General features: G+C 39.0%; 3 protein-coding genes and 1 long non-coding RNA gene across 4 annotated transcripts; 3 read left to right on the top strand and 1 right to left on the bottom strand.

Moving 5' to 3' along the window:
• Nucleotides 1-4,046: 4,046 nt before the first annotated feature.
• LOC145769994 (uncharacterized) lies at nt 4,047-4,872 on the top strand. The gene is made up of 3 exons (XR_014289122.1): nt 4,047-4,129; nt 4,354-4,472; nt 4,765-4,872. It is a non-coding gene; the product is annotated as an uncharacterized LOC145769994 (long non-coding RNA).
• Nucleotides 4,873-39,801: 34,929 nt separating this feature from the next.
• Nucleotides 39,802-40,695, top strand: LOC145770966 (uncharacterized). The gene has a single exon (XM_082582707.1). It carries the CDS (start codon nt 39,802-39,804, stop codon nt 40,693-40,695), a length of 894 nt encoding a protein of 297 aa, XP_082438833.1.
• Nucleotides 40,696-40,714: 19 nt separating this feature from the next.
• Nucleotides 40,715-42,924, top strand: LOC145770965 (uncharacterized). Its single transcript, XM_082582706.1, has 3 exons — nt 40,715-41,682; nt 41,787-41,944; nt 42,206-42,924. The coding sequence occupies exons 1-3, from the start codon at nt 40,715-40,717 to the stop codon at nt 42,922-42,924; spliced, it is 1,845 nt and encodes a 614-aa protein (XP_082438832.1).
• A 26,799-nt stretch (nt 42,925-69,723) lies between these two features.
• On the bottom strand, nt 69,724-70,764 carry LOC145770964 (uncharacterized). The gene has a single exon (XM_082582705.1). It carries the CDS (start codon nt 70,762-70,764, stop codon nt 69,724-69,726), a length of 1,041 nt encoding a protein of 346 aa, XP_082438831.1.
• Between the last annotated feature and the right edge of the window lie 1,325 nt (nt 70,765-72,089).

Raw genomic sequence — 72,089 nt, 5'->3', positions numbered from 1 at the left:
AGCTTTTTTCTTATGCAAAAGTAACACAAGCTACTCTTACTGCACTACATGCTTGTACGACTCTTTCAAAGTAATTCTAAAACTATGCACTGTGTGGCCCTGGCGTAACCAAATTAAATACCTATTAAAAACCTATACAAATTAAAAACCTATATAAAAATATTTTTAGATTTAATCCATTGGTACTGTCCTGGCATAGCACTTCCGTTACACCAAGGTTGGTTCGAGTAAGGGATGAAGTAAATTAAATCATAGGAGGAGATTCACTTTTGGGTAGGTCTTTTATCATCTTCCCAACTAAGTGTATTGTTAGATTTGATATTTTGTGGTGTCCTATAAGACTTCGTTTTGACCACGTTTGGTCCATGTACTCTATGATGAAATAAACCCTCTTAGGGTTACTTTGATGACATCTTACATCACCTTTCCACCCGAAAATATTGTTACATTTGATATTTTTGTTATGCCGTGAAATAAGACTTCGATTTAACCTACTTTAGTCCATGTAGCCTACCTTATGGGGTGCAATTAATCCCCTGGGAGGTCACTTTGGGGGAGTCTTACATCATTTTTCCACCCAAAACTATTGTTAGATTTGATATTTTTGTGATGTCCTGAAATAAGACTTCGTTTTGACTAAGTTTGGTCCATGTACTTTATGGGGTGAAATACACCTTCCGAGGGGGTCACATTAAGGGAAGTCACTTTGAAGTCATCTTACATCACCTTTCCACCCGAAAATATTGTTAGATTTGATATTTTTGTGATGTCCTGGCATAAGACTTCATTTTGACCAAGTTTGGTCCATGTACTTTATGGGGTGAAATAAACCTTCCGAGGGGGTCACATTAAGGGAAGTCACTTTGAAGGCATCTTACATCACCTTTCCACCCGAAAATATTGTTAGATTTGATATTTTTGTGATGTCCTGACATAAGACTTCATTTTGACCAACGTTGGTCCATGTACTTTATGGGGTGAAATAAACCTTCCGAGGGGGTCACATTCCCAGCAAACATTGATTGCTGGGCCAGCATCGGCTATATGCTGGGTATGTTGGCACAAGGTCGGCAATTTCGTCCAACATTTTGCCAACATTGCCAACAATACGCCAACAATTTCAATACATCTTATTAAGCGTTCAAAAAGGTCTCAAAGATTTTATTTCAGGTTTATTTGTTTTAAACTTGAAAAATACTAACACAAACCTCTTTTCATGTGGTATTGCTTCTAAACACAGTTGTGTGATTGGTTAACATCGGTCAGAAGCATTGCCAACGTTGTGCCAATTCATAACAATTTTGGTGTTTTCTTTCAAATTATGCAAATGTATGCCATCATTTTGCTGCAATTTAAAATTTTAATAATAGGCTATCAATGCTGTTATTATTTTCTGATACCGTACAAGTATATTATGAATATTTAAGACCAGCGTTGGTCAGAAGAGTAGCCAATGCTTTGCCAACAAAGTACTTTCGTTTCAGTTTGTTTATGCCAAACTGAGCAGAGGTCTAGAAAAAGGTAGGAGTAACAAAACGCGAACGCGATAACGTGCTTGATACCGAAACAGTTTAAAGTTTCCATTAGCCTACACGTTTCCACAAAATAAACAATTGCAACGTTGGCTATATGCTGGATGTGAGGGCACAAGGTCGGCAATTTCGTCCAACATTGCCAACAATACGCCAACAATTTCAATACTTCTTATTAAGCGTTCAAAAAGGTCTCAAAGATTTTAGTTCAGGTTTATTTGTTTCAAACTTGAAAAATACTAACACAAACATCTTTTCATGTGGTATTGCTTCAAAACACAGTTGTGTGATTGGCTAACATCGGTCAGAAGCATTGCCAACGTTGTGCCAATTCATAACAATTTTGGTGTTTTCTTTCAAATTATGCAAATGTATGCTATGCCATCATTTTGCTACAATTTTAATAATATGCTATCAATGCTGTTATTATTTTCTGATACCGTACAAGTATATTATGAATATTTAAGACCAGCGTTGGTCAGAAGAGTAGCCAATGCTTTGCCAACAAAGTACTTTCATTTCAGTTTGTTTATGCCAAACTGAGCAGAGGTCTAGAAAAAGGTAGGAGCAACAAAACGCGAACGCGATAACGTGCTTGATACCGAAACAGTTTAAAGTTTCCATTAGCCTACACGTTTCCACAAAACAAACAATTGCAACGTTGGCTATATGCTGGATGTGAGGGCACAAGGTCGGCAATTTCGTCCAACATTGCCAACAATACGCCAACAATTTCAATACTTCTTATTAAGCGTTCAAAAAGGTTTCAAAGGTTTTATTTCAGGTTTAAGCTTATTTGTTTTAAACTTGAAAAATACTAACACAAACCTCTTTTCATGTGGTATTGCTTCAAAACACAGTTGTGTGATTGGTTAACATCGGTCAGAAGCATTGCCAACGTTGTGCCAATTCATAACAATTTTGGTGTTTTCTTTCAAATTATGCAAATGTATGCCATCATTTTGCTACAATTTAAAATTTTAATAATAGGCTATCAATGCTGTTATTATTTTCTGATACCGTACAAGTATATTATGAATATTTTAGACCAGCGTTGGCCAGAAGAGTAGCCAATGCTTTGCCAACAAAGTACTTTCATTTCAGTTTGTTTATGCCAAACTGAGCAGAGGTCTAGAAAAAGGTAGGAGCAACAAAATGCGAACGCGATAACGTGCTTGATACCGAAACAGTTTAAAGTTTCCATTAGCCTACACGTTTCCACAAAATAAACAATTGCAACGTTGGCTATATGCTGGATGTGAGGGCACAAGGTCGGCAATTTCGTCCAACATTGCCAACAATACGCCAACAATTTCAATACTTCTTATTAAGCGTTCAAAAAGATCTCAAAGATTTTATTTCAGGTTTAACCTTATTTGTTTTAAACTTGAAAAATACTAACACAAACCTCTTTTCATGTGGTATTGCTTCAAAACACAGTTGTGTGATTGGCTAACATCGGTCAGAAGCATTGCCAACGTTGTGCCAATTCATAACAATTTTGGTGTTTTCTTTCAAATTATGCAAATGTATGCTATGCCATCATTTTGCTACAATTTTAATAATAGGCTATCAATGCTGTTATTATTTTCTGATACCGTACAAGTATACTATGAATATTTAAGACCAGCGTTGGTCAGAAGTGTAGCCAATGCTTTTATTACTTATTTCCATTTTTAAAAATATCAATAGGCCTAGCCTACAAACCTTTTTTATGCGGTTTTGTTTAAAAATATGTTTCTGTGAGCAAGCATCGGTTAGAAATGTTGCCAACGTTGTGCCAGTTGAACAACTATTCTAAAGTTTTCTTTCAATTTATGCAAATGTACACCATCATTTGCTACAGACCAGGCCAGTGAAAAGATAATTTGGGCCCGGTACCAATGAGATCTTTGGGCCTCTAAACAGTTTTAAAAATAACGCACTACATCTAAATATACGCGGTAGTTTGTTTGTTTTTCCGGACACCTTGAAGAAGTTACAGGCTCCTAACATTATCCAGGGCCCGAGTTCAAAAGTACTCCCTGAACTCCCCTGACACCGCTACTGGTGGGCAATTCCCAGCTTCAGGAGCAGTCATGTTGCGTCGAAATCTCTCCTCAATTTCTTGAAGCGAGATTTCACAAAACGATTGCTACTTTTACTTTCAACGATCCGGCAAATCGTTTTTCTCCTCCCGCGGTGCATAGAAAAACACTGCAGCTGCAGGCACAATAATTGTTGTGAAAACTTCATTATGACGTCACTACTTAAACTTTGACTGGGCAATATGACGTGTTGAAGTGAAATAGGCAACAAAGCTTTAGAATGCGGCGATGTGTTATATCAACGTGAGGAGATGCAATTTAGCAGAAGAACTTGGTTTGTTTTGATGAAGGAAGACAAAGGCCATGACTTAATCCTTTGCTAAAGGGATTATGACGTCACTCGATTCACTTCGACTGTTCAAGCATGGCGGTTGTGCGCAATACACAATTACGTGGAGAGCCGGAGAGGCGAAAGCACAATGCTTATGTGAACAGCGCTAAGAGGAATTTTCGCTTCTTGCATCGAAAATATAAAAAATCGAATTCAATTGAGATATTAGGTTGTTCTTGGTGAGTACGGATAAATGTTTCTACTACGACTAAATGATTATGTCATAACTATGCCATTTTGCTCTTTTGATTATTGTATGATGTAATTGTGAAGAGTATTGAGTAATGTATGAAAATGTTTTAGTGGTGTACTCGCATTGATGTGAACAACGAACATGGTGGTTAGTAGGCTATGTCGGCATTATATACTGATTTAACACTTCTTTTTTTACTTTCATGATTAGACATGGTGATGGCGTACGACAAAGCTGCTGCCGTGCAGCAAATTGATGAAGAGTTTCAGAGTGATTTCGAAATTGGAAGGACAGGCAAGGTGGCCGAAAACGGCAAAAACTAACTTTTGGTGAGCTTGTTGTATGTTTGAAAGACAACTGCGAATGTGTTGCTTTAGTTGTTGAATAACTATCTGTACACGCAATTAGAATGTATTGGAACTTGATTATCGCTCTGCGTGGCGCAGAATCGAATGATAAGTTTTTTGTCACGCACGTTGGAAAGAGGGATATTACCATGGATATTACATTGATATTGCAGATTGTCAATTAACTTCGTATTATCCTGGACAACAACTGATCAAAATCCTACACTGTTGCGAAACAGCCCTCTTGAATTAAATATTTTTGTTTCATTCGCAGGAATTCAGAATGATAAAGATACGCAAGAAAAAGCTGCTGATGTGCAATGAATATCCATCTGTCAATACGATTTGATGTAGCTTGTTTCTAATAAATGTGAAAATATAAGAAGCTCGGCTGTTACTTTATTTTGTCACAAAGGGAGTAGTGTTGCTTATAAATCCGTGTTGCTGCTGTTCTTTCGCCCAAGGATTAGCTAGGTTCAACAATAAACTTTTGGTGATGAGCGAGGTTTAGGTACAGAGACGTTTGGCAAATGTAAATGCCAATGCTGTTCAGACTGCAGTTCTGCACCAGCTTGCTTCGCATGGCCAACCTTGGTCAAAGCGCGGGCATCACAATAGTCAATAGGTCAGATGAAGCAGCGTCATGGTGCATAAAAGTCAACCAGAATTTAGGCGCCAGATGAAGCAAAATGGTGCACAAGCCATCTTGCCAACGCTGGCCAGATACAGATGCCAACGTTGGCAAGATGAAGCAAAATGGTGCATAAAACATTTTGCCAATGTTGGCAAGATACAGAAGCCAACGTTGGCTAGATGCAGAAGTCGACGTTGGCTAGATGCAGACGCCAACGGTGGCAAGATGCAGACGCCAACGCTGGCCAGATGCATCCAAATGGTGCATAAAACATTTTGCCAACGTTGGCAAGATGCATAAGCCAATGTTGGCTAGATGCAGAAGCCAAGGTTGGCAAGATGCAGAAGCCAGCGTTGGCAAGATGCAGACGCCAACGCTGGCCAGATGCATCCAAATGGTGCATAAAACATTTTGCCAATGTTGGCAAGATGCAGAAGCCAACGTTGGCAAGATGCAGTAGCCAGCGTTGGCAAGATGCATAATCCAACGTTGGCAAGATGCAGAAGCCAACGGTGGCAAGATGCAGAGGCCAACGCTGGCCAGATGCATCCAAATGGTGCATAAAACATCTTGCCAACGTTGGCGTCTGCATCTTGCCAATGTTGCGGCCAACTTCTTGCCAATGTTGCCCCAACAATCAATGTTTACTGGGTTAAGGGAAGTCACTTTGAAGGCATCTTACATCACCTTTCCACCCGAAAATATTGTTAGATTTGATATTTTTGTGATGTCCTGACATAAGACTTCGTTTTGACCAACTTTGGTCCATGTACTTTATGGGGTGAAATTAACCCCCTGGGGGGTCACTTTCGGGGGGGTCTTACATCACCTTTCCACTCGAAAATATTGTTAGATTTGATATTTTTGTGATGTCCTGACATAGAACTTCGTTTTCACCAAGTTTGGTCCATGTACCTTATGGGGTGAAATTAACCCCCTTTTTGGGCTTTTTAGGGGGCTCTAGGGACCAGATCCACCCAGCGCGGTCAATCTTCCATACTTTTTGTGAGTGACATGGTTGACCCCAGTAACTTCAAGGGGTCAAACCTTTTGTACCTTATGGGGTGAAATCTTCTGTCGTAGGCTCCCAGACTATGTAGCCTATATGATTTCACAGTGATAAATAATCATGTAGCCTACTCTACGTTTTTTATTCCTCCAAATCGTCATTCCATGAACAAGACTTTTCAAAGAGGCAGTCAGTGACAATTCAATTTAAGCTACGCAACAAATCAGTGATCTAACGAGTATGCATAAATATTAGTAGGCTAAGTTGAAGAATATGATACAAAAACAGTGTAAAAAGCATCCTTTCGAAAAAACATTGACAGCAAATCAGTAATTAGTGTACGGTATGTTGTTAGCCAATACAAGTATTGCAACTATTTGTATAGTTTTAATTTACTGTATGTCTGGTAATGCCCAGGTAATGTCTGCAATACGTACCCCTAACTTTACAAGAGTTATCAGGTGGCTTGGCTACTTTATTATTTTCAAGCCAGTAGGCTAATGTTTCGCCTATCACACCAAGGTTTTATTTACCCATAATTCTAGGAGTTACTCAAAAGATTGACAAGATTTTTTGTAACAAACATGTTGGAAAAGCAGCAGTAACTTAACTGGACAGACTTCAAAAGAATGTCCGAATTTCGGAGTGATATTTTACAGACAAACAACTACCAAATGGAGGAGTGTGTCATTGATCAGTTGCCTACAATCATCATAACTCCGCCACCGATGAGGATGCGAGTGCGACTAAGGTACCGTATAGTGACTATCATGATAAAGGATGGTATTCCGTAGCCTACGCGATATGGAAGCGCTTGACATGAGATTAACTCGTATACAATTATATCGCGATTGGCAACGCAAAACTATAGGTTAGTAACCAACATGTTGCTAATTTAACTTTAGGTTGACATAGGTCAAACTCTTTAGGCTCACACATTCTTTTTTTCAGGTCAACCATGAAAGACCTGGAGAACATCAACTATGTTTTATTTGCTGTAGCACGATTTCAGACCATGCAAAATGTAAAGTTGTGAATGTAACAATCTGGACTTCATGGAAAAGCAGTGCCAGCACTCGACTACAATTATTATCATCCGATTGCTTTTCTGTCACCACACGTAAAATAATTCAGACAAGTTTCTCTGCGTGCTGCGTTACCCATAGGTGTCTATCGTTAGCCTTGTCACAAAAAGTTTACCTGTAGGCTACGGTACAACAGTTAAAAGAACATTTCAACCTAAGGCAGTTGCTTTATCTTCTGCTAAAGTCGCTAAAGTTGAAACAAGATGCAGAAGCTCGCTCCATAAGTCAGACAAAGTAGGTTTATTGAAAGGATCCTGTATATTTTGCGGCCGTAAGCGAAAGAGATAGCCTACAAAAAAAAAGAAATACCGTTAAGGTCTCAACGATGGATGGATGCGAATCACTTAAGTCAAGAACAGTGTTTTCTAAAAACGAAAGGATTAAATCACTAATTCGTATAGTGGTGTGGACCAGGGTTGCATTCCTGGGGGGGCTCAGCCCCCAAAAATACGAAAAGGGCTCGTTCAAGCTTCCATTTTTCAGCTTTTCTGGCTGAACAACAACTTCTCGACTAAACATGTAACACTTTAACAGCTTTCTCACAACAGAACTGCAAAAAAACACGAACATAAGTTGATAGCAATCGCCAATTATCACTTTTGTCAGAAACTCTCCAGACTGGGAATATCAACTTCGTAGTAGCTAATCGTCATGTCAAATGGACTGTTAATTCGCTACTTCAAATAAAAAATGCTATTCAAGAAGGAAAGTATTCGTTTGATGAAGTTGTTAACTTGAGTCCCGGAAGTACAAAAACTATTAATGGCACAACATTGGACCATTTCAAAGCTCGACGTAGAGACTACCCTTCTTTTGATCGTAATCGGTTTATTCAAGCTTTGGTTGACAACATTGGAAGCAGGATGGTGAACACCAACAATGAAAATTCTGTGAAGAGCTTGGAAATTATTGTACCAGAGTTATGGCCTGCTGCAGTCGAAGTTCCATGGCAAGAAGGGGAGCAGAGATTACGAAAAATAGAGGAGAGATTTCATGTCATCACTCCTATTTCCGATTTTTGATTGTATGTTGACAATCCTTGTCATATAGCAGATACGATAAAGTTGCTCAAGAACGTAGTACTAAACATGATTGCTATAAGTTCTGCTGAAGCCGAACGTGGATTTTCACAAATGAACTTGATCATCACACCGCTACGATCACGGCTGACCATATCACTTGTTTCAGCATTGTTGTTCATTAGCATCAGTGCTGTGTTAAGGGGAGGGCCAAGGGGGGCCCACAAATAACAGACATTTGCGTTTCAGTGAAGTTTGTTTTGATTTTTTAAAGTTTACTGCGTGTACTTGTCCATTATAAAAATGATTTAGGTCTTATTATACTAAAACATCTCAAATTTGGGCCCTTACTACACTGAAACATCTCTAAAAACACCATTAGGCCTACTATCTTAAAAGAAAATTAAAACACAATAACGTTAATTCCGGTAACATCATCTGCAGAAATATATTTAACGTATATAACAGGTGGGATGCAATTGGATATTGAATTCAAGAAGGGCCCAATTGCCACAAAGTGTTTTTGCACAACCGTTTTAATTACGGTATTTTGGTCAGTTACTTTTGTGGCGAAACTTCGATAATGATTTTATGCTTAAACATAGGCTACTGGTAAGAAGCATCATACCTAAAAAGTTCACTCGGTGAAGATTCTGTGGAGAAACTATTTAGAAGTTGAAGTGTAATTGCTGTAAGTTGGGCCCATTTCAAAATCAATGAAAATATTGATAGGGTATTTTTAAGTGTTTACCAACATGTTTGAAAAATTTGGCTGTTTTTTTAGTATAATTTACAAGACATTGAAAGAAATTGGAAAGCACAAATAGTGAAATGAAAAAAAATATTAGAGGGCCCTTTTTAAATTCACATACCGGTGTTCAATTTCTTTTGATTGAAAGAAATCGGAAAGCACAAAAAGTAAAATGAAAAAAAAAATGGAGTTGGGCACTTTGTGAATTCACATAGCCTACCTATATACTCAATTTAGTTTATGATTTATCATTTCATTTTTATTAACATTTACAATACCGTAATTATAAACATCCTTGACTAGTGATATCACGAGCAGAAAAAACCTGTTCGCTGCCGCACTGTACAAGTAGGCTACATGTCTTCCCGTACACTACAACGCAAAACATCTCAAAATGTCATACTGCCTCTGCAGTCTGCACCATGAAGAATAAGAGTGCACTTGTGCAAGTGCACATCAAATGCAAGGGAATCTATTAAACAACAGCAAATTTTGGAAAAAATTTAGGGTTTATTTAGGCAATTGAGGAACTTGCACCACTTGTTATCCACCTTCATAGCTCATCTGAGTTGCTTTTTATTGAATGCTGGATACTTTTAGCAGAAACGTTCTTCTGTATTTACTTTTTTCTGAATATATGCACATGAAATTTCTCTTATCTTCAATAACCTTATAGGCCTGGCACATCACATGTTGTATGGTAGCCCACTGAAATTGCTTTGATCCAAAATAAAAATCATTCTTTCACAAGTGACCTGTTTAAGTGTTTATTTTTGACACTAACCAAGGTTACCATACCCTAAAAACTTTAATTATCTTGAATGCCTGCATAAAATAATGAAAGCTTTGCTTTTGAACGAAATAATGTTAAATAAAAATAATTACACACCTGATTCTCAAAAGACAGGCAAGACACAACAATACCACAGGGTTGAGCATTACAACAATATATATTTTACATATTTACAAAATAGTTTAACATTCAAACGTTTTCGGCTTAACCTAAGCCCTCATCAGGAATCTGAAAATATTAATAAAATGCAATACATTTCAACTTCTTGAAGGTAACTAGCTAAATAATTGTAAGCATCAAGAAATACGCAGCGGTTAAAAGCAATAGTGTGGAAAACAAGCAGACGGACGGAACTCTTGACACTCTGAACTCTTAACTCAAAACTCTTGACACTGCTTTTGTTTACAAATTAAAATTTACAATCACAATGTTTTTACCTTGGTTGACTGAACAAGTAGTGTTGCCAGATAACCATAAAAATGGTGAAAAACAATAATGTTACCAGACCAGATGACCAAATCTGAATGAAAATTAATAATTTCTTCAGTTTTGGTTTTATCCTCGGATTTTATCGCGGTACCGCGACGAAAAGTTCAAACAGTCAAAATTCTGCGCGTTACGGTGGTATTACCGCGTCGTGACTATACTCCATTGCCAGTATTTTTTATTAGAAATTGTTAACATTTTTGGCTTTCATTCCGAGCAAAGGTCTAGCTAAGAAATGATAGACCTGTGTTTGCGGTTACTTACACTTGTGTTGTTTTCTAAACTGGTGAGAAAGTCTATTGAAGTGAACCACATTTCCATATCAGTGCAGTGAAAGTATACACAATACTATAGGTCTGCTTGACGATAGAGGGCCCAAAATTATTCTGGCCCCGGGGCCCACAAAGGGTTTAACACAGCACTGATCAGCATCAATGGACCACCTCCTCATTTATGGAATGGCACTGCGGCAACTCAGAAGTGGTTGCAGACTCATCGGTCGGCTGTGGATATTCAAGTTAAGCATTCTAAGCTGTCCAGTGCCCACATTGAATGAACTCAGATCTCTGCAAAAACTGTTTGCGGGCTGTAAAATCAATTAAGACTGTCTTGGTGCTTTTAACTTAGCTCATAAAACCAAAGACCTGGCAAACAGGCTATTTGTTTTGTGTAATCTCGTTTGCACCAACTTGGAATATGCTTTTGCTGTAATTGGAGTTTTTTAAACTGTTTGTTAATAACTAAATGAGATTTTAGTGTAACTGTCACATTGGCAGCTTATTGATTCTTCTATAGCAAATCTGCAACCACAAGCGCTCATTTCAAGAATTGCATTTCCTTACTTTCCTATTGCAGTCAATGTTTTTGCAAGTGTGCTTAGGATTGGCTCATACAAATAAGTTTACAATTGAGTTAAGAAATTGGAATTAGCTCATGCAAATCGAGTTTCAAGTGTAGGCCTACGCAGTAAAAAAAAGCAAAGGAGATTACAGTGTAGCAACCCTGTCCCCGGTAGCAACCAAGCCAAACTTCAAACTTATAATTTTATATCGGATTCAACCACGTTTTCACGTTTTGTTGCTTCTACCTTTTTCTGTACTTCAAGCTATGTTTTACCATGGGTTGTTTTTCGACATGATGTTCAGAAGTAAAAACATACTGAACAGTGTTTCCTTTTAAAAAAGGTAAACATTGTTGGCTAACCTACACCGATTACTTATACATACTTTGTCTATAACAACACAGCTAAATGTTAGAGCCACCCCAAAAAAATTTTTAGGAATGCACCCCTGGTGTGGACTTAATTGCCAAAGAAGCAGAGTATCACAAGTCTTGCCGGTTCATTTTGATAGAGAGACTAAAAGCAATCCCCAAACCACCACAAACTGGAATATTTCATCTCGCCAAACTCACTTCCTTCCTTTCCTAACAAGATGCGAACTTGTTGAGGAAGAGATGCAAAGCAAAGGCGAATGCTATTTTCAATATTATTTGATTTTTCAAAGATGAGTATTGGTAAAGGGAGGAAATGATGTTGAGCTATAGTCTAACACCACACAGAACCTTGTGGGGAAATTTCTCATAAGTTTGGTAAAGCATTAACAATAGGCTAAGTAGGCAGTTTTAGTTACACCTGACTTCTCTCCGCCCAAGAAGAAAAATATGCTCTGATAGGCAATTATAGGGCCAATTAAGATGATGAGATTCGAGCAGTGGTACTTCTCTTACGAGGTGAAATATTGAACTTACGAGCTACTCAAAACCAAAACCCCAAATTCAACAATCATAGAGAGCTTGAAGAATATGGCCCCAAAACTTCCCGAATGATTGCAACTCTTCTCTGCCACAGTATTATGCAGGTTGAAATCCAAACTCAGTGATTCTCACACAGACACAATGGAAAGAAAAGTAAAATCAGTGTAGTCAGATGCTGTGTATAACGTCAATCGAGGTCATGTAAAGCAATGGAAGCACACAATATTTGGTTTAGGAGCAATGACAGGTTTCAAGTTAACTTTGCAGATACCCAACAGGGAAGGCCACACAATTAACTACAATGATGTGAAAAGTTTAGAGCCCGAATTCGCATACTCCGCTTTAGCACAGGAAGAAAGTAAGAATCACGTTCCGTGAGAGAAGCATCTGATCATAGCCTATTCAGGAAATAATGGATAAAGAGTCCATCTTGACATGCAAAATGAAGCCGCTAGATATGTATTGGTTCAGAAAAAGTAGAGATTTTGCAACTCCACTCTATGCTGGTTTCATGAGCAATAATAGAGTGGATTGTCTACCGCTACAGCGAATATGTTACATGGAGCCAATAACAAGATCATCAACCAACAATAACGTTGTTAAAGAAACACTGGTTACTGGTTAGAATCATGAAGGTTGCAACTGAAACTCACCAACAATATGCGTAGTGACGTATGACGTAGCTGTTCTACACCCCTGGTTGAACAAAAAGCCTACTCCATTCAAGCCATTGAAGCACCTCTTTTTGACAATCTCCTCATTATGCTTGGGAATTTCCACATGGATCTTGCATTTTTCGGAGCAGAAGGAACCTTCTCCATATTGTCGGAGTCAAAGATCCTTGCCGAGGGATCATTACAAGGGTTCATTATAGGAAATTTTACAACAGGTGTAGCCTACTGTACTCGTGTGCACGAAATTACAGCCAAGGTCATGGAAAGAAAGCTGTACGATCGATTCTTGACAACTTTAGATGCAGATAAAATTGACAACTTCCAGCAAGTCATGTCCACTATTCCAACTGACCCTGATAAAGTAGAAGTATGCTTGGCCAATTCAGTCGTCACCGAACATCGGGAAAAGTATTAAGAATGCTTTAACAGGTCCATGAATGGAGTGTTTGGTGAAACTTGTCAGTTTTGGACACTATACGTGTTCTTAATAAATCGACTCTATGGAGAAGTGCAGAGATGCGTCAGGATGAACGACGTAAGTGGTTACATGGTTATTGTACCAATACTTCTAGAAAGAAGTAAGAGAGCAAGAAAGACGACTTTCTTGCTCTCTGCTCTTGCTCTCTGCTCTGCTCTTGCTCTTGCTCTCGTCTTTCTTGCTCTCTGTATTTTAAAATTAGTTTTTTCGCACCTTGCCTTTTTACCATATCATGTGACCTGTTTAACACCTTTTGATGCAGTTACCTTTGATTCTCGTGGAGCCTATATCGTTGAGTTTGAGCTAGTCAGAAGTACTGTGCAGTTTTTTGTCTTTTTCTGTTTCTAGATTTAGTTAACCATTGTATTTTTTCAGATGTAGTTAATTTGTATGTATGTTATTCCTGAAGAGGACATCTTGTGATGTCGAAAACGTTCGATACTTAATTTGTTGCGTAGTTTTATGTTTATGTAAATGTAATAAACTTGAAGATGCTAAACTTGATCACGTTGCTAGGCTTCGTATGCCTATGGTTCAACAAGACAAACTCTCTACCGAAGCTCTATAATATAGTAATATATGATATGTAGGATAAATTTACAAAAGTGGCATTTGGAAAAGCATGCTATACCAGGATATGGTGCAACAATCAATAATACAGTCAGGTAATTAAAGAGTTACAGCATAGGTTGTTAGAGGTTAATTTTCAAAACGCAAGTGCTTTTTCAAGTTACTGCAAAATATTGAAAAGGTTTCAATTTCAGTGATGGTTTTCGGGAGATGGTTCCACACTTTAAATCCACTAAACTGAATGGATTGTTGAGTCAAGCTTTTGGAGAAGTAGGGGAGGAAAAAGTGATTGTTGCTTCTGGTTGATATTGAGTGCAAATTGTTATTAAGTTTAAATAGAGAATTAAAGCATTGGGGTAAGTGATTGTGTTTGAGTTTGAACATAAATTTTGCAGTTTCTATTGTGTATAGTTCATCAATTGTGAAGAAATTATGGGATTCAGAGTGATTTGATTCATGTTTTGCAATCATTTTTATAAATTTGTTGCAAATCTTTTGAAGCTTTTTTAAAACAGTTACATGACCATGCTTCCATACACTTATGCAATTCCGGAGATTGCTTTCAATTAAGGAATGATAAAGGCAAATCAAATTGTTGGTGTTTAGGTAGGGCTTAACCTTGCAGATAACTCCAAAGTTTTTGCGAAGTTTTTGCAGTAAAGATAGCATGTGGGGTTTCCATGACAAGTCTTCGCTCAGCAAAATGCCCAGAAAACTAACTTTTTCAGGTTTCGACGCTAATTGGGATGCTTGCCTATATCGTTCGAATCTTTTAATCCACTGGCCCCACTCGTTATGTTGCCAGTTAAACGCATCTGGTAACATTATCTGATGCGACATTTTATCTCACTTCTGACACCATGTTGTGTTAGTCTCGAATGACCACAAAAACCTCAGTCATCGCTCACGTAGCAGTCCTTGCGTCGCCCAACGGCAGGTACGCGCACAGTGCTGCGTAATTACCATTGCGTGGCGTCTCAGGGCATAACATGTATTATGCCTTTACACTACAGGCGTCTTTGAGTGTAAACTCAGCAGCTCTCGCTTCGGCTCTCGCGGCGGCCTCAGCAGCTCTCGCTTCGGCCTCAGCTCTCGCGGCAGCCTCAGCTCGTATGGCCTCAGCTCCGCGGTGGCCTCAGCAGCTCTTGCTTCGGCCTCAGCTTGTATCTGGAGTTCCTCTCTTCTTAGCTGTAGGTTAATTTGTGACACTATCCGAGACAAACTCCTAGACATTCTAGTGCTTACATTTAAGGCGCTATCCTCAGGATGTATGTCAGCATCCAACCTATCTGAGTACTCACTTTCTTTTTGTGCAAAGTTATTTTTTAACAAGTTAAATTCAGGATCTACCCTATCACGAAGTTCTGCCAAATTTTCAGAGTTAAAAATGTTACCCAAAAGTTCATGGAAATGCCGTAAATCCTCTTCCAAAGTAGAGAACTTAGATCTAACAAGTAACAATTGCCGCTTATCACCCAAAGAACCTAGGGCTACAGAAAGTTCTCCAATTTGAGTCAAAATATCCCTTCTAAGATACCGAGCCTACCTAACTAACTTAGCCTTATCGTTACTGGGTCCCTTCCCAGAATGGCCTGCCCGACCGCAAAGAACATCATCAGGTTTAAACCCAATCGAGTCGACGGCGGTCGAGTCCTTGTCGACACCAAGTGTAGACATATTAAATATTGGGACTTAATTTAACAATTAAAAAAAAATAAAGTTACACAAACACACAAATTATTACAGTAGTTATAAAAACTTAACTGCAATGACCGTAAAAATAGAAAAAGAATTTAAATGCACAGTACCGTAGTTGTAGGGGTATATGAAGTCTAACCCCTTCTGGAGACTTCCAATCTCGGCTATTGAAAGTTCCACAAAACTTGCTTGGGTTCGTCCAGTTAAATCTTCAAGCACAGATCGATTGTCTTTAATTTTCTTTCCTGCCACGAACCAACAAAAAGCGTCTTTATATTTTAGCTTGAAGTTCTTTAAGGAGAAATCACAATGAGCAAAATTGACTTATGTGATGTATGTGGAAAAAGAGTGATGGCAAATTCTGTTTAGTGTAGCATGCGAAGTGCAGGAAGTGGGTGCATGGAAGATGTGTAAAAATAATAAGAGTGGCATGCAGATCCGGAGATGGTTGTGAAACATGAGAGAAGATTGAAGAAGGAATGGTTGGTCCTTTTGAAAATCTGAATGACGAAGTTGAATCAATGAATGCTTTTTGCTATTTCGGAAATAGAACGCTGGAGTTGCAAGTGAAGGGTCGTAGAAAACAAGGAAGACCCAAGAAAACGTGGAAAAGGCAAGTTGAAGAGGAAGGCAACAAGGCGGGCATGACAAGAGAGGACGTATTACACCAGTGGTTCCCAACCTGGGGTTCACGGACCCTTTGGGTCCGTGAGAAAGCATTTGGGGGTCCGTGATTACCTTGACGAATTTGGAAAAAAAACTTTGTTCTATATGCACGGATGGAGCACCAGCTATGTTTGGGAACAAATCCGGATTTGCTGCTTTAGCAAAAAACGAAGCTCCTCAAGTGGTTGTTACCCATTGCTTGTTGCACAGGTAGCCTACGCCTTAGCAGCAAAAACTTTACCAGCTAGTCTCAAAGAAATTCTGACGAATTGCGTGAAGGTCGTTAATTTCATCAAAAGCAGAGCTGTAAACCATTGTAGGCCTACTTTTAAAGCGCTCTGTCAAGAAGTAGGGTCAGATTACGAAGTACTTTTGTATCATTCTGAGGTACGTTGGTTATCTAGAAAAGTTTTAAAACGACTGCAGCAGCTAAAAAATGAGCTATCAACTCTTTTGAAAGCAAAAGGAAGTCCCCTCTCAAAATTGTTTGAGTGTAAAAGTTTTCTATACGGCATGGCCTACTTAGCCGATATTTTCGGTCATATTAACAATCTTTATCTTGGCATTCAAGGACCAGGTGTGACAATAATTGATGCAGCTGAACGTTTTTAGCCAAGTTGCCGGTTTGGAAACGCAGATTGGAAGCAGGTAACTACGCTAACTTTCCAAGGTTAGAAGATCTTACATTGATGGATGAAACTCAAAGAGAATGTAGCTACTCTTTTGATCTCTATGAAAGAAAAATTTTGCGCACACTTGGAAACCTTGCAAATCTCATTTCAACGTTATTTTAATTTAGAACACCTGCCGAACGGAGTTGAAACATGGATTCGAAATCCTTTTCTTTTTGACTTGAACAGTATTAGCGATGACAGTCTCAGTAAAGATGACTTAATTGATTTGAGATCAAAAGAGTTATTACGCATTGAATTTCATTCAAAAACTGTGGAAGAATTTTGGTGCTCACAACTGCAAACTTACCCATTCTTGACAAAGCAGGCGATTATTGTTTTGTTGCCATTCATAACCACTTACCTTTGCAAGGCAGGATTCTCAAATCTTGTTACAATAAAAACTAAACATCGAAATCGCCTGGACGTTGAAGATGACATGCGTGTTGCATTGTCAAAAACTCAACCACAGTTCAGTCGTTCAGTTCAGGAAAGGCAACACCAGCCCTCTCATTAAATTTGCGTATGTTGAAAAAGTTTCGGCATGGCACTTTGGGTCACTTTGATATTCAAATACTGCTGACATTTCTTGAACAATTCATTCATTTTCCTATTTGAGCAACTGTTTAATCTGATATTTGCCGCAGGAGTCATAGCGGCAATGCAATATGACACAGTAGGCTACAGTAGTTGAGTAGCATAATTATTACAATAGTTAATAGTATGTTAATTGAGTTTCAGGCAAAATTTAGGTAGCGGTCCGCAGAATTAATAATTTATCTAAAGGGGTCCGTGACAACAAAAAAGTTGGGAACCACTGCATTAGACAGATCGATGTGGAGACAGGGTGTGAAGGAGATTGCGGCACTTGGAAGTGAATCCGGCCGCCCTCGGTAACTGAGACATCACCGGATTAAAACTGGACTACTACTACTTTTAAGCACATGAGTTTGTGAATGAGGAAACGGCAAGATCACAACAACCTACTGTAAATACACAGACAATGCCAACGTGAAAGCTTTAGATTTGACTTGAGACCGATCTGCTCAGCTTCTTCGTTTGAACTTTCTTCGCCACTCCAAGGGTCGAGGGGCTCTGCCCTTTACCACCCTTGGGCAGTGGCGGCGACGCGGTCTAGATGTTTGGGCAGGTGTCGATCAGCCAGGTGCTTAGCTTAATAGCAGTTATAATCTCTAGCATTTGGTAGTCTGAGTAATCGCATTTTTTTGTTTTTTAAATTCTCATTATGTCACTTTAAGCTACTTTTATGCTGCTGATACTATGAAATACGTTAAATATTTGATCTTGTATCATAGTCTAGATTTCGTGACTTGTACTAGAAATTCGAAAAGTGTTTAATTAATAGCGCTGGTAACATGGAAAGGTTTCTCATTTCTACCAGGAGTTTTGAAGTGATTCAAGATTTAGTGCTCACATATTGGCAATCTGGTTTTTCAAAACTATCTTATACAAAGATCTTCTTCTTCGTTTGAACCTTCTTCGCCACTCCAAGGGTCGAGGGGCTCTGCCTTTTACCACCCTTGGGCAGTGGCGGCGACGCGGTCTAGATGTTTGGGCAGGTGTCGAGCAGCCATTCAATTGATTTGTCATCCAGTTCACGCAGACCACGCACACCATTTGGCGCATGGTAGATGGCGCAATTACAAATCTGTTCAAAAATTTACATTCTAATTGGACTATGTTCATTTTTTTGCAGATCATACCTTTGGTGCTATTTCTTTTGCACTTCCATAAATCAGTTGCGTGTTGCTTACAATAATGTCTTCCATTATGATAGGCCTAGGTCACGTGCCATGTCACGTCCAGCGTCATGTAACAGCCAGTGGGCTACTACGGCATTCAAGTGGAACAAATTCTTTTGAGTTTCCATGTAGCACTTGTCAAATGTCACAATTTCTTTCGTGGATACAAGTTTTCAAAATATTGCTTATAAATGCACTCTGCAATAGCCTACAGTATAGTCAAATAGTCTATTTTTAAAGGTCACATTCGCTATTTACTCTTTTACTTCTTCTTTTATTGTCGCACTTGATTCCAAACATTGACTGCGTCTGTGTCCCGCCTCTTGCGTCTTGCATGAAAATTTTCGAAGATTCTCTGCTGTTTGCTATGTGTATTAGGAGTATGTTGATGTTAGTTTTGTTGGTTTGTCGGTTTAAGTAGGTTAATCTTTGTCTGCCTTGAGCACGCTTTCCTTCAATTTTGCCTGTGAGACTTGGAGAGAGATGTTCTAATTTTCTTTTTCGCAGCAAGTGTCTAAAAATTGAAGTTGATTGTCTTTCTTTAGGGGGATATCATAATTTACGTCTTAATATTCTGTTTTGCATGTTGTTTGCATTAACATAGACTTATCGGTCTGATTTAAACAAATTATAATATCTTATGCTTGTATTCGTAAAAACATGCCGCAATGCCTTTTTTGGTTTGCCAAAAATATATCATTTTATCAATGGTGAACAAATATGCAAAAGCAAGAACAACATTGAAACGAGAAGAAAATAGTTAGAAAATTATTTTTCTTGCTCTACAACGATCATTCATTTATTTCAATTTTATTTTAATTTATCTGATAACCACATTGAAAACGTATGAATATATACCCCTTAAAAGTTATAATGTTGTTTTTACTAATTTTGTTACGATAAACTCAAATACACATTACTTTCTTTTTATCAAATTTGGAAAGAGTATAAACCTTTCATATGCTACTTTAATCAAAAAAATCAAAATATAGGCATATTTATTATAATCGGTCAAATTTGCATCACCGTCAACTTTTATCAAATGAAGGAATGATTATCGAATTATCGAAATTTGGAAAGAGTATAAACCTTTCATATGCTACTTTAATCAAAAAAATCAAAATATAGGCATATTTATTATAATCGGTCAAATTTGCATCACCGTCAACTTTTATCAAATGAAGTAAAAGATACCTAATGTTTCTTCACTCTAGAGTCGACATTTTAAGAAATTAAGAAAGTGCAAGGGAAATCATTCAGTGTTCCGGCGGGTCAATTGCCCTCTTGTTTAGAATTGAAATTGTGATGAAAACTTGTTTAGAATTGAAATTGTGATGAAAATTTGTTGACATTGAATTTGCGTTGTTTTTTTTGTGTTCTGCGTGATGTGGCTTGCCTGGCTGCAAAGAGATTTCACAACTGATTGTCGCTTTTTGCTGCGTGCCGGGAGCCGTTGTTTCTGGTCACAATTTTGCTTTTGTGTTGAGTTTCTTTTCATTATCGAAATACAACCAGCTCAGTGGCCGAGTGGTTTCGCCTTCGGCTCTGGTGCTGGTAGATCTGAGATCGATTCCAGGTCGGGTCAAATCGAAGACTTTAAAAACGGTACCGATTGTGTTCTTTCTTGCATAACGCAGAGAGAATGAGTCGGGTAATAATGTGATAACATCGTAAACCTGAAATAAATTAAAAATGAGCCCTGTCGCTAAAAGACCTTAGGTGTTGTAGTGCGACAATAAATAAAACCATAACATTATTATTATTATCGAAATACCAAGCTAGAGAAATGCCAATGTGTACCACGGATTTTGGATTTAAGTTATCGTTGTTAAAGCCATTATAAGTTTATACAAAATCAGGTTTTTATCCCAACTCGCTAACTCAATAAATCAAAAAACAACAAGAAACAATTGCAAGTATGATTGAGGCAGACCGAGGAGGGATTGTAGGTAGGCAGTGAGCACCTACTCTTGTAACCATTCAACCTTGACCAAAGTTGTTTGAAATTCGCATAGGACAATAATTATGATGCACTAGCAACAAGTTGATTAAATTTCAAATTTCTAAGTTTCGTCTGTTACAGCATTTTTGAAACTTCCGTCGAATTTTTTTTTACGCTTGAGTGAACATAAATATTCTCCATTTTCCAAAGGCCATAACTTAAAAATACTTAAATCTAACCTGCTGTACCAGTGCTGGCTTAGTCTATTAAGAAGCAACATAACTATATTTGTAATATTCTGTGTGAAACTTTATACATGTAATCATTAAGTCATATGCAGTGATGTACGCGCATACAAAAAAATATTGACGCCGTCAGCGTAAACGCAAGCGTTCGAAAAACTATACGCCGTATGCGTCAACGTAACTTGTAAAAAAAGTTGGCGGCGTCAGCGCATACACTAGCGTAAACTAATTTTGTTTGCTAGGTGCCAAACATTCACACGGTATAAACCAATCGAAACAAACAAGTTTTATTTTAATTTCCACGAAGAAACACAGGCATCTGAAAGTGTTCATCTGACATTTTGCTGTGTTTTGGTTCCAATATGTCTTTGCCCATTGAAAACATTCTTTCAACTGCAGCGCTGGAAGGTATTGGCGCGTTGTAGCGAAAAAACTACATTAAAAAGTATGCGTTGACGCTATGCGCTAAAAAACCGCAAAAACTTTACGGTGTAGCCTCAAGCGCAAACTATCCAAAAAAATGTGGCCGCAAGCGTTAGCGTAAACAAAAAGTCTACGCCGCAAGTCTGCAGCGTAAAATTTGCGGCGTATACGTACATCTCTGGTCAAATGGTTCTTTCACTGCAGCTATAGCTTATTATGCAGACCATAAAATAGATTAACTTCCACTTTCATTGGTTATTCAGCTGACAGAAGTGTAATTTTTTTATTTTAAGTTACCGCAATCACAAAAGCCTTTACATGAAATTAAACTGCCCAGTTACAGCCACCTATTGCTGTAGTAGCTTAAACCAGTATTCCTTTCAGTCAAGTCTAGCCTAGACTTCACATATCCTGTCCTATGCCGAAGTCTATCCAGCCAGAATAACAGTGTAAAGCTAAAAATAGGCTCAAACTTTTCCTTACGAGGTCAATATAACTCTGAACAGCGTGTTGGATTTTCTCTTTAGGATTTTAGGTACCCGTACAATACCCAACGGAGTAAGCGATTCAGAAAGTGCTCCAGAGATTAGTTAAAAGAAACGTAAATCGCGTAAACTTTGCGCTGCTTTTTCCTTCGTCTCTTTTTTCAGTAAAAACGAGAGCAAGGGATACGGTACGAACCTCTGCTTCAGTAAGCTTGAAACCGTAAAACCGAGCTGAAATCATACGGGGTCATGAGTTAGGCCTACAAGCTGTTTTAATTCGTATTCAGGTATAGAAATTACGAAATCGTTTTACTGAAAATATTGCCGATTCTTTTTCAATTTTGACAAGGAAAGCAATGCTTTCCTTGCTTCCATTGAAGATACGCCCCTGGCGTGTAGTATTTTGGTTTCTTTTTGGTGCATAAAGCAGCATTACCCATTAAAAAATCCGACTGAAAGAGCCAAAGAAGCCGTTTTAGATATTTCAGAATACATGGCGTGAGTTGGGTTTTTCGATTTGCTTTTGGAGTGGAGATGGGTTGAGTGTTGCTTCCAACGTTCTACTATTTTCCCATTTCGTTATTGATCTAACAAAAAATATGCATAAAATGCAATTTTAGCAGGTCCGAAAATTATATGTCCCAAAATAGAAAAGAGTTATGTTTTGGTTAGGCTATGTTGTCCTTATCCTTTTGTGCTAGTTTGTATTTTGGCTACACTTGTACCGACTTCAACGTTGATGGCACACTGTTTGCATACTTTTGTTATGGTTAGATACGTCTGATGCGAGAACAGATTTCATATCGACCAAATATCAATTGAAATATTTGAAGTTTGCACACTCTTATGTTATTGCATGACCACCGTTGCGGCCTGCCTCTGCAAAAGCACTAATTTGTTTGATCCGCGCGTGCAAAAATGTTGCCCACTTTTGGTGTAAAAATAATGATATCACATATTGCATGTTGATGTTCGTACATCACTCCTCTTGATGATACAATAGATCTGAAAGATCTGAAAAATAGATCTGATACCTTGAAATCTCAAAGGATTTCAATGTATTATAACAACACTGCAGTATTTTGATTTTTGCATAACACAAGCTTGTATTACATATCTGGTTGCTGTTTGACGTATATTGTCAATATTTTTGAAGTAAGTTATTTTTTATTTTACTGTACGAGGTCATGTTAGCGATGTTTGCTCGAAGCTACAAATTTATAATTTAACTATATCCAACTTTATCCTTTGCGTTTCAGTTCACCCAATGATATGTTCAATCTCCCAAGTCTACTTTCTGGTACCCCATCCGCTAAATGTATGGTATAATTTTTTCGGTGGTTTATTTTTTAACATGCTCGCGCAATGTTTTATATTCAGTCGCCATCTCCGCCTCAAGCAGACTGCGCATCAACACGGGTCATCTGCTTCTATGAGTCAAGGTTTTAAACTAGCTCACCCAGTGGCGCCAAACTGAGTTCGGTCTATACCTTGATATTGTCATGCCATACCATCGTCTTGGCAGTCTGCTTCGTTTTCTTGCCTCTTGGTGATCTGCTTTTATGTTTGATGAGCCAACGACAAAGCAAAAGTTTAAACCAAAAACACATTCTAACGCAAGAAGCGCAGAATGAATTTTATCGATTTTTTAAAATTCTTTGTCCCACTTCTTCTGACTCTCGCTTATAATGTTTTGCATAACCTTTCAAATCTCTCAGAAATTTTTCAACATTTTTTAAAAGTATACAGAATATTACATTTCACTGCATAGGCTACTTCCTCTAATACTGAAATGGTAGGTAATGTTAATTTTGGTTGCGTAAGCATTGTGTTTACTTCGAAATGTCGCTTTTTGTTCTGAGGTTTTGAGCCACATAGCCTACGCCTTATATCCGGTAGGCCTATTGATAACACGCGTGCCCTATCCCGCCAGTTAGGTTGTGAATTTGATTGAGAGAGCGAAAACGTTTTGTAAACATGAACAAAAATTGCATGCTTTTTTTGTTTTCTATATTTAGAGGTGAGGCGTTTGACCGAGTGCCTCTTGGATACGATACTGTGTTCTTTTATCTCCTTTCAATAGGCTACAACACCGCTAATAACCCTAGCCTTACAGTAATTTATGTTCATTTTTGTATTGCTGGTGCAAACAGACAAAGAATAAACTAATACACACAAATTTGCCACGAATAAGAGGAGAAAGTAGCTTGATGAAAATTTTTAATATTTGTGTTGGTGAAATAGTTTTATAAATCAATCTTTAATTTGCACAGCAACAAAACTTAATTAGGCTATTCACAATTAAAATGTAGAGGGCACAATCAGTAAAATTACTTGCCTGCCGCCCAATATAAAAGTAAGCTAATAAACGAACTTGAAATAACATGGAAGTGGCAAACAACTGTGATGTTCTAACTGTAGGCGACTGAACATAGGCTATCTAGGTTTTGTTTTTATTATCGAAAACGGGTAATTACGAAAAGAAAATTCGATTTTTCTGTGTTTTTTAGTAAAGAAAATGTGACGATTTTCTGCTAACGTTGTGAATTTCCACTAATGTTGTGGCTACCATCTAAGTACTGGCTTTCGACGAGTTGCTTTACCGGAATACAGTTATCCACGTTCACCGGATTGGTGAGTTTTTTAGATGTAGGGCAAATTAGGTTGACCTACATTTTTGATTCAGTTGTCACAGGAGTGGCAGATGAGAATCTTTTACGTCGATGACCTCTTAAGGATGAAGACAGCGTTTCGTCGTTCGATCTTTTCATGGAAAATCCCATTTCTATTTTTCGCATTAAATTTCCATATGATTGCCTGCTGGCTCGATTGAAGTCACGGTTTTTCATGTTGTAGATCAAGCAATTCCATAGGCTGTTGCTCATCAGAATTATAATTGAAATGTATTCCAGTGATGTGTGAATTAGCAAAGAAGAGGGATTTAATGTCTCTGGTGCAAAAATGTAAACATCTTGCTGCAAAAAAGGAATTATAGTCACTATTATAACTGGCATCATACAAAAGGAAAAGGCCAGTACCATGATTGCGAGGGTTTTTGTTAATTTCCATTCCATTTTATGCAATTTCTTTTCCGCGTTTTGTCGAGTGAGTATCCGTCTTTGAATGCCTTCTTTTTTAGAAACACAAAAAGTAGCCACTGTGGCCGCCCACACTACAAGCAAAGGAATCAAAAAAGCAATAAAGTAAAAAATTGCAGCCTTTGTTCCACTAAAACATACTAGCACCGAAGCAACTACGCCATAATCTAAATCGGACACGTAAAACGGCAAAGACGCGAGTAGAAACGCCATCAACCACAGTATGAGAGAAACATATTTTGCGTTTCTTTTTGATTGGTTTTTGATAAACCGCATCGGCCGAAACACCGCCCAGAATCTATCAAATGTCGCTACCATCAGTGTATAGACGGAAACGGCCAAAGAAACAGTAGTAAAAAAACCAACAAAATGCAAATATGGCTTCGACATTTTATCGATAAATTTTGTTCCACTTGATCTAACTTGTACACTGGAAGAAAGATATTGACTTGAGTTTGTCTTGTTTACCAAATACCCTTCCACAGTTTTCAGTTCTCCCAAAGAATGGCGGGTAAAAAAAATATTTGTTTCGCTAACAATAAAGTTTGGTAAAACGATAAGACCAACAAGCAAGTCTGCAATAGCCAAAGATGCCTTGTAATATGCTTGACTGTTCCGCAAGTTTCTGTAATGCGATAAGACATGCAGTACAGTGAGATTGGCGATTATTACTGTAATGCACAGTATTCCCACCACTATCATCGCAATGACGTTGCTGACCTTGCATCTACAAGAAGTACAATCAAGGTTAGTAAAAAATAAATGAAACAAAAACTGCAAACCAGGTGGTGACCGCCACTCATTTCATTTTAGCTTGATATGAAAGAATTTTAAATTATTTTCTTTCCTAACTCCAAATGTGCAACAAATAATCAACAATAAACATACAAAACTGCATTTTTATTAATGTTTTTTTGGTTGAACCACTATGGTGGACTTCAACTGTTATAATTAGCTTTAATTAAATATAAAGTTGAGAAAAACTCATGAACTCGTTATTTATTATGTTCATGAACTAGTTATTATGGTAGGCCTATTTTTCCTCAGATTATGGGCTATTGGAGTTAGAATTAAACAAAAATAAAAAAGTAATAGGCTAAACTCGAAGGAACTTCTGACGTCAATAGTGCGAGTAAGCTTTTTTTTTAACTTACTCTACAATGCATCATAAAGGCTGCTGCTGTACAATAGACCTTTTCCGCAGCCAACCAATGAAGCGTGACGTTGAAGACAAACCACTTCAAGAACTGAAATCGTAGTAGCGAAGCACAGTTTTTGAACGTTTTGATCGAACCATCGCTCATTTTAGTCGTCAATTTTGTATTACAATATTAAGTTATTTATTTTCAGAAAACAATTGAATTTACTACAGGGCTTTAGCCCATAGGCCTAACTACCGCCGGCACAGCGCTATAGCCTACTGCACGGGACCTCTGAACTGAACGAAAGGACCTCGCATTGATAAATTTCATTGCAAAAATTTGAGTTAACATCTAAAGTAGGTAGCCTAAATGTGTCATCATTTCATTTAGAATCTACACTTATATTTTTTTCGTGCAGCATTTTTGTCCAAGCTTACCCTATGCTTTTGGTCACTCCAGGTTTCTAGCATCTTAATGTTTGTTTATTTCGGCTTCTTTTATTCTTATGGAACTAATATATTGACACAGAATGAGACAGCATAGGCCTATGTATTTCTGGCAATTATTACTTTCTGTCGAAATAGGAATAATCACATCACAAGTTTGCAACACACACGCATTCATTTTAAATTGGACTATAGCACAATTGGAATCCCCAATACCATACTTTTTGGTTAGACTAATACAATCTTATTAAATTATTAGCCTACTAACCGTTGCCTAAAATTTTAGTAAATTTTCTAACATTATAAATCTCTAATTAACTACAAACAATTTATAGTAATGTAGCGATTGCATGGTTGAGTGGTGAGAACATTTACTCGACGTTCGTAAAGGACGTCTCTTCGACACCGCTCCAGAGTTTGTCTGCCTCCTCCTGTGTCTCGGCAAAGACACTTAAGTGGCATGCTAAAATAAGGATAGCAGCTGACTCGACAGCTAGGCTATATATCTCTTTGTTGCTTCTTATTGTGTTGCATTTGTGATCGCAGTGAAGGCTACGTAGGCACGTAGCCTAGCCTACTCTATATGTTGTTGCAATGGAAGCAAAAAAAAAAAAACATGATTAGGGGCTAGCCTATTACTGGACTTCATGTCAACTTTACTGGGTGGCTTATGTGAAACTGGATAGGCTAAACAAACAAACAAATAATTGAAATCCTTCTGTGGTGGAAAAAAGATTAAAACGTAGCTTCGATTTCATATCTAAAGTAATCACCAAACTTCTGCGAAAATCTAGTTTTTATTAGATAAATTTGGGCAAATGCGAAGTGTGTGCCCTAACGTCTTCATCAGTAGATTGACCCGTTGGGCAATTGAGCCAAACAGCGGCCAAAACAACGTAAGCTTATAGTAACAATAATGTTTGTCAACAGCTGATTGTACCAAGAACTGACAGCAATAGATAGTTAGACACCGGTGTTTCGTGGTATGTAGCTCGTGCGAGCTTTACATATGTCATAGGCTACTCGTATCTACGTTCTATAATAGCCTAAGCACAGAAACAAATAGTCAATGGAGGCCTCATAATTCTATCGGAGCCCCAACTGACGAAGTTAGGCTATGGCCCTGATTGAATGGCAGTCCACCTTATTAGCCTACTTCAGTTGATTCATATTCAGTGCAAGTAGGCCATAAGTGATAGGCTGTATTGCTTTCATAAGTAAAGAAGCAAAAAAAAAAACTACAAACTGAAACCCACTTAGCCTACTTATTGTAGCAAATAAGACAGTAATTCTCACTTATTATTATAAAGACATAGTAGGCTAGCTAAAGCAGAAAGAAATTTCAGGTCTATCAGTTCAGTTCAGTTGTTTTTATTTCTGACCATCATATCAAAACAATACACGTCAACATAGCAAAGGTCGAGAAAAGGGTAGAAGCGACAAAACGCGAACGTTAAAACGTGCTTGTGACCGAAGTAAGTTATTGAGTTGAAAAAAAAATTTGGCACGGTCGCAACACCTTCAGAAAAATTTAAGATATAAAGGGAAAATAAAAAAAAGAAAATGTTACAAAACAAAAACAAATAAATTTAGGCTATAGCTTTATTAGCCCACTATCAGAATTGCAGACCAACAGCGTTTTGCTTAACTGCCTAACTGCGGTCTGATCAGCATTCCGCGCGTGCTTTTGTCAGAACTTTAAAAACGAAAATGGGCGTGAGCAGCAAAGCGTGAGACTGTACAGTCTATGTCACTATAGACTAGCAATCAGCTGATCAAGCAATAGTTGTTACAGCGGGCGATTTAACTGTAGGAAATGTACAGTATGTATGTACATCAAAACATCAGATTTCAACATCAAAACATCAGACAGTCTGCTTAAAAGATCAGATCTGATGTTAAAACATCAAATGTGGTAACGTGGCTTTTGTTATTGCTGTCGACGGTGACCTATTCTCGAGCAGTGTTTCTACTTTTTGGTCATTTTGAAAAAAATTAAAAATAAATGAAACATTGGACTTTGGGCCTTGCCAGTGCCATTGAAAACAATTATTTTCGGTAATTTTTTTTAAAATCTATTCTTGAATGTTCAGTTTACGCATTTTAATGCTTAATTCCCGTTTGAAAATTTTATTTAGTGTGTTTTTAAAGCACTATAGTAGTAGCCTAACTGTGTGATAATTGAGAAAAACAATTGAACAAAGTGAGGGTCAATACAGTGCCAGCAAAAAAAGTCTTTAGATTCAGTCGGCAAAAAAAAACTTTACATGTAAAACCTGCACAAGTTCTTAGCTTACTGTGCCCGCCAAAAGCATTGCGTCACAACAACGCTTAGCCTATAGTTACATCATTAGCTACTCTCTGGCTACACTTCACGGGAAAGCCATTGCTCTGCGTTCCTAATGTTGCTTTACACAGCATCGTGAATAGTAAGGTCGGTGGAATTGCACAATATTTTTTATTTTCTCAAAGTTTCGAGGTCTTGCAAAAAAATTTGAAAAACTAAAATGGTTCGAAAGAAAAAACAAATAAAAGAAAAATCTCGTGCCTTGACTTTGTTAGAAAAGGAAGATTCTTTGATTGCTATAGCTAGAGATATTGGGGTCTCCAGAGAGGCAATTTATCAATTAAACTCTTTACAGTGACTGAATATCTCACCTTTTTAATTGATAAATTGCCTCTCTAGAGACCCTAATATCTCTGGCTAGTGGCTACAGCAATCAAAGAATCTCCCTTCTCTAACAAAGTCGAGACACGAAACTTTTCTTTCATTTGCTTCTTCTTTCGACTCATGTTAGTTTTTGAAAAAATTTTTGCAAGATATCGAAACTTTGAGAAAATGAAAAATATTGTGCGATTCCACCGACCTTACTATTTACAACGCTGTAAAGCAACACTATAGGCACGCAGAGCAATGGCTTTACGTTGAAGTGTAGCCAGAGAGGAGCTAGTGATGTAACTATAGCCTAAGCGTTGTTGGGACGCAATGCTTTTGGCCGGAACAGTAAGCTAAGAACTTGTGCAGATTTTACATGTAAAGTGTTTTTTTGCCGACTGAATCTAAAGATTTTTTTTTGCTAGCACTGTATTGTAAATTGCACAGTTTAGAAAAGAGTTTAGCCTATGTTTTCTATGGTTTTGCAGAAGGCTCTCAATAAGAGCCACTATATTTTGCTCGACTTTGCACTCACTGATTTAATTAGTTAGGCCTAAGGTAAAACTGTTTGTGATATAAAGTGCTGAAAGCAACACCTAGGTTTTCTGCAACAGGTAGGCCTACATGTATAAATACGACAGAACATTTGTCCCATTTCCGTTGTTACATACACATTTGTTTTATAATGCGCTATACAGAATTGTAGGCAAAGCATTTCGCTCGCTTATTCACTGTGAAGTACCAGCATACATTACTAAATAAACCCATAGCCTACTTCTTACTGTTTTGACATGCAACTCCAGTTGGATATTTCGTGGTCTTCCATTGTTTTACCTCCATAGCTACACAAACTGAATCCACAAAAAGGTAACAGAATGTTGATGACTTCGTGATAGTTTCCAAACCCTCCTTTCACATTGTCATACATTGCAATTTGCACGCAAGGACTATTTAACTGATCTTCAATGGAGAAATTTGCAGTCGATACTAAGCGCTCCCACGCAAACCAAGAATCGTTGCTATATAACGAATTACTTTTTAATTCGTCATCAATACTCTGGTTTATACGAAGAGAAGAAAATATTGTGGCTTCACATTTTTTTAACAGTGTTGTTGAATTGCAAAATCTGTCGTATATTAAGTTTGCTAGTGGAGTGTAAGCAAATGTTCGTTTTCTACATTGATCTTCAAACTGTGGACAATTCCATTCTTTCAACGTTTTAAGAAAGGTTGTAAAGTAATAGTTACCGCTAAACCAATGGTGGTAAAACTGATTGAAAAAATTATGGCAACATTGCCTGACACGTGCGTCTTTTCCAGTTTTCAATCCAGGAGCGTATTGACAAGGAAACTCAGGCATTGCCTTTAACGGAGTGCTTGTGAGATCTGTTGTCATGTTTAGCAACACCTCTTGTGATAATGCAGCCTGAGCTGCAAGAAGTACTAAAGCAGCATGATAAAACATATTGCGAATTAGGATCTAAAAAAAAAAACTTTAATAAATGTATTTCACATATTTAGTGAAACTATAGCTCATCTTCACAGTAGCAGCACAACAAAAAATATTTGTCCTACGCAATTGGTTCGTGAACAAGCTGGCTGTTTGCTGCAAAGAAAGCCAATATACCCAAAATTAACGGTAGACCGAATCATTTACTATAGGCTAGACCGCTAGATGACAAAAGATCTATGAGACAAACATGCTTTGCAGGCTACTACACTCAGAGTCATAATCTTTTCTCTGAAGTTTAACGATAATTTGCGAGACTGCTCTGCAATTATACCCCATACCCGCCTCATCAACCGGCAATTCAACGACGCATTGGGTAACCTACTGCGACTGGATGCCTACGTCCAACTCTAACAGAGTAGGCCTACTTGCCCACCCTTGCAGGCAAGGGCGCTGGAAGTAGGGGTGCTCAAGGGGCTGCAGCCCCCCTAGAGAAAATTCAGCCCCCCTGAAATTTTCAATAATTGCTTCAGCCTCCCCTACAAAATTCTTACAATCTAAGGTAACATATTTTCAGAAAAAAAAATTGAACAATAATTGCTACGATGAATCGAGTTCCTGTTACGTGTGGTCGCGATCATCATTCGCAATAAAGAGTCGTTAATCACAAGGAGCTATACCTCGCAGTAGCAGTAGGCCTACTACCCACCCTCCCTACTAACACGGCTGTCCATCGTTTATTGGACATCATTCTGCAATATCTAACTTCCATGCGTACTTCTGAACATTACAATAATACATGATATTGCTTTGTCATATCTGATCGACATGACAGAAGATAATGCAATGAGAGGAGACGCACGTGCAAACATATTCGGCTTGGTAAAACAAGCACGCACGATGCGGCTTTATTTTGCGATCATCTGCAGCGGCGAAGCTTTTCAGCCTGCAGAACCGTCGCTAGACAGCTACAAAACAAAAAGATCTCTGCTTCTTCAGCTTTGGAATCAATCACCATTCTCGGCGAACGGATCAAAAATCTCAGTAAAGATGAATCCGTTTCCAAGCTTATGGAAGCAGCGAACGTCTTTGCGTCTGCCAATAACCTAAAGACGCCAAAGGATCCCCGAGTGAGCAAAACTCGATTTCGAAACACAGAGGAATCGGATGCTTTGTCGTCTGCGGGAGAAGGAGCGTGGAAACGCAATAAGGCCTACATCGAAGCCCTTGATTCGGTTCAAATTGAGCTTGATCGAAGATTCGACCAGGCGGATCTGCTTACAGCAGCATACAGATAGAAAGGCCCTTCTAAGCTGTTCAAACGGTTAGGAAAGATCTGATACTGAGATCAGCTTACCCGATGCCATCAAAAAAGATCGCCTACAAACGGAACTTACTTTGCTCAACGATGTTATGTGGAAAAACCGCGAAATCCGTTCAAAAGGTTGCTGAGATACTATCGCAACTACACCCTCAAACACGAGACCTTTTCAAAGAAATGCGAAAATTCGTGGAGCTCTGCCCTTTGCCTCTCGGTTTGAGCTGCATCATCAGAACGTTCTTTTTCTGCTCTAGACAGGGGCGCCGAAAACAGGGGGAGCAATAGTGCTCTTTCATTGTCATATAAGCTACTGCACATTTTGCAATGCGATATAACAATTTCAGCTATTCGCTTTTAGCCTAATTATAATCTTTCATTTCTGCCTCAAAGTCATATTCACGACACAAAATTCTGTATCACAGTAGGTTAGCCTACATCATTATAACATAGCATGATGCCCTTCCGTGCCATTGTTCTTTGTATAAGTTACAAGACACTTGAATCATTACTCGATGACCAGCTGATGGATGAGCATTGTGGGCTGTCGCTATATTTTATCTTAAAACTTTAAAAAAATTGGCCTTTAGCAACAAAAGTGACCTTTTTTATAATCTTGCCCCCCCCCCCAGTCAAAAACTGTTCCGGCGCCTCTGGCTCTAGACGCCTGAAAACGTGGTTGAGAAGCTCAATGACACAAAAAAGACTTACTCATCTTGCGTTAGTGCATGTCCACCAAAACACTGTCGATGTCAAAGAACTCATGACACAGTTCATAGAGAAAACACCTGAGCGAAATCAATCTTCGGAAGCGTGTGAAAGCTCATTTCCACAAACCGTTCTTTCCATATCACTTTCTGATTTGTTCGTTTTCATTTAAATTTTCTGCACAACAGCTTTGTTGCTGCCGCTTTGCATTTGTTAGCTCTCCCCCTCAAGGGGGGTCTGGGGGGCGAAGCCCCCCAGAAGCTGACAACACTACGGCAGCTTCAGCCCCCCATAGAGAAAAATAGTTTCCGCGCCACTGCTTGCAGGCATCCAACTTGCTGAGCTTTGCCGAAAGGGTACACCTAATTATACACCTGGTTAGCCAGGTAAGATATTCAAACCACTTGCTCTGCGCAAATCTCTACATCCCAACTCAAAGGTGTCTTTGGTCACTGAAATCAGACAACCCTTCGTACGAGCTGTCCTTCCATAGATACAACGATACGGTAATCATACCACCAGCGCAGCAAGTCATATGGAAAACATATGGAATGCAGTATGATGTGCCACCGACACCACACGCCATAGTTTTATAGGCTACCTCACCCGGTGACGCAACCCTTGGTATGGACCTGGCCCAGCAAACTTGGGTCAAGTTTAATAGATTTTGAACATAAGTTGGATGCTTCCGTTCCAATACGCACAAGTGGGGTTTGGCTACCTCATCGGCCTGAGAATGCGACGCGGGAAACAAACTGCTAACCATGTCGTTTTTAAATGTCTCATTAATATGACACCAAATGGAATACATGATACAGTAGCACTGGAAGAAGCTACACTTACCGGTACCTGATTTTTCATCACCTGCCCTAAAAGCTGAACAATCATGTCATAAAAGAAGAAGACATAAAATTTAATTCAAGAAAGATAGGCCTAATACAGATTGGATTTGGGTGTCAGTAATTTAGCTTCATTAGTTTTTGAAAATGGCTGTGATATTAATAAATCAAAAAATCAAGTTTCGTGCCACGTGTTTTCGATGGGAGTCCAACGGAAATTTATTGGAATCTCAAAGTGTTCAATACTTTCGTAAAAGTTAAAGCCTTTCCTGCGTGTGAGACTGTGATAGCCTACTCACTGACAGTGGCTCCGAGAGGGGGGGGAAGTCGGGCCAGTTTCCCCCCTAGCAAAACATTGTAAAGGAAAAACGAGTAGTTTTTTGTTTTTGCACTTTTGAGGGGGCCCATTTTTAGCACTAAAGTAAAAATGTACCAACTAAATAATCAAAAATTCTTAAATGAAGTGCGTAGTTCCAAGTATTTCTCTATCATTGTAAATGTCACTCTCGATGCTTTTCATCAAGAACAAATCATTTGCGTGTTAAGGTAGGCGATGTTGAACAGCTTCAAGACGTAAAATCGGAAGCTGAAATGATTTCTGTATTACTGAACGGTTTCGATTGTATTGATAGTGTCAACTTGAAAACTGGCGCTGTGTTAGCTAAGCGGGAACTATTTTTGCTTGACAACTGAACCTTAACTTCAAAATCTGCGTTGGCCAGGCATAGGATGTTGCATCCAACATAAGTTATCTGTGAAAGTTAAAGGTATCAGTCCAAGCACAATTAAAGAAAGTAAATCCTGTATATTTTTTGTTTATGGATCATCATCAGTCTATCTCCGCCTGCATCAGATTGCGCATCAACATGGGTTATTTGCTTCCAAGAGTGACGATTTTGAGCCAGCTCGCCCAGTGTCGCCAAATTGAGTCCGGTCCATGATTGGATGTTGTCTTGCCATCGTTTTGGTTGTCTGCCACGTTTTCTTTTTCCTTCTACTTTTCCTTCTGTGCAAACTTTGCTGATTCCGAATTGTGATCTTTTAATGTGGCCGAACAGTTTTAAAACTTTTGATTTTATTAACTTATTGCTGGAATTGGATGTAATTTTGTCATAGTTAAAAGATATTCTGTTTTCGTGTGGTCAAGTAGCCTTTTGTTGGCCATGCTTCTCATGATGTGATTTGGAAGGTAGTGAGTTTTTTCTTTATTTGAGTTTTTTGTTTATGGATGTTGTTGCTTAAATCTAGTTGAAATTCATAATGTTGCCTACAGACAGCGTTGTTCAAGTGTCTTATCCTTTTGGGAGTAATTGATTATCTGTAAGCTTGTTGTGGCATCTTTAAAGTTATAGACCAGTCACAGAAAAACTTCTGAAAAATCTAAAGAAAGCTGTCCTATCATCTTGCAAAGAAAATTGACTTCGAGAATGTAATCAAGTCGTGGTGCAGTCAAACCCAATGCTTTACATTACCCTTTTGCAGTTGGAGCTCTAAAGACGTTTCTTAAATGCATCAAGTTAGAACCAACAAGAGCTTGATCGGAAGCTGAGTCAATGCTAAAGTAGCCTACAACTAGCAGTTTTAAATTTGTGACTGCTTTGCATTATGCGGATTACGGTCCTAAACAAGATTCACTGATGAATTTAATGAAATTAAAGGAAGATGTAATCTAAGTAAAAGAAAGCTGAGAAGAGTAGTCTACTACTCGCAAGCTAAAGTTGCAGTGGCAATTATAAATTTAAAAGAAAATGACTTTGTTTTCTTGAGGACAGAACGCTTTTATAACTCCACTTAACTAACTGAATCATTCGAAGAAAATGTATTCTACCATACATTGCAAAGGATTCGAACGTTGTTGGAATTGACAAATGCATCAACAAACTTAAACATATCGTCGATGAGTTTGAAGTTCCATGAAAATTTCATCGTATGTCTGTTGTGCAGTTGTGGACATGTGGGACAAATTTAAACCATTTGTAGGCTACAACAATGACATTTTTCAAGACATTTTGGATGAGTTGGTACTTTTGACAGAAATTAGCCACACAGCAAACTTCAGCTGCAAACCAGATCGAACCACCCCATAATCTCTACACAAGAAATCATTGATTGCAACTTTCGAAAGGTTTTTCCAAATAATTTTATTATGATGTTTTTTTTGTGTTCCGATAGCTAGCCTACCTCCAACGGTTGTGCTTTGAGAACGTGGTTTCAGAAATTTCTGAAATTTGTAAAGAATTGTTTGCGCTCCAGTAGGTCTATGACTCAAAACCGATTGAAAAGCCTAACTAGACATGTTGTGCATCAATTCAGACGTCGCAATATTTTATCATTTGATGCTGTGATCCGTAACTTTGCATTGCAAAAAGTCCAGAAAGGGTTGAATTAAGTCAGGGATGTCCAAAGTCCGGCCCGCGGACCAACTCCGGCCCACGAAACGTTTTTGTATGGCCCGCGCCTGTTGTACAATGTGTTATTTTTGGCCTGCAGACACACAAAAATCATATAAATTCAACTTGCAGTTTTCAGAAAAATTATTGTGGCTGTTGGCCCGCGAACACTTATTATCAAAACTGGCTCGTGTGGGAAAAAGTTTGGACACTCCTGAATTAAATGCTTGATTGAACTATTTTTGTTGCTTGTCGCCTATTGTGTGTTTACAAAGCTTTCTAGACAAAATGGTTTGCCTCAATGGCATTTTTGCTGCAAGTGTAATCCAGTGATTATATATTGATGATTTTTACATTAAACGAAGTTCTTTTCATGCTGAGGAAAGTAGGCTAATTTCAGCTTAACACGAACATGCAATGCAATATTTGCTAAAAAATATTATGGGGCCCATTTTTCGTGTTGTTTCCCGACCAGTGCTGATTTCTCTCGGAGGCCCTGCTCACTGAAGGTTGATGGCGTTTTGACTACCGGTTGTGTAGCGGGGACTGACAGCAATATTTAACTTAAAACCCAAATTGGAGACATCACTTTTAACTTTTTGGTAGAAGACATTTCCCTTTAATTACGCACGCCGTCATTTTCTCTCGCCTGTCAGCCATATTGTTTTGAAAGGGAAGATTTTAAGTGTTAGTGTATCAGGGAATTATCAATTTATGTATTGTTGACAGGTGGCAATTAAGCCGAAATTAACCCCTCCCTCACTGTCTAAGACTGTATTAATCTAAATGTTACTGTAGTCTTTGGCTTTGTGGAAATAAATATTTGGAAATACAGTACGAGTGGCGTTAGATTCCAGAAAACTACCTTCAGTAGAATCAACAACAAACTTGGTCACGCGTGACCTCTTACATTAATTTCGGATTTGAATGGACTCTATCATTGATGCCGAAAAGTAAAGAAGATTGAACATTTCACTACGGGAAAACCGAGATTCAAGCAAACTATTTACGGACTTTGGTGGTGCAAGAAACAAAGGGCCAGTCAGCTACTCTACAAATACTGCTCAGAGCATACTTACGGATGTACGGGATTGGAGTTGGCTGGTTGAGGAAGCTTGTTGCATCGGCTCGGACTGCACGGGTGTTGGTAAACGTGCACAGGTTAGTGCTTTCATTGTTTTTGTGTAGTGTCTATCTGATAGGTGTTTGTGTTTCGGTTGTAAGGTGTGTGAAATCACAGGTGGTAGGCGGTGCCATCTGCAATAATTTTTGACCAATCAAGACTTGGGGTTATACAATACTACATCAGAATATCTTACATTTCTTCGAGGATATAGTCTTTTAGCTGGTACCTTAGTAACCATGGGGTCTGAAGAAATGTCACCTGATGAGGCTATTGCTGAGGCCATAAGTGAAATTCAACAAACATGGGTAGACAATCCAAGCCCAGTACAACAATCTAATCATAGAAATCTTTTTCGATATGCTCGAGAGTTAGACGCAATGAACGCAGTCATGCATGAGTACTCACTAGGCGAAGATCAAATGAACCATGATGTCATAAAGGCGGTATATGACTATGTTGTTAAAGCACATCACGAATATCTTAAAGCATTAACTCAATGGATCACAGAAGCTGATAAACAAGAAAAAGAAAACAAAACTCCCATATTAACCTTACCTAGGGTTAGAAAACTGCAGGCTCAATATGATACATCAATCCAGACAAAGTTAGAAACATATTACAAACAAGCAATTGGAGTGGAGTCGTCACCAGAGATTGGAGGCAATAGTGATATTAATGACGGCAATATGGGAGAGACCTCATGTCATGCTCAAGTGGAGGCTCAGTCAAGTGGTGCGAGAATATACAATGATGTTGGAGGGCCAATGCGTCGAGCTAACACTCCATCATTTACACTTGCAAGGGAGGCCGCATGGAAGACAAGTGGAACAATTAGGCGGACCAACATGGAGATCGCTGCCACGATACTTAGCTTATGATAGAGAGAGTAATCGCCGGTTTTCTGGAAAGGCCTCGGACTATCTAATGTTCTGGCAACAGCTTTTAAGCGACTACTCTATGTGTTGGGAGTCAGATCCTTATAGTCTGCTTCAAAAGATCGCAGCTTCGGTTACTGACACAGTGTATGATCACATCAAGAGCGCCTGGATAATGCAAGATCCTAGACATGCACTGGATCGTATCTGGGAAATATTTGAAGATCTATATGGCGACCCTCGACACCTGCTAGAAGACGCCATACGAGAAATCAAGTGGGAAAAAGGGTCACTGTCAAACAATGTGACACCTATGCAACTATATAGGACCAAGCTCAGAAATTTGGAAAGTGTGGCAAATTCAATAGATATAAATGATGAACTATCACGGCCAAAACTTCTATTTAGAATTGTTGATTGCTTCAATGCAAATTTATATGCTCAATTTGCCCAACAATATCGGGAATTTCAACGATGCTCCTTTGACATTATACTTAAATTCATTGATGAGCAAGTTTCCAACCTAAAATTTAGGGAAAGGCATTCTTATGACATATCAGCTGTGATTGACGAAGAGAGAAATAACATTCCTCGGAGACCTCAAGACGAAGGAAGAAGAAATGGTGGTCATTGGAGACTTCACCAACAGAAAAATGAAGAGAGAAGAAGCGGCAGTCAATAGAGACCTCAACAGCAACGACCTCCTCAAGCCAGGACCAATCATTTGCAAAGGTTTACCCCTGACATTGCAGACAGGAAGTCACCTATTCCAGATACTTCAAGACAAGCTAATTATTATCCCCAACAACCACCAAGAGCTCATGTTGCAAAATGCTTTATCCATCCGTTGGCCAAACATAACACAAAGGAATGCAGACAGTTTTTAGAAATGAAGGTTGCAGAAAGAAGAAACTTCGTCTGGAGAGAAGGCTTGTGCTACTACTGTCTTGAAAAACATCTCGCTAAAAACTGCAGGAACCGCAAGCCATGCGACAAATGTGAAGGGGGCCATTCAGTATTGCTCCACACGCCAGAGCAGGACAAAAACGATTCACAAGACCATCGTCAACGAGACACTCATCTCAATAATGGCCCAAGGTATGAACCAGTCGCATCCCATATGAATATGGCTCATGCAAAACAAGTTAGTTATTTCGACCAATCAAACAGTGCGGCATCTGTACCTTTGATGACACTAACAGCAGTAAAGACGGACAGCAACCATGCCACAAATCAGGTTACGTTTTATGCACTGCTTGACACAGGGGCTGATACCAGTGTCTGTACTAAGGATTTGGCAGAGCAATTATTTGGGTGGAAGCCAAACGACGAAATAACAATTCAGTTTTTAAAAAATACTCCAGAGACTCACCCATGTATGAACCAGACACTGCACTTAAAGGATCACACTACGGGGCTGGTAGAGTTGCCCAACGTTCCCTTTATCGACACTCGGCTACCGTACAGAGAATGTATTCTGAGTACAGAGGTCCTTCGGAGGCATAACTTGTCGGAGGAAAATTTTCCAGTTGTGAAAGGAGAACGTCGAGTCAGTATGATCCTGGGGGCACAGGACATTAGGAGATTTAAAATTTTAGAAACTTGTACTTGGAAAGAAGCCCTTGCGAGTGAACCCCTGGTTGGAAATCATTCACTGGGATCAATATTCTGGGGTATGAAAATTGATGATTCCCATACTAAACACATCTGCGCAATGCAATCAGTCCAAGGAAGAAATTGTGTGGAAGACATCATTAGCATCGTAACTGCTGAGCATGGTATTACTGAGAAGGAGTGTATGGAATACATTCCTCTGTTGAAGCATGACTTATCTCAGTATTACAAGGATCAACTGATACTAGAGGAGGTTGATTCTGAAAAGAACATAATGAGCAAGGAAGATGAAAAAGTCCTCAATATGTACAATCAGAGCTTGACAGAAGTGTTTGACGGTCGTGGTCAAAGGCGACTACAGCTTGCATTGCCATGGAAAGAAGGATACCCTGAAGATGTACCAGAAAGCTTGCACATTGCCAAACGTCGTTCAAGATCTCAAGTCAACAGGCTCTCATCCCAGCCACAGAAGGCATAAAAATACAAAGACACGTTTATCAAGATGCAGATGGAAGGCCATGCTGAGCCAATTGAAAGCCGATCTAGCAACCATGAAAAGAAACCTAAACATTACACAACTCACTTTGCAACTGAGCAGGAAAAATTTCGTGTTGTCTACAATGGAGCTCTTTCCATCAACGGAACTAGCCTAAACGACATGCTGTATCGTGGTCCTATGTTCTTGGAACCTCTCGTTGGGGTTCTACTTCGTTTTAGACAACATGCTTATGCAATCACAGGAGGCATACAGAACATGTTTTTTCAGATTAAGTTATGTAATGAAGACAGAGACATGCTAAGGTTTTTCCCTTTCACTGGAGCAGTGGAGAGACACAATCCACAAGAGTGGAGATTTACCGTTATGCCATATGACCTTGTTTGTGTGCCCAGCATCGCAGGTTTCTGTATTAAGTACACTGCGCTAAAGAACTATGCAGACATTACTCCCGAAACTTTGCACAGAGTTGAAACGGATTTCTATGTAGACGATTTCATCACCTCTGTCGAAACAGAAGAGGATGCAAAAAAGACTATTGCTGAAGCAACAGAACTACTTGCCACAACCGGATTCATGCTCACCAAGTTTTCCAGTAATCGTCTTTCTGTGTTAGAGGATGTGGACCGGGATCACTTGGCACCCCCGTTAAAAGAAATCACTTCTTTAAAGGATGGACTTCCACAACAAAAGACGCTTGGCATTTCCTGGTACGCCGAGAAGGACCAGCTAGAGCTGTATGTTATGGATCGCCCAATTGTGTCAGAATCTCGACTAACTCGCCGCAAAGCGCTCAGTTATGTCAACTCTCACTTTGACCCTTTAGGACTCTGGTGCCCTTTCTTTGATACGCTCAAACTGGGCTATTCAGATAGTTGCCAACACCTTGGGATGGGATGATGAAGTAAACCCTGATCTAATGAAAAAGTGGAATGAGAGTTTGTCGGATGTGCAGCAACTATCATCTTTCCCATTCCCCCGACAATACTCATCCCTCTCCGGTGGGGAAAATGAACTTCATTTGTTTACTGACGCTTCAGACTATGCGATGGGTGCATGCATTTACTTAAGAAAAATTCAGGATGAGAATGTGGAAACGGCCTTAGTCATGGGAAAGTCAAGACTCTTCCCATCGATTCAAGTCAAAATATTCTCTATTGCTCGTAAGGAGTTAATTGCTTTATGTATGGGCATAGATCTGTTGACTCAATGCAAATCATGCCTCAGTATCCCTATACGCCAGACATGTGTCTGGACTGATTCCATGACGGTCATAAAATGGTGCAAGTGCACTACGAAAGAGCTGACACAGTTTGTCAGAAACCGCGTGGACAAAATTCTCAGTGGCACTGGGAGTCAAATACCAGAGTATGTGGACACTAAGGAAAACCCGGCCGATGTAGCATCAAGGGGTATGCACCATCGGAAAACAAAGAGTTTCGAATTGTGGGCCAAAGGCCCTGCATTTATTCGACAATCTGGTATTATTCCGGTAGAGAAAACTGAGGAACGTGGGGACAGTGACACAGACTTATTGGAAGGGATCAAAAGTCCAGTTCTGCGCATTAATCTGGCACATGCAGAAGGAAAAGGCCGTTTACTAAATGCCTTGTCAGACTCAAGTAGCAGCACGGAAGCAGAAATACGGATAGTGAAAGCCCATCATTGCCTCAGATCTCTTCAAACGCACTTTCAAACGGGAAAAGGCGCGCAGGCGATGTCACCTATGACAAGGGATAAGGCACGGATCATTTTTTTGAAACTGGTGCAGCAGGAGACCTTGGAAAAGATCACCAGCAGAATGGAAAAGGACCACGTTCCCTTTGAAGAAGCCCTCAATAAAGATCCCCTGAAAGAAAGACCTCATTTTTTGACCCAGCTGTGTAGGTATGTTCCCTTCTCAGATGGCAATGGTTTACTTCGTATAGGGGAAGATTGTAAAACACAGATCTTGGTTTCGACTTCAAACATCCAATTCTTCTGCCGTACAGGCATTGGTGTACCGAACTATATGTGAAAAAGAGTCATGCCGACGGTGGACACCTTGGTCCTGACTTAGTATTCGGGACTTTGCAACACGACTATAACGGACTGTGGCCAATAGGAGGCACAGCCACCATTCGACATTACATCAAGGACTGTTTGGGCTGTAGGTTAAGGCGTAGGGAAAGGGGCGAGCAGTTGATGGCACCGCTTCCGGCTGTAAGGTTGCAACCTAGGTTGCATGTTTTCACACACACTGCTTCCGATCTCGCGGGCCCTTTCAGTGTGGCAGTGGGCAGAAGCTGTGTTAAGCGCTGGCTATGTGTTTTTGTGTGCATGGTCACCACTGCAGTACGCGTTGAAGTAGCGGCAGATTTAACTACGTCTTCCTTCATGAATGTCTTCCGCAGGTTTCTTTGCTCCACAGGCTACAGGACCAAATTCATGCGAACTGACAACGGGACAAATTTCGTTGGTGCCAATACCCTAATCAAGAAGGAAATTGCTACTGCTCTCCAATCTGTTGGTAAATCACCAGAATTGCGTAGAAGAATGGAAGAGTGGGAAATAGAGTGGCAATTTGGGCCACCGGAAGCTTCTCATCATGGAGGGCTATATGAACGGAAGATCCGCATCATTCGTAAGGCAATGGCTGCTCTTCCAGAGCTGTCTCTAAATAACCCGACGGAAGATGAGCTTCAAACCTGCTGTAAGATGGCAGAATATATCATCAATTGTAGACCACTTACCAAGTCACCATCAGATGACGGCCTCCCACCATTGCGACCCATCGACTTAATGGTTGGCACACTACAACCAAGAGATGATTGTATGCCTCCCAACATTACCTCACCCCGAGACGAGCTTCGACGAGGCTACAAGTTTTCAAAGCGAATAGCAGAAGTGTGGCGGAACAGATGGTACAAAACCTACTTAGCAGGCTTGCAGGAACGCCAGAAGTGGCGCAAAGAAGAAAGAGATTTCAAAATCGGCGATCTTGTCATCCTGAACGACGAAGACGAACCGCAGTTGTCTGAAGTACCCATACGCAATCATTACACAAACAAAAACAGGTTCGGACGGACATGTACGCTCCGTTGTGGCTCGCTTGCCTGGCGGAAAGCTCAGAGAGCGACCAATAACTAAACTGACTTTGATTGAGCCCAACGACGATAACTGACTTTGATTGATTTACGCGGACGCTTATACTTGCCGCCAGATGATTTCTTGTACGTGATTCACATGTGCTTTACTGTGTCGTCAGCCCCCTTCCAATTTTAGAAAACTTCTTAAAAGTTTTCGGGGGAACTGTAGAGGGGACCGACAGCAATATTTAACTTAAAACCCAAATTGGAGACATCACCTTTAACTTTCTGGTAGAAAACGTTTCCATTTAATTACGCACGCCGTCATTTTCTCTCGCCTGTCAGCCATATTGTTTTGAAAGGGAAGGTTTTAAGTGTTAGTGTATCAGGGAATTATCAATTTATGTATTGTTGACAGGTGGCAATTAAGCCGAAATTAACCCCTCCCTCACTGTCTAAGACTGTATTAATCTAAATGTTACTGTAATCTTTGGCTTTGTGGAAATAAATATTTGGAAATACAGTACGAGTGGCGTTAGATTCTAGAAAACTACCTTCAGTAGAATCAACAACAAACTTGGTCACGCGGGACCTCTTACAGGTTGCCTTACATGTAGCCTAAGTTACTTTATATTTCTTCAAAGCGGTAGTTATGAAAAACCAAACCAAAAGTAGGCTCAGTGCTTCATTCACTAGAAAACTTTGGTTTTAACTTTCATGAAATACATAAAATATAGTCAAAGACTATGTTCGTCAATTACAACTCAAGACCAGCGGCTAACAAGTCAGCCTTCAAATGCAAACTTTGCACGATATATTTAGGCCCGTATAGCTTATTAAATGCCACCGTTTCACGTATAGCGACGATTCAAACTTTGAAATGTTTGGAGCGATGATCAATTAAATTAATTGTTTCAACAGCGCCATATAGCCTACAACGAGTCAACAAAACATTCTTAACACTACATTGTGAATCGTAGGTTGCATCATAGCACAATCAGGATGACAGCAAAAGACTATAGGCCAAGTGGTCATCTAGTCAATCACCTCCCCATACAAATTCATTTGCCAACGCACGTAAGGCACAGACACAACGTCAAATGGTATGATACATACAAATCAGGTTAAAATGATAGCCTACGTAAATTGTTAGGTTACAAATTAAAATTTCATTCCAATACAGCAACAATTTCTGGTACAAAACTCATCTTTTAACTTTCATCTTATTTTCGCTTCATTCTCAATTACGTTTCTGCTATAAACCATGTTGTTAAGATGCAATGGTGGATAAGTTTTCAAGTTCAACACTTTTCCAATGTTGAAATCATTCATACAAATCTGCTGCAAGCGTCAAATCTGACAACCCTGTTTTAGTAACTTCTGGACTGGCAGTAACTTTCAGACCGCGTATACGCGGTCCAGAAGTTACGGTAACTTTCAGACCGCAGTAACTCCTGGACCGTTACACCGGTTGTTGAAGTGTTGCTGTCTGTGAGTTATTTCATACACTAGGTATTGCTGAATGGAGAGCAGCCCTGAATGCGTTGCTCAAGGGCACACCCCGAGAGCCGAACCAGCGCCGCTTAATTGATCTTGAGTCGGGTGCATGACTATTGAACGTTCACCTCATAGTTTATGAAAATGTTGCAGCGCTTTTAACTTTGCGGACTATTCAGCTTAAACTTTAATTTAAATTTTGCTTCATGCTATACATCGCTTAGTTAGTGCAATCGACTGTCCACCTAAGCCTTATAGGATCTTGATTGATCATTCCATCACTGAACATCACGTTTTATCTGCTTTCACACAAGATTTCATCCGAAAAGCTGATAGTTATCCTTATAATGACATGTTGCTGAGATAAAAAAAAAGTTGATTTGAGTGTTTTAATTTGAAATTGTCCTGAAGCTATATATACTTATACAAATGAGATGTTACTCGTAAAAGTAATTACAACAAACAGCACTTTTATGACAAACCTAACAAGCTGAATGAAATTTTGCACAAACAATAGATCACGATCGTTGTTCTTTCTTTCTGGTAACAGCTATGTATTAACTGTTACCCAACTTATCTTCTTTCTAACTTTTGACTTAAGTTCCACATGTGTTGAGATTGTATATTGTCAAAAAGAGACAGGTTCAATTGTGATGTGGAATAGTCACTACACACTCTTATTACGGCACGTCCGTCCGATAGATTCACACATCATAAAAGAAAGCCGAACCACGTTTTCGCTAAGTCGCGAAAATACTAGTTAGTAAAATAGAGAAGGAATAACGACAGACAGTGACAGTGCATCGCAATGATGACGTCATGATTGCGCCACAATCTGTGTTACAATACGGAGACAGATAGCTGGGCCATAATTTCTTAAACAATCGTTTTGACAGATGCGACAAAAACAAGCATACGATTTATAAGCTTAGACATCATCACAAGCCAATGTTTCAATGAACTAACATAGCAGTTTCACACGTGATGGGTGAGTTTTGATCAACAACCATCACTTTAAAAGAGAACAAGAAAACATGTTCTTCCGACCTACGATATTACCAGAGGCGTATTCTCCATGCATGCAAGGCATGCACTGCATGCCTTACAATTCTCATGAAATCACAAATCTTTCAGGAACAACGAATTTATGCGTAGAAATTGAAAATGCTAATAACAGAACCGTCTCGCTCTCTCAATTTCAATATTCGAAACAACTGTTCGTTGTCAAAATTTGGCAACTTTGCTGATCATGGCAACCCTGCATGCTGAGGAGAGCAGCTCAGCATGAGTTGATAATGCAATTTGCCAATTTGCCGCTCTTTTACTACAGTGTGGCGCAAATGGGACCAAGGCATGCTGATTTGAAATTGCATGCAAAACAAAATCACCATCTGGGGATATTCCCATTATGAAAGTTGTAAGTTATTACTGACACTAGTAACGTGTTTTTTCTTTTAGACAATGAATTTTATTTTTTAGATTATTCCAGTACGCTATTAGGTTATTGATAAAAACAGATAAAGGTGGCATTAACTAAGTAGAAAAGGCTAACTGCCAGATCATCTCATTTACCGATAAATTAATTTTCAAGTGTTAAGAGGCAATCTGTGATTCTATGTTATTATTCAGCTATTGAGTAATTTTCAAATCTTATTTTTTGAAAAACAGCTCAACCAATTATCAGCTAAGTAAGGTTCAGATTGCAAAAAAATCTATAAAATCCAAGGCAAATTTACAAAAAATTTCCTGGGGGCATGCCTCCAGACCCCCTACACTGGCCATAACCCCCCCTTCACTGCTCTTTAAACTTCAGCGCTGTTTGTCTGTCAAATTACAAACCTGCTTTGGTCAAAGTGCCTCTTTTCGCGAGCTCGAGACATTTGCTCGAACAATCACTGTTTTAACAATGAAATCAATAAATTACGCTCGTACTTTGGTGCTAATCATTACCCGACTTGGTTTTTCAATAAGGTTCCTAGAGGATTTTTATTTCGGTTTCTACTACGTTTCCAGTTGAGGAACCTGATTTCAAGAACTTAAGATGTTTTTCCCGTCTATAAAACACTTAAAGCTGGTTTCTATTTTCAGTTGAAGTCTAAAACTCCTTTCCGCTTATGTTCAAACGTCGTTTATAAGTTCACTTGCTCGCACCATGCGAGTTCGACACAAATTGGTATGACCACGCGACATTTGGTGACAAGAGTGAGAGAGCATCTGAATTTAGCTAATTTTAATAAAAACAGTGCAAACAACTGTCAATCGTGTTCAAACAATAAACCTTCATTGGAGTCCTTCGAAATTGCTCCTAAGTGTTTGTCCGAGTTCGACACCTAGATTTACGAGGCATTGATAATCAAATCTTTCAACCCAGGGCTCAACAGGCAATTATTTGCTGGCGGAGCTTCCTATCTTTTAAATGTGTTTGATTGAATTGTCACGTTATGCTTCTCGTATTTTTACTTTATTTGTGCCACTATCTCGTGCTGTGCTTTTGTCCATCCTGTGTAATCTGCTTGAGTCCTTTTCTGAACAATCAATTAATTTTACCTTTCAAATACTTGATCTGTTGGGTAACAACTAGAACATCACACAACTAAGGCGAAAGAGCCATGTCCATTGAGTCCTGTCTTTGTCATGAGTTAACAAGGGGGTGGGGGGGACTTGTATACCAGTCCCAGGTATACAAGTCCCCCCACCCCCCTTGGTAACTCATGACAAAGACAGGACTCAAGCTGCGTGGCTCTTTCGCCTTAGTTGTGTGATGTTCTAGTCGTTACCGATCTGTTGTGCTGCGTAATTTTCAGTTATCAGTTTGTGTGAGTTAGTTAAGGAAGTTTCTCAAATGTTTAGACTGGTACATATTTTTGTTGTGATAGTGTATTATTCTTCAGTATTTCTTTTAAAAATATTTTTCTTGTAGGCTTGAAAAGGGCTGTACTGTATGACTAGCCGAAAACGTTAGCTTATTGTTTTTGTTTTTTGTTTATATAATGTTAAATGTAGTGTTGTTATTGGGTTATGTCTGTTTATGGTTTAAAAAAAGTTACCTCTTTACCCAAATTGTATAAAAACATCATTGCTACAAACAGTATGAGTTTGTTTTATGACTTTAAAATTAAAAGTAGTTTCAACAAGTTGCAAACTTAACGTTTCTTTTTTGTTTTATGACTGCACAAACTAAAGAAAATAGTTGTAACAAATTACAAACTTTGTGTCTTTTAAAAATAAACTCAAAAAGTGAAACTTTTTGTTGTGCAAATTTTAAAAAACTATTACCGTATGATTGATTAAAAAATAAGCTAACACTTTGCTTACAGTTTTGTTGGCTTGTTCTTATTTTGTGAAGATAAGGTCTTGCAAAGTATGTGCAATGTCATTTTGAGTGTCGTTTCATGATCGTCTTACAACAGTGCTTCTCAACCCCTGAGTCGCGACCCAAAACTGGGTCGCCGTTTGATTTGGATAGGTCGCTGTAAGATGTGGTGATGAAAGATACTGTCTCTTGAGCAAAGTTAAAACTGTCTACCACTACTTTAGTTTTTGTAGTTTCCACTATTCAAACTACGCCGCAGGTTTCACCCGACAGTTTTGCCACACGCATTTTGTGGTAAAGTGTACACAACAGTAGGCCTACACACTAGACTAGGAAAGTGTAATAATTAATTGCCGAAGAGGGATTATAGTGGACAAAATGCTGCAGTATTTGCAGTGATGGAGCTGCAGCTGTGCTCGGATCCCGCAAAGGTTTTACTGCTTGTGTGAAACTATCCTATTGTACAGTAGGCTACTTGTCAGTCACTGTTTCGTACAATGAAAAAATTTAGCATCTTGCAGGCTTTCCACCGAATTGGGAACTGCCATGCAAGATGTAATTCACATCGTCAACTTCACAAAGGCCAAATCACTGAACTCACGACTGTTTGAAAAATTATGCGAAAATTTTAATGCAGAATACAGACATCTGTTGAACTTTTCTGATGTGAGATGGTTATCTCGTGGCAAAGTACTGGATAAGTTTGTAACAGCTTGGCAGAAAAGTTTGCTGATCAAAAGTGGCTTTTGTTTGTGGCGTATCTTTCTGATATATTTTCGCAGCTGAACATTGACCATTTTGAATAAATCTTTGCAAGGACCAAACATAATTTAGTCGATGTATCTGAACAACTGATTGCTTTTACGGAAAAGCTGAAGTTGTGGAAGGGGAAGATCGCGTCCCAGAAAACAGCATCATGTACTGTTTTGAATCAGTTACTGATAGATTCGGAGTTAGGCTTTGATGATATCCAGCTTGTCATAGAAAGGCATTTGGGTTCATTGATACGAGAATTTGATTTGATTATCGCTAAAAATGCAAAGGATTTGGAATACAATTTTGGTAAAGAGGTGACTTTATTCAACCATAAACAGATAAACCAAGCAACCACACGGCATTTAACATTTATATATTAAACTGAACATAAACTACGAACGTTTGTTTCATCTCTTTCGACGACTGGGCTACTTTTCAGTAGCAATTGGGCTATAGGCTAGATTTTAAAAACATCTGGCAACTTTAGTTTGCTCGCTGTTTGTGTCTGCTCTGCTGTCTGGCAGGCTAATCGCTATAAGCTACTGTGCGAGGCTAAATGTCGTAATGTTTTTGTATATATCAAATAATCACTAAATATACAATGTGCAGTAATGAAAGTAAATGAACCGTGATGATTATCCAATTCTTACAATACATTTCATATGCAATTTTAGATTTGGACTATCGGACAAAAAGAAAGCATTTCACTCCTACATCTCATTCCTATATATGCTGCAAAGATTTCACTGAAGTAGATATAATTAGTCATTGGACAAAAAGTGATTTTCTTGTTGCGTTTACTTTAAACTAAGTTTATTAGGCTTGAGTTAAAACATTCCTCCTTTCTTAAAAAACAATGACCCAAGAATCAAGATGATGCTCTCACCAGGATACTCAAACAATGTTGCTTATTAGGGCAACCAATTTTTTGACATAAAAACTTGAAATTTTGACTTTACAATTTACAAATTTTGACTCATAACTTTCTGCGTTTGCAACCCAAATGCAAAATACAAAGCATATTAGTATTCAAACCGTTGGCGTTAAAATTCAAAGAAAATGAAGGGGTGTACCAGCAAACATCTATAGGATTGGCCCATGATACAAGAGAAGGATCCCCAGAGGATACAAACTGGCGTTAAGTAAGGATATCTTTGTTTTTCTAATGAAATAATAAGAAAAATGTGGAAGACTCAACACCACAGCTAACGAACACATAATGACAGTCACTCGAAAAACTGCAAAAGATAAATATGGAGTGTCTTTAAATATCCCGAAATTACTGAGAGGGTTCTGCACTCTGCAGTATTATACTTCAACATCAAGTAATGTTTCACATTATCGCCTTTGAAGTCCATGTCTTTTGGTTGCCCTACTTATCATTGCATTCAACTTGAATAGGCAATACGGAATTACTCATACATAATCACATTTTTGATTAATAAAATAAAACTGTAATTGTTTCTTTGCATCTGTTGCAGTTTCTGTATATGGAACATTGCAAGTGTACATGTGTATATTTACTGGAATGCTATTACAGAGAAGTGCGTTGCATGGAACTTGTCTAGAGGATCAGTGTTCATACCTTTAAACATGTTAGGCCTATATTGATCTATGGTCACAAAGAGCACGCTCTGCAGGAGCTCGTTGATACCAATATTCATACCACCTGGCATGATTCAAATGTAAACAGCTGCTTTTCATCCTGCTTAAATATGTCCTGCATATGATTGGAATATGATTGTCATCTTTAAGGATACTTTATTGGTAACATGAAAACATAAACGCTATGCATAAAATTCACTGAAGATTGCGACTTACAAGAACCTAACAATAATAACAACAACTAAAAGCAAGAACCGAACTAAGATAGGCTTAGCGATGCAATTTCCTAATTGCTGCCAGCGCTTGTATGGAGGTAGGAGAGCAGGTTGAACGTTAATTGTTCCTGGTGCAGACGCGACAAATTTCTGTGACAGCTTTCCCTGGGTTGTGAAAGTCAAACCATAGTGCGGTAATGTCATTGGGTAATATTGGTAACGTCTTGAGGAAAAGCTGCAACTTTAACTTCGGGGTTTAAAAAAAGTTGTCGATTAGGCCTACACGAAGTCTACAGGCAAACTAGGATGTACACAAAACGAACACATAGTACCTTACCAGTAGGACTACCACGGTGTCCTATAAAACACCAGTCATTTTAGGTACATATATTATACGGTATTCATTACCTCTGGCTCTACAGTACACGCACCAGCACATCATTAAATGCACTAAAGCGCGTACATAGACTACTGTCATTGACACATTATAGTTACGCATGTTACTTAACACTATTAACATGTTACTAATTAACAGCTACACAGTACACAGTTATGAAAACGATAAATCCATTTTCGTACGTTTCGTCAATCAACACAATGGACTTCTTCAAGAAGATATATCAGATGGTGTAACATGACAGAGCACAATACCATGCAATGGTGACAATCAAGGAAGCAAGTAAATGATAAGATTGATGATACAAGCAATTTGAACAACGTAATTAATGCTTCCAACACTTTGATCAAATTTACCCAAGTCAAATATTCTATAGTGTAAATATCTACTTTATATCGCCATTTAGATCACACTATGTTTCGTGATATAGACAAGTAGACGTAAATATACTTAATCAATGACTAAGACAGTTAATCATGCAAACAGCTATAGGCCTATCCCTTCGTAGATAGGGTGATTACTTATTATTATTAAAGTCAGCATTTTGTGTCTGCTTCGTAAAGATGACCTGTATTTAATAAAATATATCACATGTTAAAAAAAAGAAATAAAAAATAAGCAAATACTTAGTTTTAGATATGGCCATCAAAAATAGTCTGGAATGACCAGGAGATTATGTAGTCAAATCACAACACACTGATAAACAATCTACCCTGCCACAATAAGCTAAGTGCTCTTGGCTGATGCTGAGCTGCGTCGGAGTCTGCCTCGCTTTCTGACCTAGTCTTATTCTGAAACGATCCCTGTTCAATATCTAGAAAGCTAAAACCTCAATTGCTAAGGTAACAGGGATCAGTTGTCAGTAGATGTTACAGAAAATATATTTCGCACTTATTCAGTGCATCGTCAGTTCTGATAAAGGGCAGTTAAAACCTACAAATAATGTTTTAAACAACATTACAGTGACACAATAATGTCAAAACATGAGCGTAAAAAATAGAAAAAGCATAAGCGTAAAAATTGAAAAAATGCTGAATGAAAACTAAACCAAGCCGGCAGTAATGTAAATTACGTATCAAATATAAATTATAAACTAGAATTGATGAAAGAGCGATGAGCAAAGCCTGCAAATGTAGCGTTGTGACAAATTACGGCAAAGAAAATAAATTATATGTGGAACACGGCAGTCAAAGGCAGTGATAAACAAACTAAGTACAGCGATAAATAATTAAATGGAGCGTCTTGGAAAACACAAAATGTAGCGTTGTGGAAAAAAGAGTAGGCAAAGACGGCAGTGAATAATAAGGCAGTAAAATATTGAAAAAATACCAAAAATGTAGTGGAGCGTCAAAAAATTAAACTTGTGGCAGAATTAATTTTTGGATATTTATTTTGGCATGTATCCTATGTATCCATTTATCTTCACAAGCATCTAGATTATCAATATTGGGTTGTTCAACAAATGTGACATTGTAGCATTGGGAAAGTTGTGGTTCAGTACTTAGATCATGAAATACAGCAAAATGTTTTAATAACGCAGCCCTGTCATTATTAGAAGAAAAATCGAAAGTGTCCCAAGTTGCACGATGGCCTGACCAGCAAACCGAAAATTTATTAACCGTTTGTCCAACATATTGTTCATGGCAAAGTAAACATGTTGCTACATAAATCCCATAATTGCTGCAATTGAGTTCCTGTTTTAACTTAAAAAGTCTTTGCGGAGTGCTCAATGTCGTTGTACGCGAAACCATTGACAAACGATGATGACCATGGTTACCACACAACGCACAGCGACCACAAGGGGCAGAATAACCTCTTTGTAGAACAGAAGATTGGATTTTTTTTGATAGATCTTTGTAGTTTGTAACATAATTTCCAATTATTTTTGGCCTTGTGTATGTGACCATGACATCAGGTTTAAGTTCCTTTTCTTTTTCACTCATTTTTAATAAAGCTGGGAAAGCAGTAGCCTACACAGTCTTGCTGTTTTTCTTTTGAGGTTTTGGTGGCCTAAGTCTGTCAGTCCAAGTTGAAGCAATTCCAATCATGTCATTTGTCATCGCGATAGGGAAATCTGACCTAGTAGCTTTTTCTTTGAGTCTTGACAAGCTGGAAATGTAATGTTCATGGCACTCATTCAGAAGACGCATTCGAATGGCTTCTCCGCGATAATATGGATTTGAAGGTGACACTAACACGGCCACAAATCGCAGTGCATATGCATGCTTAGTGTTAAGTAACAGCCTAGTGGAAAGTGTTGTGAATTGAATTTGCTAGTTCAAATATATTGATTCCGGTACCCAAAGCCTCAAATGAATTCACGAATATCGCAATTGTTAACAATGGCATATAAATTAGGATGTTAGTGCACACAAAGTAGGGAAAGTATTGCTTGAAGAGTTGATTCCTGGGACAGAAATTGAACACTGTAGGCTATGTCGAGCAGAAACTGGTTTAGTGTTTTAAGGTGGTCAAAAACGTAAGCATGCGTCTATTTGCATCCAACAAATAACCAAACTCTAAACTTCTCAGTTTGGTCGGGAAACAAAAAGGGTTGCGAGGACAAATGACAGGTCTCATCTAGGCAAGGAGAGGAGGGACACATGGGTGATGATCTGGCCTAACAATTACTGTGCTGTGCTCAAAATATGTACAGTTTTTGTTTAACATGTGCGGTATTCACTTTTTGTAAATAGCCAATGCACTATGAGTATGTTTCAGCCACAGGTGTTCACACGAACCACGTAGAAAACCTGTGGCTAAACTGTAAGCTAAAATTTAAACGAATGAATGGAACTAAAAGGGAGGTGATCCCAGGATATTTAGATAAGTTTATGTGGCGGCGCCAGTGGACCCGCGATCATCATTTCACACAAATCCTACGTGCGATCGCGGAAGCCTATCCGCTTGTTTAGCGCGAACAAGCTTTTCCGCTCATCAACTTTCACATGTCAATTCCTTCTGTGCGTTTTGTAATCATGTCCCAGACAGCCATTTTATCTGTTCCAGATCTGCGAAAGATGTGGTCAGATCCGAACCAGATCTGTTAAATATAAAGAGCGTGCAGTAATGCAGTTGTAGCTTCCTGCGGTGTTTTCTTACGCTTTCTCATGTCACTTTACTGTTATGATAGCTGGAAGCCTTGAAAAAGCTATCAACCTCAACTTTTGCTTGTAAATAGACAGAGATATGTTCTTTAGATTAGCGTTTATTAAATGCTGTTATCTTTAAAAGTATTTTTGGGATAAATGGTTAAAGTTGGTCAAGTTCAACTCTTTACCTAGGAAATATTTTTAACTTTGAGAGTCTGGCTGACCTTCATTTGGATAAACGATAGCTTGTGCTTTCCAGCAATGGTTCAATTGTAAAAATCGAAGCAGAAACGACAGAGATATGTTCTTGATTAAATGCTGGTATCTTTAGAAGTATTCTTCGGATAAATAGTTAAACTTGGTCAAGTTTAACTTTTTTCTAAGGAGATATGTGGTGTTTTTCAGGCCTGTGTTACATTGCTATTTAGTAAAGGCGGACACTTGCATGCTTTTTTTGTCATGGTTGACTGATTTCACCCCACTTTTCCACCATTTTTTTTGGTGGATTCCTCCTCCGTGACGTCATCGCCTTTTTAACCAGGGCGGCGACTTGTATACCAGCTCCAGATCACGCATGAGCGCATATTGATGTCAAACGTAATGCTTGAGTGGTGCTTGTAAGAATAGCCTCTGAGGCTATTTTTACAATATGTTGTAAGAATAGCCACAGCCTAACAAGTAATAGGTAACTGTAGATAAACTAACTATAGCTAAACAGCTAGCTATCAATAACTTGTATCATCACACCAGCATAATGTTTCAATCCTAAAACTAGCACTGTTACCACTATACCCTCTAGGGTGTTTCATTTGCTCCTTTATTTGAATTTTGATTTGTCGCTAAGTTAATTCTGTTCTATTTGGGAAAAAAATAACCTGGAAATAATTTTAATTTCATGGCCCCCTGTTTACCCCCTCTACCGCGACTCCGAAATTTCTGCCTACTCCAATCGCCATAACTCAAAAACCACTTTAGATAGACATGGGTTGTTGGGTATCAAAGTTATTGCCATACCCCACTTTAATTCAAAAATGCTGGTAAAATAATAATCTTCGGAGCAAAAATTTTTATTTTTGCACAACATAAGAAAAGCAGTTAGCATGAATATTGAATCTAGCCAAACATACGATGTGAACAACCAAACATAAGTGGCAACTGACACAACACCAAAATTAATCACATGACACAATATTATCAAAAACCATCTATGAAGTAATAGGACATCACAATAAGTAATAGCACAGCTGGGGCTCACACAACCTCCATTAAGCAGGCAGCAACGTGGTGTGTTGTGCTTAGCGCATTGTTCTTCACACCAAAGAGTGTTTACACTAATTTCAGCTACTGAAACCACTGTGTTGCTGTTTTCTTGTGCGAGAAACGTCAAAATGATTGCCTCCATCCAGTAATGGGTAGTTAAAATAAATTCCAGTCATACTAATGTAAGTCACTGGAAACAGTGTATTGCAGGCAACTCCAAAGCAAGTGCTGCAAAAATTGCCTACTATGTGCTGTGCTTCAATGATGTTTTTCCGTCCTAAGAGGATAAAAATTCAATGATGACAATACAAGTGGGACATGAATCATGAATAGTAGGCTAACACAGCAACAGCTAATGCTCATTAAGTAGGACATGGATAGGATACTAAGGCCTGTATTCTAAGATCCAACTTGAGTTCAAACTGAAACTCAAGTTTGGCTTGGTCCATGTATTTGGTATCTACCATAACCCAAATCCACCTTTCTGATGTACAGACGAAATCGGGTAATAGTATACTGCTTAAACGTATCAATCGTTTATTTAAATCAAAACCCGAAATCCCAAACCAAATCCAATCTAATGTTAAGTAAAAACATCTGTTAAGCGTATACCGCTTAAAAGAATAAGTCGGATAAAAGTATCAGGATTTGCTTCTCGTTTGCATACTTCATTCATTTAATCGTATAATTGTACCCTTAAGCGAAAATAGAAGGTCTCTTTTTTTGATTCGTTTAATTGTCTGCAATGTTCAAAGGCGACATGAAACAAAGGTGACAGACGCATGCGATCGAAACAAAGACAAGTGTCTGTAATCCCAGGCCATCATCTGATGTGCTAGACATCGCACTAAACAACCAACTTTAGCACAGCTGGGCTTCGTTAAAACAAAAGAGCAGGCAAAAGAAAAAATCACACCTCCCAATAACGTGTGAAACAAACATTGAGACAACAACATTTTGGATAGGAAAAACGCTGTTAGAATTGTAATGATAAATCTAAACAACTTTTGAAAAATCATTTAGTTATCCGCTTTGTGAAGTCAACATGTCAAGCAAATCTGTAAAACGAAAAGATCTGTCTTTAGCTAAAAAAGTAATTGTAATCAAAGAGTTAGAGAAGAAAACTCCGCAAAGAGTTGTTGCAGCAAAATTTGATGTGTCACAGGCGCAAATTTCACAGATATGGAAGGCACGGGAAAAGCTCTTGAACAACCATCGTAACAACATCAATCCCTCGAGGAAACGTTGCAGAAACAGTTCACAAAAAAGATGCGGAAGAGGTCTTGCTGCGTTGGTTCAAACAGGCCAAAACGAGAGGGCTTTCAATCAATGGTCCAATGCTTCAACAAAAAGCAAAAGACTTGGCCCAGTCAATGGGCATCACTTTTGACCCATCAATGAGTTGGGTTCAGCGATGGCGAGAACGCCAGGGCATTGTTTTCAAAAGACAGCATGGCGAAAAACAAGATCACGACTATGTAGCAGCCGAACACTGGGTGTCAAAGGTATGGCCTGACATACACTCCAAGTATGCAGCTTGCGATATTTACAACTGTGACGAAACAGGACTGTACTTCCGAGCGTTGCCCGAAGGAACAATGTGTTTTAAAACAGAAAAGCTATTTGGAACTAAAAAATCAAAGCAGCGTTTAATTGTCCTACTGACGGCGAATCTGGATGGTTCTGATAAAAGAAAGCCGTTAGTGATCGGAAAATCGGCAAAACCCAGATGCTTTAGGGGCATGAGTGTATTGCCAGTAAGCTACAAGGCTAACAAGAATGCATGGATGACGGCAACTATTTTTCAAGAATAGATAAACGAATTCGAAAAAAAGATGGAAAAAGAAGGAAGAAAAGTTTGTTTGCTGCTGGATAATTGTTCTGCACACAACATCGACAAAACTCACCTTAAGCAAGTAGAAGTTGTGTTTCTTCTAGCTAACACAACTTCTTCTGTCCAGCCTTTAGACCAGGCATGCACAACTCAAAACAGTACACGGGCCGTTTAAGGAAAAAAATATTTTTCGCGGGCCGCGTGCTAACGTTGTTGTAACTAGCGTGTAGCCTATTTTATATAATGTGACCGATTAACCGTCGAATAAGAGATATCGTTGAGAAGATGGTTACTGTCAAGAGACGATTGCCTCTCGCACTACAGTATCTAGTTGTTTTTAACGCTTATCGGCGGTAAAGCATCGGATTCGTTGATTATGTAACTGCAACCGTGGAGAAAAGTTTATTACTGTTTTGTTCTATTTATCTCTCATAAGAGCTTGTAACTATGTTTCGACGGTTTTACAACAAAAGTAACCCCTCGACGGTGACAAACAATAACAAATCCAACGAAGTATAAATTTCTAACATTAACAAGAAATCTACATACAAGACTAATATCAAAAAATGAAATTTAATGGAGAAACGTTACATCTTTTGTTTGCAACAAGCAAGTCATAATTAGGCGAGATGCTGGAATTGATATTTTGGCGTCTCAGATTATACTCCTTTGGGACTGCAACCACACTTCGGCAAACAAGACACAGTATTTTCGAGTTTGTTACTGTAAATAAGTATTTACTTGTCCATTCTGGGTGAAAGATTCTGCCCTCATTTTCAATCTTCCTTCTCTTGTTTTCAGTCATAACGCGATTACGAGGTACTGTATATTTCACAAAATGCTGACAACTCAACCAACAGTAAAATTCTGATGTACACTGACACCTACGGTACCAGACACTACGTTTTGAAAATATTCATCCGCGCACTTTGTGCAGAAACAAGCAACAAAGGTTGGATTGTTGTTGTAAAATTTTTCAGCAAAAATGAGCGAAATATCTCGTGGGCCGCATGAACAGGTTTTGCGGGCCGCATGCGGCCCGCGGGCCGTATGTTGTGCATGCCTGCTTTAGACCAAGGTATCATCAAGAATTTCAAACATCATTATCGACGGAGTATGTTGCAAAAACTTCTGGTCACCATCGATGCTGATGAAAACGCTACAGCCACCAACGTAGCACGTGCAATTAATGTTCTAGAATCTAGACGCTATAAATTTTATGTGCGCCGCATGGCAGGACGTCACTGCACAGACAATACAAAATTGTTTTTTCCGCGGATTAACTCCTGCTGTTTCGGATGAACCTTTTTTAGGATTTTTACCAGAAGAAGTCCCCCCAGCGTTGACACAAGAAGCGTATGCCGAGTTTGTTTGCATAGATGACAATTTACAAGTGACGGGAGTGCAAACAGATGAAGAACTGTGTTCCGAAGTAGTGCATGATCAAGCCGACGACATTGAAATTGTTGACGAGGAAACCGATGAACTACCCCCTCCGAACAATAAAGAAGTTTTAAATGCTTTTGATGTCATCCGTCGGCGACTGGCCTTCCAAGGAATGGACGCGGAGAAATTATTTCAGCTTGAGAGGGAAGTGTTGGAAAGCATGTCCAAAAGTTTAAACCAAAAAACTTTGGAGAATTTTTTTAAAATTGCTGAATAAAAGTACTGTTGTGAAATGTAGTGCGTAATTTCATTTGTGCAGTTTCGTTTAGTTAAAGAACATTGCAAATTAATTATTTTACCAGACAGCGCAAAACACTTTAGAAAAAACACCTTTGCGATTTCAAAACAAACAGTGAGTGTGAGCGGCGTTTTTCTACGTTCCATACTCAAAACTACACAGCAGGTAGGAAGCTAGAAATAGCACGCATGAATCAAAAACTTCAACGGTCAAAGTTCGGGTTGTGACGTCACAGAGATTGGTGATATGAAAGATTGCCGATTTGCAGTCCGATTGCCGCAGCTTGCAGAAAAATGCTTTGATCGTACACGCTCTCCCAGTCAGCAAAGCTGGTCTTTTTTACATTGATTCAACGTCTGCAGACAATAAACCAATGTAAAAAGGACCAATTTTGCTGGCTGGAACATACAGCATAGTGTTACGTAACACAGAACTAGTAAACTCTTTAAAGTTTAAACCACAATTGTAAACAGTTGTAAGAAGTAGTATCAGTTGTAACGTGCGTTGCAGCCTAGTCAGTATAGACGTCTTTTTAACAATTATTCACAATAAACCTTTTTTTTAGCAAATTGGTTAAACGAATCAATCGCATAATCGTATCAAAACGTCTGGCAAATAGGTGATACGATTAACCGATTTCGTCTGCATTCAGCAGCATGTATCAAGATAGTCTCCAACGTCCCTTGTAGTGTTGGGCGATATATCGAATTTTCGATACAATATCTTTTCAATATCGATATTTATTTCAATATCGTTCGATATTTTAACTATTACAGCCCTAACTCGTAACTGCAAACCCCTACAAAAACGTTGCCGAGGCCAAACGGCAAAAGTTAAAACTGCCGTGGCAATTGCTGTGAACGTTTATTACGAAAAAAATTGTACCAAAACATGTAAAATGAGAAGCCAAAAATATACTGGAGTAGTCTATCACGACCGCACTGTTTGATTTGTTGTGATGTAATAATACCTAAAGTAGCGATAAACCGAACAACGCGATACGCACGCTGTTACGGTAATTCACGTTGAATAACTCACGGGGAGAAAAGTAAGTAAATTTTGGGTTGATTCAACGTTTGAGTCGGCACAAATCGATTTAATTTTCCCGGCGGGTTATATTGCGTAACAACAATGCCCAATAAAAATTTTACGTTTGTTTTACATGAATTCGACGTCTAGCGACGTTGAATTATTATAAAATAACGTTAATTGCTCAACCAAGTACCGGTAACAAATTAATAGCTCCCTGTGAGAAGATTGTCGCGATTTACGTATGCACTAACATAATTTCGGCACAATTGGGATAGGCTACTGCGAGCAACACAAAGTCTGTTTGATGAAGAACTAGATGTCAGAATCGGAATCATCAGATGCTGTATCGGAGGATGAGGTTGTCGTGTCATCACTGGAGTCGGACACATCAAGAGGCTCATCACTTGGCTGTAAATCTACACTGTTTTCGCCGTTCACAATGAAGCGTCCACGTTTTGCCACTTTCATGCTTTGATATCCATCCACACGCCTCTTTCGCAGAGCTCCATCAAGGTGTTGACTAAGGAGCAAATCTATGGCTGTGGCATAACGACTGGGAGGAATGTCTACTTGTCTAATCCTAACCTTACAAGCGCTCGTGACTCGTGTGGCTTCGACATTTTTATTGCCGAAGCTAATGCACCATTCATGCATCTGCGTCGGCAATCACCTCAGCAATCCGACACTAATTTCGAAGACTGAGAAACTCTTTTCTTAATTAGAACAAAAATATAGAAAAGTATCGAAATATCGAGTATTTTTTCAAATATCGTATCGTTTTGTTTTTTTCAATATCGCCCAACACTACTCCCTTGTAGTCTGCCTGTAGACACCATAGTATAGGAGAAGTCACTCTGTCTCGAATTTTTACTGATCTAAAATTTGAAATTACCAAGTCTCCTGATGTTACGCTGTACTGCTCAGCATAGTTTCCAGAGGGGTGATTAATTAGAGTTCATTGAACTCTGTCGTATTTTCCTGGAAAATTCACTGCAAAATCCAATAACCTTCAAAAACTCAGGAGCTTTGCATAAAGCCAGATGGACGGCAAAGCTGATTTACTCCAATAAGATATATCTTCTGCGAAAGTACATTGGAGAGCTTACACTTAGCACTGTTACTACCACTCAACAAACCTCAAAGATAAGAGGCTTTGTCAACTTCGTCACTCATGTCATGTGTATTCTCAGTGGTGGTTGACATGTTCATCGCCCACTGATGCTCCATGGAATGATCTAAAGTTTTACAAGATGCTGTTCACTTACAGCAACATCAATAACTGTATTGCTCTGAAGGCATTAAAGAGAGACCTTTGGTACTTGACAGAGGAAATGATTTCTCTTTCTCTATTCAGAGAACACACCCCTGTTGAAGAAACTTGGTTTATTGCTGATCGAATGCTACAATGCATTGATACTAGGGATTGTAGATCATAGGGATGCGAAACTTCATCCGCTTTTGGCTTATCCGCAACACTAGAAGGGTTACGTTTTTTTGTAATTTACAAAATATTTTACTTTTTATGGGTTATATAAGAAGAGTGAAGTTGGTTTTAAAGTAATTTAAGGTTTTTAGTTGAAAGGGGTACCTCTAAATACCCATTGTCAGGCATTGTCGGGCATTATCAGGCATTGTCGGGCATTATCAGGCATTGTCGGCTGTTTGGGGGGTTTTGGAGCATTTTTAGGGGTTGTCGAGCATTTTCAGGGGTTGTCAGGCATTGTAGAGAAGCTACTTTCAGGCATTGTTGGGAATTTCCAGGCATTGTCTAGGATTTTCAGGGGTTGTCGAGCATTTTCAGGGGTTGTCAGGCATTGTAGAGTAGCTAGTTTCAGACATTGTTGGGAATTTCCAGGCATTGTCTAGGATTTCCAGGCATTGTCGATCATTATCAGTGGTTGACAGGCATGTGAGGCATTATCGAACATTTTCAGGCATTATCGAACATATTGAGGGGTTGTTGAGCACTTTCAGGGGTTGTCAGGCATTGTAGAGTAGCTACTTTCAGGCATTGTTGGGAATTTCCAGGCATTGTCGATCAATATCAGTGGTTGACAGGTTTGGTAGTCGTTATGGAACATTTTCAGGGGATGTCGAAAATTTTCAGGGATTGTCGAGCATTTTCAGGGGTTGTCAGGCATTGTAGAGTAGCTAGTTTCAGGCATTGTCTAGGATTTCCAGGCATTGTCTAGGATTTCCAGGCATTGTCGATCATTATCAGTGGTTGACAGGCTTGTGAGGCATTATAGAACATTTTCAGGCATTGTCGAACATTTTCAGGGGTTGTCGAGCACTTTCAGGGGTTGTCAGGCATTGTAGAGTAGCTACTTTCAGGCATTGTTGGATATTTCCAGGCATTGTCTAGGATTTCCAGGCATTGTTGATCATTATTAGTGGTTGATAGGTTTGTCAGGCATTGTAGAACATTTTCAGGGGTTATCGAGCATTTTCAGGGGTAGTCAGGCATTCTAGATTAAGCTACTTTCAGGCATTGTTGGGCATTTCCTAGCATTGTCTAGGATTTCCAGACATTGTCGATCATTGTTGGTTTTTGACACGTTTGTCAGGCATTGTCGATCATTATTGGTTTTTGACACGTTTGTCAGGCATTGTCGAACATTTTCATGCATTTTCATTCCCAGCTCTGCATGCGCAGCAGAATGATCCCTTTTTATTTTGCGTAGGTTGTAAACATATTTACGGTATACACAAACACAGCAGCGTTTAAATGACCTGGCTATCATAAGTACTTATTGAAATCATGTGGAAGCCCTCGATCTCATCGAAACCGTAGATGAGTTTGTTTCCAGAAGTCAAACCCGTTGCAACAAGTTTGAAACGAGTTTGTGACCTCATTTCACAGATAGAACGCAAAAACAATGCCTGAAAATGTTGTATAATGACTAAAAAACCCGTCAACCACTGATAATGATCGACAATGCCTGGAATTCCTATAACCAATGCCATTAAATTATACACAATGCCCGAAAGTAGCTACTCTACAATGCCTGACAACCCCTGAAAATGCTCGACAACCCCTGAAACTATTTGACAATGCCTGAAAATGTTCAATAATGCCTAACAAACCTGTCAACCACTGATAATGATCGACAATGCCTGGAAATCCTAGACAATGCCTGAAAGTAGCTGCTCTACAATACCTGACAACCCCTGAAAATGCTCGACAATCCCTGAAAATGTTCGACAATGCCTGAAAATGTTCAATAATGCCTAACAAACCCGTCAACCACTGATAATGATCAACAATGCCTGGAAATCCTAGACAATGCCTGGAAATTCCCAACAATGCCTGAAAGTAGCTACTCTACAATGCCTGATAACCCCTGAAAATACTCGACAAGCCCTGAAAATGTTCGACAATGCCTGAAAATGTTCTATAAATCTATAATGACTAAAAAATCTGTCAACCACTGATAATGATCGACAATGCCTGAAAATCCTAGACAATGCCTGTAAGTGTAGCTACTCTACAATGCCTGACAACCTCTGAAAATGCTCGACAACCCCTGAAAGTGTTCGACAATGCCTGAAAATGTTCTATAATGACTAACAAACCTGTCAACCACTGATAATGATCGACAATGCCTGGAAATCTTAGACAATGCCTGGAAATTCCCAAACATTGCCTGAAAGTAGCTGCTCTACAATGCCTGACAACCCCTGAAAATGTTCGACAATGCCTGAAAATGTTCAATAATGCCTAACAAACCCGTCAACCACTGATAATGATCGACAATGCCTGGAAACCCTAGACAATGCCTGGAAATTCCCAACAATGTCTGAAAGTAGCTACGGTACTCTACAATGCCTGACAACCCCTGAAAATGCTCGACAAGCCCTGAAAATGTTCGACAATGCCTGAAAATGATCTATAATGACTAAAAAAATCTGTCAACCACTGATAATAATCGACAATGCCTGGAAATCCTAGACAATGCCTGGAAATTCCCAACAATGCCTGAAAGTAGCTACGGTACCGTACTCTACAATGCCTGACAACCCCTGAAAACGCTCGACAACCCCTAGAAATGCTCTACATCCCCTAGAAATGCTCGACATCCCTTAGAAATGCTCCACAACCTCCCCAAAAGCCGACAATGCCTGACAATGCCCGACAATGCCTGACAATGCCCGACAATGCCTGACAATGGGTATTTAGAGGTACCGGTTGAAAGCAAGCCAGCAGTAAAGCGTAAAAAAAATATCAAATTGGCAATTGACCCTTCTAATGTTGAAGGAACAACGGAGTTGCGCGTCCCGTAATGTACCGTCCCTAATTGATACACAGTACACACTCAGCCATCCCAAAACAGCGACATGGATCTGGGTTTGAAAAACCAAAATTTCCACAACACTTTGGTCCATCAACAAGGCTTGGTGATTTAGTTGGACAAGATTCATGCTATTTTATCAACTTGTTAAACCTGAACCATAAATTTTTGCACCTGCCTGTTAATGAATGGCATGATAACAGCATCTTAAAAGAAAACCTGGTAAATGTCCTAGGAAGCAATGTAATTAACGACTGTGCTGAAAGGTATATAAAATTAAGTTCAAACTTCTTGGGATCTTCTCACAACGAAGACCATTACCAAGACACCCTGCAAGTGGCAAAAAAACACAGAAAGTGTCAACCATTCCTTCGCAAAAGAAGCACCCTCTGTTGATGATGCCCAACTGCCTCTTTGACGATTATATGCATGCATCATCAACCATGATAATATGTCAACCAACTGGCTTGGATACTAATCGTAATTGCAGTTTTTGAAAAAAATGTAACTATTTGCAGGATTATAGATAACTTAAGCCCATATTCTAAGATCCAACTTGAGTTCAAGCTGAAACTCAAGTTTGACTTGGTCCATGCATTTGGTATACCATAACCCAAGTCCAACTTGTGTTCCAGCTTGAACTCAAGTTGGATCTTAGAATGCGGGCCTTAGTATCCTATCCATGTCCTATTGTCCTACTTAATGAGCGTTAGCTATTGCTGCGTTACTATTCATGATTCATGTTCCACTTGTGTTGTCGTCATTGAATTTTTATCCTTCAGGACGGAAAAGCATCATTGAAGCACAGCACATAGTAGGCAATTTTTGCAGCACTCGCTTTGGAGTTGGCTGTAATACACTGTTTCCAGTGACTTACATTAGTATGACTGGAATTTATTTTAACTACCCATTACAAAACAATCATTTTGACCTTTCTTGCACTAGAAAACAGCAACACAGTGGTTTCAACAGCTGAAATTAATGTAAATACTCTTTGGTGCGAAGACCAATGCCCTAATCACAACACACCACGTTGCTGCCTGCTTAATGGAGGTTGTGTGAGCCCCAGCTGTGCTATTACTTATTGTGATGTCCTATTAGTTTACTTCATAGATGGTTTTTGATAATATTGTGTCATGTGATTAATTTTGGTGTTGTGTCAGTTGCCACATATGTTTGGTTGTTCACATCGTATGTTTGGCTATTCAATATTCATGCTAACTGCTTTTCTTATGTTGTGCAAATATGAAAAAAAAATTTTTTGCTCAGATTATTATTTTGCCAGCATTTTTGAGTTAAAGTGGGGTATGGCAATAACTTTGATACCCAACAACCCATGTCTATCTAAAGTGGTTTTTGAGTTATGGCGATTGGAGTAGGCAGAAATTTCGGAGTCGCGGTGGGGGGGGGGTAAACGGGGGGCCATGAAATTAAAAATTATTTCCAGGTTATTTTTTTCCCAAATGGAACAGAATTAACTTAGGGACAAATCAAAATTCATATAAAGGGAGCAAATGAAACACCCTATAATATCCTCAAAACCTTTTTTTACACCTGCCACAATTGGAGCCTTTTTGCACTCACTAATAGAGCCCAAGCCTAGCATATCTGTGGTTTTATTAGCCAGCTTGGAGAAAGATATCAATTGCACAGGCTTTCTCAAGTTCGCAACGTTCTAACCGCTTTACCAATTGCACAGGTGGTAGGCTATCTGAGAAGCCATGATGCCAGCAAGGTGCAAGTATTGATTGATTGATTGTATGGTTTGTTTTATGTCGCTTTACAACATCTATGGTCTTTTAGCGACAGTCATTATTATAATAGCCATTTAGCACAGTTAGAACACAACAGGGCATAGTGAAGGGTGCAATACGACACAACACAACATAATACGATACAGTAGTTTAAACACATCATTAGTGGAAAAGAAATTCTTGTAGGAGGTTAGGCCCACGAAGAAAGTCAGGTACTTCTTTGGAATTGCACGCTTGGTGTTACAAACTGAAACAAAATAAGGAAAGCCCAGCCAGCAAATCAATCGCCTTCCACACCGATTCAATGTCCAAAGACGCTGAATCAATGTAAAAAGCGATCGATCTCTGGCTGGGAGCAGACACGACACGGGTGCACTACAGTATAACATGGATGATTACAGTGAAACAATAATTTAAATGAGCTTATTGCAGCAGTTTATAAAAGCCAGCAGATGTGTAGTAGTTGGACGATTTTCAGCAAAATTTTTCACCGATATGTTTATTCCATGCTTGCTCAGATTTTGTTCAAGACACTTCCTTTGAGTTGCATATTTACTGCAATGAAATAGAAAATGATTCACAGTCTCAGGGGTCATACATGTGTCGCATAGTCCAGAAGTGTGGCATCCGATCTTGAAGAGGTGTTGGTTTAAACGGCAGTGACCGGTGATGAGTCTAAAAACGGTTGGATGGTCAGGCACTTTGTTTGTTCCTGCACTTTTGGTGTCAGGATATATAGATTTGTAGAGTTGGCCTGTGGTACTGTTTATGTAATGATTATTTCATTTTTGCAGAGCTAGATCTTTGGTGAGGTTTTTGACTTCACTTAGGCTGAGTTTTGTGTTTGCGGAGATGGGGGTAATGGCTGATGTTGGTATTGCTGGTATGGCTCCTGAAGCAAGTTTTGCTAAGAAATCAGCAGTTTCGTTTCCAGGAATGCCTACATGACTAGGAACCCATAAAAACTTTACTTTTGTTGTATTTGATATAATGCTGGAGTGAAGCAGAAGTATGTCATTGATTAAGCTGTGTTTTGTCCAAGTTGGATTTGAAATCGTCCGTAGTGCACTTGAGCAGTCGCTAATGATGACCGACTTACTTTGTTTGGTCTCTTTTATCCATATAAGTGCAGCCTTTATTGCAAACAGTTCGGCACTGAACACAGATGCGGATCTATTAATTGTGAAACAGCGTTTTATTCCATGGCGGTTTACAAAAAAGGAAGATCCGGTTTTCGTGTTGGTCTTGGATCCGTCTGTATATATGTTGAGAAATTCTGAGTAATTTTTTGTGAGGTGCTCAGCGACTATTCCAGAGATGGCATTTGGATGGTCAAGCTGGGAGGTTTCAGTTACAAGGGTGTAGTCAGTTGTGGGTATATAGACTTCCCAGGGTGGGATAGATGGTTCTTGGATGAGGTTTACGGTAATATTCGTGTCTATTGTCTCGGTGAGAGAATGGAATGGTTGGTAGTTACTTGTGTTGATCAAATTTCTTGGCAAACTTTCCTCGAGGATGTCATGTGCTGGGTGGCGTAAAAATGTCAGAATGTGGGCTTTGTAGTTTAGACAAAGTTGCTCGTATCTAAGTGACAAGGGTAATTCATTGCAATAGTGTTGTAGGTTTGAAATTGGGGTACTTTTCATTGCTCTGGAGCATATTCTTAAAGCTTCATTTTGTAATGTCAGAATTGGTTGGAGTGTGGTTTTGTTTGTGGCAAAATATGCTTCCATACCATATTCAATAATGGCTTTGTAGATGCAAAGCAGTGCTGATTTTCCTGCTCCCCAGTTTGTGCCCTTCAGTACACGAAGAACATTTAGTCTTGATTTGGATTTTTCTGCAACATGTTTAGCATGGATGCTATACTTTCCATTTGACTGAAATGTGATTCCAAGGTATTTGTAGTCTTTTTTGATGTGGATTAACGATTTTTTTATTTCGAGTGTACACGGATCATCTTTACGTTTGTTTGTAAAGAGCACAACCGCTGATTTGTTTGCGGAGATCTTGAAGCCCCATTTATCACACCAGTCTTTGGTTTTTGAAAAGTCAGATTTGATTATATTAGACAGAGTTGAGATGTCTTCACCTGTTTTCCAAAAACAGAAGTCATCTGCAAAAAGTGCTGTAGAAGAGGTAATTAAGTTTGGTAAATCGTTGATCGCTACGTTGAATAGTAATGGACTAATAACGCTGCCTTGAGGAATTCCGTTTTCTAGTTTTCTTGTGGTAGATAAAGCTTTGACAACCTTGACTTGAAAAGTACGATTTGACAGGAAAGATTTGATCCAAGATAGCATGGCTCCTTTAATCCCTAAGTCATATAGTTTTAGGAGGACTGCGTCGTGATAGACCATATCATAAGCTTTCTCAAGGTCAAGAAATACTGTTTGTACTGATTCACCGCAAGATAAGGATTTTTGGATGGTGTCGTGGAGTTTGATAATATGATCTGTCGTTCGACGTCTTTTTCTGAATCCAGACTGTTGAAGATGGAGTAGATTGTTTTGTTCTAGATACCATCTGAGGCGATTAGTTACTATTTTCTCCATAGTTTTGCAAAGGGTGCTGGTTAAAGAAATTGGTCTGTAGGAGGAGGGTATACCCGTTGGTTTGTTTGGCTTATGAATTGGGATGATGATTGAATGTTTCCGTTTGAGTGGCAGTGTACCTGTTGACCAGACGTAGTTAAAAAAGTCGAGGAGGATATTCAAACTGCAAGGGGGTAGATGACATAACATTTGATAATAAATGCCGTCCGCTCCTGCGGCAGTGTTTTTATTACCTTTTAGGACTGTCTTCAACTCGTTCATTTGCAGGGGTGAGTTGTAAGATTTATTGTAGAAATGGGTTGCCAGTTTTGATTGTAGATTTTTCCAAATTGAAAGACTGGAATTTTCACGGAATGTTTTTGAATAGTTGGTTGAGCTGCTAACTGAGAGAAATTGATCTGCAAGGATGTTGGCTTTGTTGGTATCACTTTCTGCTTTAGTGGCAAGAGTGGGAATTCTTTTGGTTTCCTTTATGCCTGAAAATTTTTTAATAATTTTCCACACTTTGTCAAGCTTTGTTTTACTATCGAGGGAACAGCAGAAATTGTTCCAGCTTTCTTTTTTTGCTTGGATGATGGTTTTTCTGGCAATTGCTCGGAGGCGTTTAAAGGCTTGGATGTCTGTTGGGTGTCTGGTACGATGAAGACGTTGTAGTGCTATTTTTTTGTTCCTTACTGCTCGTTTACAATCGTCATTCCACCATGGAACGCCATTTAATTTGAATGGTTTGGTTTTAGGAATTGCTATAGACGCGCAGAGTTGGATAGTTTCGGAGAGGTTTTGGTTAAATGTATTTATATCATTTGAGACAACAGAAGAATTTAGATTTTCTTGGCATAATTTGGAATACTTTGCCCAATCAGCTCTTTGCAATGCCCATGATGGTACAAACTCTGCATTATCTGGGGAAGAAACATTGACTGTAGTAGCGACTATGCAGTGGTCACTACCCAAAAATTCATTGGTGACATCGGTGATGCATTTGTGCCCAAGGGAAGTAGAAGCAATAGTGAGGTCTAGAGTGTTCCATCGGATTTCCGGTTTATTTAAAAACATGTGGGTGGGAACAGTGGTGTTGAGGATCACTGCGTCATGATTTTCAACTAGTTCAAGTAGAGCATACCCTCTATTATTGTTGTTGTTGCACCCCCACATGACATGGTGGGCATTGAAATCACCGCAAATTAATAATTTATTATGGTTATTGAAAATACAGTTTATTTGGTCACCTGCAAATGCGTTGGTGGGTGGGTTTTATATACTGCATACAGTTAGGTGTTCGATTTTAATTGCAATAATTTCCAGCCGTGGGTCTGCATCCGGGATGGGTAACTCTGTAAAGGAGATATTTCTTTTAATGCAGATTCCGACACCACCTCCTTTTCCCAAGTAAGCAGGTCTGTCTTTTCTGTAGAGATGATATCCATTGATATTAGGGGAGTATTTAGGAGTTAGGTGTGTTTCTTGTAAGCAAATGATATCCGGTGGGGTTTGTGAGCTTGCTATTAGTTGATTCAATTCCGGGATTTTCCTATAAATTGACCGACAGTTCCACTGCCACACTGTGAGGAACATTAAATTATTAGTGATTTTAACATGTCCGAGTTTGTTAGAAATCCCATTCTAGAACCTGCTGCATCGGCGATAATTTGAAAAATGTCAATTTCTTTATTTTGGCTTTGAGCATACGTTGTCTTGGTAATCACTTCTGCTAAAAAGGCAAGAAATAAGATCGGGTTATTTATAAAGTGGCCGCCCTCGTCTCCTACATTGGTTGGTTTAGAGGGTCCGGGTTTTTCCATTGTGACTGGAGTTATATTTATACCGTCATTAGTTTGGTTAGAGGATAGATTTTTATTCAATTGGCTTGTTTGAGTTGTGCTTGCTACAAGAGGAGGGAAGTCCAGATCATAACTTGGCATTTCTGTATTTACAGCTCTTTGCTGCTTGCAGGCTTCAGCATATGTTAGGTTCTTAGTGGTTTTCATTTTCTGAATGGCTTTTTCTTTCAAGTACTTGGGGCAGTTTTTAGAAATAGCGACGTGATTTCCACCACAATTTGAGCATTTTACTGCTATACTTGGGCATTCATCATGCCTGTGTTGTTCACCGCATCGGAGACATTTGGTTTTAGATCTGCACAATTTTGCTATGTGTCCAAATCGATTGCAGTTGTAACATCTTAAGGGTTTTGGAATGTATTGCGAGACTCTAAAACGTTGGTAACCTATTTTTATTGAGTCTGGTAGTGATTTGCTATTGAAGATTAATAATACAGTGGTAGATGCAATTAGTTCAGACGAGTCAGAATTTCTTTTATTAAACCTTTTAACCGACCTTATGTTCGCATCCTTCAGCGCCGCAAGAATATCTCCATCCTCCATGCCGAGAGGGACATTATATATTACTCCACTTGCTCCAGGTGGTCTTTTGGCGTAGGCGGTGATCGGAATGTTGATGGTGTTTCCATCCGTCAGTGTCTTGGTTTTGAGGATAACCTCTATCTGGCTTGGGTTTGCATTTATCTGAAGTCCTCCATCTTGTCTTGCTGAGCAGGATTTGTATTCGCCTATTAGATATTGCAGACATCGGTCGATCAGTATCGGCGAATACATTTTTAATGTTTTTTTTTGCTCTCCCGCCTGGTTCAATTTCAATATGACTGTAGTAGTATTGTTGCCATTTTCGTCTGGGTTGTTTTCCGTTTGGTACTCCTCTTCGGAATGCATTCGTTTTCTTTTTAGAGACGGCGTCTCCTTCTTGTTTTCTGGGTCGTCTGTCTCCAGTTTGGTTGAGTTGATTTAAAATTGAAAGCTCAAATTTGTATTTCAAACTGCACCTTCCTTCTTGTTTTGCACCGCGCAAAACACTTGCTTCTCTGGGCAACTCGCAACCAAAAAATCGGCTATGCTTGTCGTATTTTTGAAATGCAGAGGTGCAAGTATAGAATCCGCCACCCAGGTCAACATGACGTCACAAAACGGACGCAACTACTACATTGGGGGTGAAAATAAAAGATGCTGAAAAGTGGCGGAATGAAGGTGATAAAGCGGAATGGATATTGATTTTTTGACAATTTTACTGTGTTTTTACAATAAAAACATTAACCCAACGTCGAGTGTTGAATATAACTACCTAGAATGACATAACATTTTACCCAATTAAACTTAACGTTTGCAACTAAATGTGTTGTAGCTATCTAATTTCTGCTCGCATTTTAATTTTTACAACAAAAGTACCAATCTAACGCAACTGCAAAGAGTATGTCTTGCTTTATTCACCTGAAAAGTTTCAGGTTTATATCTCATCTACCAAACGAGCAATCGTCATTCAAACTTAACCGCCCAGTGAAGCTTTTTTTCAATGCATTGTAAAGGCGAATCGATCCTTATTCAGTATACGCCACCCCCTGTTTGCAGTGATCGGTAAATAGTGCTTCCACTAAACTTGCTGTAGTTTTCACGTTTCTGCTCGGATTTTAACAATTTTGCCATCGTTGGAAAGCACGATCATACATCTACACGAATCAATTAAACAGTAGCACAAAATAAGTAGTAGCTTCACCTTGTGATGACTTAAACTTCACCAACTTGTAACGATTCTCAGCAACTTAATCTTTGCAATAAAATCATTAAATCTTTGCAAACTAAAAGAATATGTCTTGCTTTATGCACCTGGAAAGTTTCAGGTTTATATCTTACCTATAAAACGAGCAACCGTCCTTCAAACGTAGCCGCTTGGAGACACTTTTTTCCAATGCATTGTAAAGGCGAATCGATCCTTATTCAGTTTACGCCACCCCTTGTTTTCTGTGATCGGTAAATAGTGCTTCTACTAAACTTGCTGTAGTTTTCTCGTTTCTGCTCGGGTTTTAACAATTTTGCCATCGTTGAAAAGTACGATTATATATCTACCAGAATCAATTAAATGCAAGCACAAA

The sequence above is a fragment of the Aplidium turbinatum genome, chromosome 5 (genome assembly GCF_918807975.1).
Source record: "Aplidium turbinatum chromosome 5, kaAplTurb1.1, whole genome shotgun sequence".
NCBI lineage: Eukaryota > Metazoa > Chordata > Ascidiacea > Aplousobranchia > Polyclinidae > Aplidium > Aplidium turbinatum.
The sequence above is the reverse complement of the archived record's forward strand: the minus strand, read 5'-3'. Positions and strand labels throughout refer to the sequence as shown.

What these genes read in the sequence shown, in the direction of transcription:
- LOC145770964 (XM_082582705.1), bottom strand. Translation starts at nt 70,764, where the DNA reads ATGTATTCGCCGATACTGATCGACCGATGTCTGCAATATCTAATAGGC.
- LOC145770966 (XM_082582707.1), top strand. Translation starts at nt 39,802, where the DNA reads ATGCAGATGGAAGGCCATGCTGAGCCAATTGAAAGCCGATCTAGCAAC.
- LOC145770965 (XM_082582706.1), top strand. Translation starts at nt 40,715, where the DNA reads ATGAAAAAGTGGAATGAGAGTTTGTCGGATGTGCAGCAACTATCATCT. An exon ending in TTTTTGACCCAGCTGTGTAG is followed by an intron (nt 41,683 to 41,786) that starts GTATGTTCCCTT and finishes TCTGCCGTACAG; the next exon opens with GCATTGGTGTACCGAACTAT. An exon ending in CATCAAGGACTGTTTGGGCT is followed by an intron (nt 41,945 to 42,205) that starts GTAGGTTAAGGC and finishes TTTGCTCCACAG; the next exon opens with GCTACAGGACCAAATTCATG.